Below are 72,089 nucleotides of genomic sequence, written 5' to 3' on the forward strand. Positions count from 1 at the left end.
AAATATATTTTTCGATATTTAGTATGAATATTCGATTTTTATTTTATTTTATACATATATATTATCGAATTTAGTATCTCTTTTATAATAATATTCTAAATCTCTTAAGAATTTATATTCATATTGTTTTATAAATATATATTAAAGTATTTTATTAATGCATTATTATGTGTTATATAAATCCAATTAGTACTAGCTTAATTAATCAAATGAAATATAATAAAATATAATTTTTTCATATATATACGAATCTGCATCATCCTATTGTCCACTATTCTATTAATGTATTGTTTTAAAATTTTAAATTAATTTATCTTATTATTGCATTATCATTTAAATGGAATAGTAATATTTTAATTAATGGAATGAAATATATTTTCTAAAATTAGTATATATATATATATATATATATATATATATATATATATATATATATATATATATATATATATTGTGATACTCAATCATAGGAAATTATAAAGATAATAAATCATTAATGCACATGTTAATTAATTATCTATATATTTTACCTTTATAGGTAAAATACCATTTATTTTAATTATGCGTATCTATAGTAAACAATCTATACATATTAATTTACATACATAATTATGTCTTTTTTTTTCATAATTTTCGTATATACTTATTTTATTAAGGTATTTTTCAGAAATCGGTCAACATAAATGATTCAATATTTTTCCATAAGTATATTATTCAATTGTGTAATATCTAATTTTCTTAAATTATATTCCATAATTGTTATTAAGAATTTTCCTTATTTATATGATTTTCACTTTTTAAACCACATTCTACCCATCTATATATAATCCATTCACTCCATTCATCATTTTACTCATACTCCGAATTTTGTTGGGTGTTTTTTTCTCCTCTATATTCACGTCAATGGTTTTCTTTAGTTTTATCTTCTTCTTTTTTGTTTTGCTCGTCCTTCATTATTGTCATTATTTGGCTAATAATTTATATATTTTATGATTTTTGCATTCACTTTGTGTATTGTTTCCTATTTGTTTTTATGTTGTATCAATTCAATTTTTATGTTGTGCTCATTCCTAATTAATGATAATATAATTTGCATTCTCTAATAAAAAATTTATCCTATTTTATCTTATATTTTACAAGGGCAGCAACGGATGACTCCTGGAAAAGATGGGAGATGTGATTCCGCGAAGGTAAAAGCATAAGTTATCAGCTCTTTATCATAAAATATGTCGAGTGTTGCTATTTAACTCTTAACTCTCAATTAAACTATAGAGAATTGATATGCGCTCATTATTTGTTTTACATACTTAAATTTGCTAATTATTTATGCTTTTTTGAATAGATTTTGTAGAAAACTTAACATCGGAATCATTGTGATATTTTTTCTCATTACAATTTGTGGCTAATGCTAATAATATATACATAACTTCATTATGCTTCTATAAAGCATCATGATTATTTATGTCTTCCCTTATTTTGTTTCAGTTTGCTATTATGACTTTTAATTTGCATATGTATTACTTTTGTTATATTTGCTAATTATATCTTTGTTGCTAATTGAAACAACAAACCACCAAGATAGAAAAACTAGTACTGAGATTATATTTCATAATGTATTTATAAATTTCTTCAAAATGAATATCTTGATACATATGATAAAATCTTGAGCATATTTGTTTTAAAATTAAATTATGAACACAAATTATAAAAAACTTTAGTATATATATATATATACTATTGGCTGTGTCGTAACACCCACATAAGGGAAGTGGATATAAATGGCACAAACAAAAAGGAATCATTTTACACTCTAATTAATTTTTGAAATTTTTGAAGTTTTATTAGGAAAACTATACATTTTACACTCTAATTCTTCTATTTTGAAATGTTTGAAGTTTCCCATCATTAAATATAACCTATACAAATCATGAATCGTTTTTATGTTTTTCTTCTTACAGAGAATATGTCAATATTTTCTGCATGATCATTTCATTTGTACGAAAAAATAGTTTATTATATAAGTTTGAATCTATGGGAATTTATTTTATGCTTTTATATAATTTTAAAAAACATTAAAATTTTAGAGATGTTTTTTTTAATTTATTTTAAATTTCATAAAATTATTCCTAAAAATTTCATAAAATAACTATTAATTAATTTAATTAATAGCGATGATATTTATTTATTCATAATTTTTGAATTATTTATTTTGTGCATATTTTATAATAACTTGAGAAGAAAATATACCATGGCTCTTATTTGTCGGCATTTGCATCTAACTTTGTGGTGTTGCAGTTGTTTTGTTATTGTCTACGCCTAATTTGTTTGGGATATTAGCAACTCAATGGGGAATTAATTATGGAGTATCAAATGGTAAAACTACCACTTTCCAAAACGCAAAGGAGTGGTTTTTTTATACTCCCATCTTATTGAGGTGCAAAACTGCGGAAAAGAAAAAAAAAAAAAAAACATCTTTACATATTACAACTAAAAAAGGATAATAATTTATTTGATACCTATAGGTTGGAGCACATGAATTTGTTTGAAATATTAAAATATTATAATAATAAGTATCAATTAAGTGTTTGATCGTCCATTTTGATATCTCCCTGGCCATTGGAGTTGCTCTATTTAATTATCACATTTATTATTTTTTTATAAACCGGTTCAATATGCCGTGTGAAAATTCAAAATTTTCGATTTCTTTAATAATGAACAATAATTTCTTAAAATTTATTTATACTTTTTGTTGTATATAATTTGTATATTATGTGACTAAAATCCGAATCCATTAACTTATGGAAACATACGAAATAATGTCCTTTACATGTCTATAAATAACTTAATAATATATTTATTTAATTCTTTATATATATTTTTAGATGAGATATTCTTTTTTTTTTAAGGGGCTCTTTGAGAAAACCCCCTCATTATTTTTTTTAATTGAGGGAGGCCCAAAATATTTTAGTCCATTTGAGAAAAGTCCACACCTATTTTCAGCCATTATGCTTTCCAGCTTTGCCCCCACCCGCCACATCATCACTGGGTCACGCTCAGCGATTTTTTTTTTTTTCCCGTTTTTTTTCTTAATCGACTATGAAGCATAGTCGATTAAGCCTTAATCGACTATGCTTCATAGTCGATTAAGGAAATTATTTAATTATTTAATTTTTTTAATTTTTTTTTTATTTTTGTTTTATATCAGTTATAGTAATCGACTATGATGTGAAGCATAGTCGATTAAGAATCTGGTACTAAAAATAACAAATCACAATTGCAAAAAAAATACAAAATCAACTATATATAACAAAAACAAAAAAATATACAAATATTATAAATGATTTATACAATTGAAAGCAATAAAACAAAAAATCCAAAAAAAATAAAAAAAATTGGAGTCGGTGAACCTTAATCGACTACCAGAGCATAGTCGATTAGCTTAATCGACTATGAACATGTACATAGTCGATTAAGGTTTCAGCCTACGCGAAATTCTCTAGACGCGCCGTCCTCCGTCCTATCCACAAAAAAACCAAAAAACAGCCTCCCCATCATCACCACACCACCCAGAGCTTCTGCCATGGCCGAACCCGTCAGGTTTTGAGCATGTTCAGCTCCACCAATGAAGCAACATCAGTCTTGAGCACCTTCTTCACAATCTCCTCCTTGATGATGGCCTCGCACACAACCGATTTTCCTCTCCCTTCAATCCAGTTCACGATAATCAAGACATATGATTACGAAGATCATATTCATCGGAGAATCATCGGGAGTGAGCAGCATGTCAGCGCCGGGGTTCCTGTAGAACATAAACTCACGCTCTCCGTCGGCGCGTAGGGTCACGAACGCCAGGGCGGTGCGTGCGCCCTTGTCGAATCTCACGCCGTCGGCGGAGACGCCGTTCTCCTTCAGGATTCCGGCGAGCATGTGCCCGAACTCGTCGTCGCCGAGCTTCCCGAGAAAGGCGGCCTTCCCGCCGAGCCTGGCAACGGCGATGGCCAAGTTCGCCGGAGCGCCGCCGGGGGCGGCAGGTGGCGGTGGACGGCGGGGGAGAGATAGTGGTAGTGGTGATGGGCAGAGATGGTGGACGGCGGGGAGAGGCAGTGGTGGGTGTGAGGGGCTGAGTTGCTGAAAAAATAAGAAAGAAATTAGGGTTTCAAAATAATACATTGACAAATAAGGGTAGATTTGGAATTATAAAAATAACATTTGGTGAAATCCTAACTAAGGGGGTTTTCTCTAATTATTTTTGGGAGGGGGAGTTTCCTTAACTACATTTCCTAGATGAGGGGGGTCTTGCTAATAATCCCTTTTTTTAATATATATTAACTAACATCGAGTAGATGTCTTAATTTAAATAATAGGACCTTATATATTTTTGAAACTATATCCATATTTTAATTCCTTCTATTTTTTTCTCTTTCTGAAGAGGTGATATTTGTTTCTATTAAATACTTGACAATAACATCGATTACACGTCTACAAATTTTATAAATTTTAGGAATAAAATGTATTTTTTTTATTTTGATTCTCAAAAGGGCGAAATTCCTAAAAGCATCTTCAACTATAATATAATTATAGGAATTCCTTAAACTTAAAAAATCATGCATTAATACAAATGGATATTATTATTTTTTATGGGCAAAGACACTATAGTGGTGATGGAGGCGTTCTTGAATGGTTTTAGATTAATTTATATTATAGTGTTATTTATTTATATGGTTATTTGTGAAAGTATTATTTATCTATAATTTTTCTCATTATCTCCATAATTATTTGAATTAATTTTATTTCATATTTTGGCTGTGTTTTGAAATTCACAAAAAAATCTTTATATTATATTGTTCAAAAATTATTATTTAAAATCGAATCTGTAATCAATATTTTGGAAATAAAATAGGTAGGAATATTTTGAAGTTTTCATATTTTGTATTTTAATAAATCAATAATTTGTTTATAATACTGATTATGGAAATTACTTATACAACCCATACAATAACGATTATGAAAATAAGTATTAGTATTAGTATTGGTGTTAGTATTAGAATTAGTATAAACATAAGTATTAGTATTAATATTAACATTATAATTAATATTAATATTAATATTGGTATTGGTATTGTTATTGGTATTGGTATTGATATTAGTATTGGTATTGGTACTGGTATTGGTATTGATACTGGTGTTCGTATTGGTGTTTGTCTTAGTATTAGTATTAATATTAGTATTAGTATTAGTATTGGTATTTGTATTAGTGTTAGTGTTAGTGTAGTTTTAGTATTAGTATATTTAGTATTAATGTTAGTATTAATATTAGCATATTAGTATTGTTATTAGCATTAGTATATTAATATTATTATTCTATGTAATCTAGCACTTCATATGTTACAATTCTGGATCAACAGATAAATTTTATCTTTTTTTAACGGTAAATTGTGAGACCCCCTAAACTTAGTTCCAATTACAAAAAAACCATCACCTATCCGTAGTTACCAAAATCTCCCGACGTTTGTTTCTATCTTAAACCGACCCCTTATAGTGTTATTTTCATGGAATTTGTTTGATTACTTGGAATACTTTTCAAAAATGCCGATTTAATTCCTACAGAAGCGACATTTTTTATACTACATTTTAAAGGCGAAAATTACCCTCGGTAGGCCTTTTATAGTATTTATAGTATTACCATTAACTCTCTGAGAGCAATTTTTATCTTAAAAAAGTAACATAAAGAAAAATGCCACTTCAGTAGGAGTAAGATCACAATTCTTCGAAAAATATTCCATAGAATAAAAAAAATTCAGAGAAAAATAATACCATAGGAGAGTCGGTGTAAGACGAAAACAAATGTTAAGAAGATTTTGGTAATTACGGATATGAGGAGGTTTTTTTTTGTAATTTAGCCTAAGTTCAGGGGATTTTTCGTAGTTTACCTTTTTTTTTTAATTTCATTTTACCTGAATTCGATTTGTTACAATAATATAGTTTATATATATATATATATATATATATATATATATATATTATTTTTCTCATTTTAAAATTGATTACCGTGCATCGCACGGGTGAATTACGAGTTATAGAAAAAAGGGTAAAAAACATTAAACCACCTAAACTTTGCCCGTTTTTGCGGATTATCACCTCAACCAAAAAAAAAATCCGATCCCACCTAACTTAATATGTTGTGCCACATTGCCCTTTTTTTCACATTTTCAGGCAAAAATTGCCCGAATTTGAAGCATGTGCTTTCACATGCGAATTGGAGGGTTTTTTTTTTTTTTTTTGTCTATTCACAAACATAATCACTAATTTCTATTATTCTTCCAATTTTTCCTCCATTTTTCTGTCTTCCTCCTCCTCTTCCTTGTCTTCTAATTCAATCCCATGTCCAGGATTTTACACCAAAAAATCATCAAGAAATTCACACCCTAATGGGGGCTCCTTTCACTTTTGGAGCACGCAACAATAACTTCTCCCATATTGATACAACAATCCGTCAAACAAACTTCTGTTCAGCACTCGAGACCACCAATCATCGAACGCAACTATTCTCGGCACCGCTCTACTGCAAAAGGCGGCCCAAATAGAAGCCACCACCACCACCACCACCATAACAACAACTCATAACCACCACCCTTCATTAATTTGGGAGTAGTGATGTGGGGAGCTCGCTGGTGATTTTTTGTTTTTTCACCACTCAATCAGATTGAGATTTACCTTTCCAAACAGACAAGGTTATTGTCTAACGATGAATTTTCTTGGTGTTGAGGTGCAATCGGTCTGCCACCCATCATCAATTAACGGATGGATGTTTTTAATTGTTGAAGAGTACCTTTGAAATACTGATGGATTTGTAATATTATATATCTTGTATCCAGAATGGCATTGAAAATATGGAAATCAAAGTGGAATTTGAAGGAAGGAAGAAGAAGAGGAAGAAGAAGAGGAGGAATAAGAAGAAAATGGAGGAAAAGTTATCTTTTTTTTTTTTCCAAAAAAAAAAAATTTCTAATAGGGATACTCTTTCTCTGAAAAGGAGAAAAGCCATCCGCTACTCTCATACATTAATTTACTTGAATGCAAATTTAAAAATCTTAAAATTAAATCCAACCTTGAACGCGTATTTTGGCATCAACCTCGCTCTCAGAGTTTAGCCGTAAAGATTTTTATTTTGCAAAATCACTTTATGATACCACCTGAAATTTCGAGGCATGATTAAGAACCAATAAGTTTGTATAAAGGCCCTTCATTTGCGAAAAATCAGACAGATCCGGTGTTTCAACTTCAAAATTTTATTTCTCTCAAATCACTTGTCAGAAAAATTTGAACATTTTACACAACACTCTAAAAGAATTTAGAATATGCCCAAAAAACTGTTTTTGAGTACGACGAACATATTTTGAGTTGTAATAAAAAACGTACAGTGGTGTCGGCAAAACTCATATGCAGTGGGAGAAATTTTAAAAATTCAAAACAAAATTTTTCTCTGTCCAAAAAATGTAAGAGTTTTGGAGAAATACAGTTTCATGAGTTCAATTTCAAATGCAATTGTAATCAACTCAACCCGACAAGTAAACTTATAATTTAAGATAGAATACAATGCTAGAGTAAAAACCGTTAAGCCATAAATAAATATTCTTAACTTAATTATTTGAAGTCCGATCCCAGCAACCTTTATACGAAACTGAAGCTAAGAAGAAAATCCAAGTGATCGGAAAAAAATCACAATTTTTTGACACATATTGCATCGCGAAACAGATTTAAATTCAAGCCACTAATGCACACTCAACATAAACTTGCATCGCAATATTCCAAACTTTATTCACAACGATAATAACATAATCTAAAATAAAGAAAACATGTTCAGCTTCAAGCCAACATCGAAAAATACATGTCCAATTTCAATATAAGTTGGCCAACAATTAAAGTCTTTTTTTCCAAAAACAAAAACAAAAACAAATTTAAGAGTCTTGATAATCTAAACACTCAGAATAAGAAAGTCTAACATAGAAACAAAAAAATAAAAACCATACATCCTCGTTTACTTGAAAATTGAACGAATTTCTTGGTAACACATTACTCTGAGTTCCATCTTCTTCAAATAAAAATCAATCTCCTCCTTGTTGAATTGTTGCAATTTCTCTTCAATTTCCTGCGCTTTTGCTTCACCAATCAAGTGAATGTTGTTTTTGAAAAAAACAGAAAACCCCAAATCGTCATCCATAAATTTATATAATAATGGGAAAGTAGATTCAAAATCTTGTTTACCATCGACTAATGCCTCCTGTCGTGTTTCGATTACCTTGTTATTCTCCTTGTGGTTATCAACTCTCTGTTTTTTCTTCTTACGGGTAATGATAATCTCATCATGCTCCCATAGCTTATTGGACAACTCAAAAACAGTCGCTTTGTGACTGTTTGATGCAAAATTACGGAAACTACCCTTCTCCCTAGCATTTGCGTATTTTTCCTGCAACCCGCGTACCTTTTCAGATAGTTGAGTTCTCTTCAAGTGGGGAAGACGATCTTCCATGAATTTGTGAAAGTCTGCCCAACTTGTGTTTTTACCATTGGCCCAAAAGTCAGAAAGACCGTTGAGAACAACGATCTCTTCTTCGTCAGAAAAAACATTTCGTTTCACCAAAGCTGACGACGGCATTCCTTCTTTCCCTGCAGACGAAGACGAAGATAAAGACGAAGACAAAGACTCAGACTCGACTTTTTTGTTGGAATTCTCATTCGGTTCATCATTTGTGGATGTCATTGATTTCAACGTTCGAAGAAACTAATAAATTGTGTGTGTATTGATTCAATATAGGCTTTTATTTTTATTATTGTGATCAATGAATTGATAGATTATATAGGAAATGAGTAGATGTGAATTCCTTTTCGAATCTCTTTTTCATTGCCGAAATTTGAGGCAATACAATTGGCGAAATATATTCTTTCCTAACACGCAATTGGATTGTTCAAAATGTTAAAGTTAATTCTTTCTGTTACCCAATTATTCCCGCTATATTCATTTCCCTAATTTTCTTTTCACTGTATCAATTATATCAGTTCAAAAAGGAATCCATAAAAAAAATAGATTCCTTCATTCATGGAGAAAAAAATATTTTCTCCGATTTTAATTCTATTGTGATTACTGAAGTATAGAAACAGAAATGTGATTTTTTTTTTTTTTTCATTCAGCCAATTCTTCCCACCTTAATTAACCCGCCAAATTTATTTACCTTTTCACGATAGCAAGTATATGAATATCAATTCAAAAGGGAATAACATCTTAGCTATAAAAACTACACTTTTTAATTTAAGAAAAAAATATATGTTAAAGAATTGCTTATCATATATCATATATATCCCTTCTGTTATTAGTGAATCAATACCAAAAATTGAAAAAGAGTATATGCCAGTTTGATATCAATTAGTACTAAGTAATAGTAATATAAAGGGCAAATTACCAAAACCCCCTGAGGTAAGCCTAAATAACGAAAATCCCCCCATGTTCTCGTAATTACGAAAACCCCCCTTGACTAACGGTTGACCGAATTTTTTTAACCGAAAACGTGAAATGTCTATTATATCCTTCTGTTAAATATGTAAAAGATAAAGGGCAATACCAAAACCCCCCGAGGTAAGCCTAAATAACGAAAATCCCCCTGACATCCCTTTCAGTTGATGATTTATTGCTTTTATAAATTTATTTATTACTTTGTAATTTGTATTGATAATTTGATATTATAATTTTTTATTTTTTTTTATTTATATATTTTAATTGATTTTATTTATCCAGAGGAGTATTCATACGGATTTATGCTTTTAGCTTGAATGATGCATGGTTGTATTTCTCGAATTGTAAAATATTTAATTTTATATATAAATAATAATTAAATTTGGAAATCTCATTCATTGATTTTTTTTAATCCAATAAAAATACATTGTACATTCATAATGATTGATTATATTTGGGTTTAATTTAAGAAAAATAAGTATTTTGCAGACACTTATATATTTTTTTATTTATATATTTTAATTGATTTTATTTATCCAGAGGAGTATTCATACGGATTTATGCTTTTAGCTTGAATGATGCATGGTTGTATTTCTCGAATTGTAAAATATTTAATTTTATATATAAAAAATAATTAAATTTTGAAATCTCATTCATTGATTTTTTTTAATCCAATAAAAATACATTGTACATTCATAATGATTGATTATATTTGGGTTTAATTTAAAAAAAATAAGTATTTTGTACATTCATAATGACCCCTCATTAAATAATATGCTTACAATTACCCCCCTAAGGGTAATTTCGTGTACAAGGGCAAAATTGGTATTATTGGAGAAATATTCGGGAGAATCAAAAAGATTCTATCGAGTCTAACACCGTTAGAGCGATTTGTAAGACGTCTGCATACCTCAGGGGGGTTTTCGTAATTACGAAAACATGGGGGGATTTTCGTTATTTAGGCTTACCTCAGGGGGGTTTTGGTAATTTGCCCTAATATAAATGTTAAGATCTAGTCCTAATCGGTTAGGTTAGATCTCAATTACAGCTAATAATACCCCATTTTGATTTATCCCCAAGAACCTGTGATTCAACTCTATTGGAGAATCATTCATAAAAAAAAACTGTATTCGATAATCAATTAAAAGATCTACAACACTTGTTTTTTTATGGTAAAGTTAACATTGGAAAAAAGAAAAAAGGTAGGGGTATTTTATTATTCTTATTCAACTTTAATTTACAAATATAAAATCAAATTTCCTATAAAATTACATATAATTTTATAATCACATAATTTCATTAAATGGAGCTAATTGCACATAACCCCCTATGTAATCTCATCTCAAATGGCCAAAAAGGCTATCGTATTAAAAACATTAGCAAGAACCCCCTTATGTTATCTTCTACCAAGCACACTGCCCCTTATTTCATTTTTTGTTATTGACTTAAATAAAATGACATAATTACCATTTTTTTCGTTTAGTATGGTATTAAGTTTATTGTCCTGGTTTACACAAATAACCGACAGTTCAAGATGAAATAATTCACCGATTGGCTAAGTGAATCCGATAAGCTTTAACTAGGGATGATTTAAGATGAAATATTTCATCTATCCCGATGATGTACTGTTCACTAAGAAATTTTGACAAATAGATTTTATGCGATAAGATTGGAAGAACAATTTTATTCATGTGGAAGATTGTTGGAACTTTTATGATTTCCAATAATTAATATTGAGTAATATTAATTAAATTATGTAAAGATTAATTTTATTTATTAACTTGATCATAAACATGAAGTAAAGTCAATGATTATTGTCTTGATTAAATGGTTAAAGTTCAAAAGATGATCGAATGATATGACTAGTTTGAGTTTCGGTGTCTACAAATATTACTTTTGGGGACATTTAGTAGTTAGTTAAATTATTTGACCCAAAATCCAAATAATAAATATTTCGCCCAAACCAAATTAATTAATTAGCTCATGACCAATTAATTTTTACTACGTTTTGAACTCCGTGAAAAGAACTGACACAACTTTCTGCTTCTTCTTCTAACCATTGCAACCCTCTATGAATGGATCTCTACCGCCTATAAATAAAGGCATAATCTGGCCAATGCTGTATGGAACTTAATCGGCAATTAAGAGATAATTCTTCATATTCTTCTTTTTCGTCGTCAAAGTTTCGCTCGTTGTTCAAGTTCGTTGTGGGTTGAATATTCGTGCAAATATTTGACTACCGTTCGTTGTACCTTGGGAGACTACCGGGAAGAGATTGTGCACCGTTGACAGCCCGGAAATATTTTCTTAAGGGAATTGCTTTGGCAAGCCTTGATCGTTCTTTTACAATTCCTCTTTTTGACAAACAAGTATTTTTCGTTTACACAGATTGTTATTAATTACACCAACAATCTTAAAACAATATATTTATTTTTATTTTAATAACCTACGTAGAAAAACTATTTGGTTATGTCATGAAGAGTTTGCGTTTTTGTGTTACAATACGCAACTGTAATAACTTGAAATCATAGTTTCTATTGAAGCTAGTTTAATGGTACTATATATTATATGCAATTGAAAAATCTGCGTTTTAACTTTTCTGTGTTAAATTTTTAAATCAATTATGTGATAAGTAATTGTATTTTGATGGTTCATCGTAAACTGTATAGATGAATTCTATATGTGAACTATTATTTAAACTCGATTGTTAAAATATTGATGCTTACATATTTCCATCAGATCTTCTGCATGGAGAACAAAAATCATTAATTGAATGTTTTGTTTGGAAACATGTACATGTTATGTTAGTGTTCACATCAATTTGGATTATTTTAGTGACATCTATACATAAAAAGTTTTTTTTAGAATAATTTGTCTTCAATATTCTGTGATAAATTATTTTGGTTTGCGAGTTTAAAATTCTTTATGAATTTGAAAATTGTATAGATGGCTTCAATCAATGATACCACCCTTAAGGTTGTCGGTGCAACCGAAAAACCAAACAAGTTTACGGGCACGGACTTTGCTATTTGGAAGAACAAAATGTTCTTTTACCTTACTATCATGAATTTTGCTAAGTTTCTCAATGAGGAGGCACCTAAGGCGAAAGGAGAAACTTCCGAAAATAACAAGGAAGTCTTCCTAGCCATTGATGCGTGGTGTCACTATGTTTTTCTATGCTGTAACTACATCTTAAATTGCTTGGACGAACCGTTGTACAAAGTTTATAGTCCTATAAAGAATGTTAAACTTTTGTGGGATAGTTTGTCCAAGAAATACAAGTCGGAAGATGTGGGCTATAGGAAGTTTTTAGGGGACAAATTTCAATTTTATCGAATGGTCGATAGCAAAACTGTGAGTGAGCAAGTGAACGAACTCCAACTCATGATCTATGATATTCTCGCCGAGGGTCATGAGGTGAGTGAATCCTATCAAATTGCTGCCATAATTGGAAAGCTTCCACCGAGTTGGATGGAGTTCAAACGCTACCTAAGGCACAAGAAATCGGTTGCCAAATGGACGATTGAGGAACTCATAGCAAGGCTCAAGACCGAGGAGGATAATAAAATTACCAACAAGGGTGGTCAATTTGTGGCTAAGGCACACCTAGTGGAGAGCTCGAAGCAGAGCAACAAGTTAAAGGGTCTTACATTCAACAAACGACCAAATAACAAGAAACACAAGAGGTTCGCGGGGGCGTGCTTCGTTTGTGGAAAGAATGGACACCTTGCGAAGGATTGCCGCCACCGGAAAGAAAATATTAAAAATGAAGCTAACATCATCGTAGACTTAGCCGCTTCCGATAAAGGCAACATGCACTTTTCAGCAGTTGTAACAGAGGCCTACCTATTGAGCGATACTCGAGGATGGAGGGTAGACACTGGAGCTACACGTCACATTTGCTATGACAAGAGCATGTTCTCCTCCTACAAAAAGTTGGAACAAGAATGAAAGCTCTTCATGGGAAATGATGCTTATTCGGTGGTTGAAGGACAAGGACAAGGACAAGTGGTCCTAAAATTCACTTCTGGGAAAGATGTTACGTTGAACGATGTGCTACATGTTCCGGATATTATGAATAATTTAATTAGTGGTTCGATCCTAACCAAGAAATGTTTCAAGTTGGCTTTTGAGTCAGACAAATTTGTGCTAACCAAAGGAGGGTTTTACGTAGGAAATGGATACCTATGTGACGGTCTCTTTAAAGCGAACGTAGCCGTTATCGGCAAGAACTAAGTTATTATATAATATTAGTAATATTTAGTGTATTTTCTTTTGTGATATGATTTGTAAGAACTTATTATATTTATAAAATGTCTTTATATGTTAGGGTATATAAAATAAAGAATTTTATTCCAAAAGGTTTTGACGAGTAATGTTTTCATTAAAATTGCCTTATATTTTTGTAAGTCTACTTATTGATTTAAACTATGAGTTGAATTTAGGCAGAATCAATTATTTGTTTATACTTTAAATAAGCATTCATGTGAGTGGTGCTTGATTTCTCTGTTTTCAAAACTTTTGTAAGTTAGCTCTTGGGGAAAAAGAAGAAAAAAAAAAAGAAAAGCAAATGTGTATTCGTGAAATACAAAATAAGAAGATAAAAAACTTCTTAAATTCGATAGAGTGGCTAATATGAGTAACTTGTTTGTGGGCAAGGAAAAATCATTGCACCCTATAAACATCGAATTGGGTAGTCATATGGAAAAATCAGGATTTAAAGACACGATTAAACTTGAGTTTATCGAACAACTTTAAATATCTCAAAATGTGGGGTATTTGACTACAAGTTAAATATGTTCGTATATGTCCTTGAGGGATATAGCGAGGCAATATAATTAGATATTCGATTTAAAAAACAATCAATTAACAATTGCTCTCATACTTTACTAAAAATCCTCAATGTAGCGTTATCGATATTTACGAAAAACACGAAAATGTGTTAGACACTAATATAGTAATATAATTATGTTATACAACAACATTATAGTTAATATTATTGTGTTTGCCAGGGAAAAAATGTCAAGAAAAAATTCAAAACAAATAAAAAAATCAACCAGATTGTTCACGGCGGTGGCGGGAATTTTGTTTTGAAAAAATAATTCATATAAGAGAAGGTCAACGTTGTTGATTAGCGGCAGCGGCAGTGACAGGATAATAAGTTCAGAAAAAATATTAAAAGAAAAAAATAAATAAATAGCCAGAAACTGACGGTCAAAATTGGTTAATTGAGTTAAATTATAGTTTAAAAGATGCATGTGAAATATATTAGAGTTTAAGAGGGTATTTTTATTTTTTATAGACAATTTGCGTCTTGTCTCTCCTTTTATATAAAGATGTTTTTTTTTGTAGACCTAGTTGCCCCTTACATTAATAGTTAGGGGTAATGGCAAATAGGCCCATGACAAGGGCACTTAATTAAAATAGGGACATCCAACTTTTTTGTCTTTCAAATAAATCCACCCCATTCAAACTTATTTGCAAATAAGGAAAATCCCTTTATATATACCAAAATTACCCTCAATTCATTTGAAACCCAATTTAACTCCAATTTCATGATTTACACCCCAATTTAGCCCAATTTCATCAATTAACCAATTTTAACCCAAATTTCAATTTTGACCCCAATTTTAACCCTAATTCGTATCAATTCCACCCATTATGCTCTAACTTCTTTAATATTACACATTGACCCCGGATTTTAACAAATATATCACATTAACCCCCAAAACTTTTTTTTTTCAGAAAATAATTTTTTTCTGAAATATTTTTTTTCCGGCCAGATTCCGCCGTTGACCGCCGGAGACCGCCGGTCTCCGGCGTTGACTATTTTTTTTTTTTTTAATTTTGTTTTTCTGAAAAAAATTTCCGGCCGGTCAACGGCCGTTGACCGCCGGGTCTCCGGCGTTGACTTTTTTTTTTTTTTTTTTCTTAAAAAAATATTTTAATTAATTTTACTGTCTTGGCTGCTAAATTACTGTCTCCGGCAGCTATTTAATTGTCGGAGACAGTAATTTAACTGTTAATTGACTTTTTTATTCTTAAAAAAAATATTTTTAATTAATATTACTGTATTCGTTGCTAAATTACTGTCTCCAGCAGTTATTTAACTGTCGGAGACAGTAATTTAACTGTTAATTGACTTTTTTATTCTTAAAAAAAATATTTTTAATTTTATATTACTGTATTCGTTGCTAAATTACTGTCTCCAGCAGTTATTTAACTGTCGGAGACAGTAATTTAACTGTTAATTGACTTTTTTATTCTTTAAAAAAATATTTTTAATTAATATTACTGTATTCGTTGCTAAATTACTGTCTCCAGCAGTTATTTAACTGTCGGAGACAGTAACTTAACTGTTAATTGACTTTTTTATTCTTAAAAAAAATATTTTTAATTAATATTACTGTATTCGTTGCTAAATTACTGTCTCCAGCAGTTATTTAACTGTCGGAGACAGTAACTTAACTGTTAATTGATTTTTTTTTTTTTTTTTTTTTCCCTTAAAAAAAATTTATTTTAATTAATATTACTGTCTTGGATGTTAAATTACTGTCTCCAACAGTAATTTAACTGTCTTAGACAATAATATTAATAATATTACTGTTCGGAAAAATAATATTCATAATATTACTGTCCCAAACAGTAATATTACTGTTTGAGACAGTAATTTAGTAGTCAAGACAGTAATATTAATTAAAATATTTTTTTTCTAAGAAAAAACAATTCAAAAAAAAAAAAAAGTCAACGCCGGAGACCGGCGGTCAACGGTGGTTGACCGGCCGGAAAAAAAAAATCAGGAAAAAAAATTTCAAAAAAAAAAAAAAAAAAAAAAAAAAAAAAAAAAGTCAACGCCGGAGACCGGCGGTCTCCGGCGGTCAACGCCGGAATCTGGCCGGAAAAAAAACAGTTCAGAAAAAAAATTATTTTCTGAAAAAAAAAAGTTTTGGGGGTTAATGTGATATATTTGTTTAAATCCGGGGTCAATGTGTAATATTAAGGAAGTTAGAGCATAATGGGTGGAATTGTTAAGAATTATATTATTGAGGGTATTTTAGACTAAAGACATGGGGATGGGCTTAATTGAGAGACTGTTTTTTTTGTGGACTAAAATGCATTTAAGTCCCATGTGATGGGCCTTTTTGCCATTTGCCCTAATAGTTATTAGTATTTTACCTCGTGTGTTGCACGAGCGGATATTGAAAAAAATATAAGAAAAGAAAAATTAGAAATTAGTATACATATATGAAATGTACAATAGCAAAGCAATGGAACACCGGAAATGTAAAATTTTCAGTAATTGCAATAATAATCTATATATCTATTTTAACAATAAAGTTTAATGTACATACGTGTGCTATAAAAAATGAGAGAAAAATTAGTGTTGGAAGAGAAAAAAAAAAAGAAAAAAAATAATTAAAAATAAAAAACAAACGTGAAAAAAAAAAATTCAAATTTGATCGTGTTTAGTGGAGAAGGGGAAAAGGAAGAAAAAGAGAAAAACAAAGTAATTAAAAAAACGTGCCTAGTAAAAAAAGAGAGAAAATTTAGTGCTGGAAGAGAAAAAAAAAAGAAGAAAAAAAGAAAAAAAAAGAAAATATTTAAAAATAAAAAATGTGAAAAAAAAAATTAATCGTGTTTATTGGGCAAGGGAGAAAAGGAGGAGGAAGAAGAAGAAGAAAAAAAATTAAAGAAAATTGAAACGCCTTCTATAAAAAGGAAGAAAAAACAAATAATTTTGAATGGCTATAAAAAAAAGAGAAAAATAAAGAAAACAAATATTTCACAAAAATATTTGTAAGAAAAAACTTTTAGGATTTCGGGCAAACCTTTCTTTTATATATACATATTATATTATTTACTAGTGTTTCACCCACCTGTGCAATCCACGGGGACCTTTCAAAATTTCAAAATTGGGGAAATATGCAATACCCTCCTCAAATGGAAAATAGTTTGAACCAAATGGAATTAACTTTTAAAGAGTTTTGCCTACACCCAAGTTTCATTCTTAATCAGTGAGACCCCGCTGACCAGACATGATAAGACTAAAGTGCTCCTATATGGTTAGGTTTTTAATGTGATACAATTTTATCTCTCTCTCTCTCTCTCTCTCTCTCTCTCAATTTATTTTCTTCTTTTTTTTTTTCTTCTTCTTCTTCTTTTTGCAGATGTGTAACCGCCGGCGCTCTCCTTCATCCTTTTCACACCACCGACGTAGTCCGTTCGCCGCTTTTCGTTGGATGCGTGATTTCTACATAGATATTCCCCTTTTTCGTTATCTCTTTTGGTATCCCAGGTTTTTTTTTTCCGGCCACCACCACCACCATAACTGCTCTCTTTCATTCACCGTCGTTGTAGTCGACTCCGCCTCCCTCCCCTTCGTTATTTTCGATTTTTTTTGTTTTTTTTCTCTCCAGATCTGAAGCAGCAGCATCAACGTGACTATAGTCTGGTTCAAATATGACTATTGTTGATTCACTCGATTAGTGATTTATTAATTTCTCGTGTTCGTTGTCTCTCTCGATTTCTCTCTCTTTACACCACCATCGTCTCCACATAGATTTGTACACCACCACCGCTCGTTGCCGCCGTCTCCTCCTCCCTTTCCACGTAAGGCTCTTTCTCTCTTTTTCGTTATCTTTCTCGATTTCTCATTTGTTTTCTTCTTCAGATTTGTCCACCACCATCCCCGCCCCTCTCACTCTCTTTCCTTCACCACCGCCACCACCGACGTTGTCGTCGACTCCCCCTCCCTCTCTTTCGTTATTTTTTTATCTTTATTTATGTATTTTTCGATTTCTCTTCTTTTTTTTTTTTTTTTCAGATATGAAAATACAGTTTCAACCCAGTGATGAAAAATTTGAATACATATTTTCCTCAGTTGAGAAAAACGGGCCGGGCAAAGTGTTCAATCCTTTGAAACTTGTGTCGAACAGATGAAGGGAGTCGAACTTGGGCTCCTGCTGATGTTGCGAGGAATATTAACACTGTATGGCAAGACGGTTTGCTATCCGAGTTTCTCAAAATTTGTGAATATAAAATTAAATCTTTGCAGGCGCTTAGACTTCAATTTTAGGTCAAGTGAATTGAAGAGTCGGTTTCAAGTGAGAACTTAATTAATTTTTCCTGTTATGATGCACAATTTTGTTAGTTTCGTGTTTGTTTATTTCCTTCTTTTCATTTAGGTTTATTTCGATTCATGTAGCACCCCCCTTCTAGTCCGGCGATAAATCGAACCGGTTATCGGATATTTATACATGTAGCGGAAGCAAAGGATCTCTTTGTAATTTTTGAAACTTTGAAATGGGACCAAAATGCAATTATTAAAACTTTGCATTTTTTTTTGAAATCTTTCTTAGGTTACTTTTAACCGAATAGAGGTTTCGTTTGGAAACAAGTTTCGAGAGGAGGTTTTTCGTTCGAGTGCTACAATATCAACTATCGATTTTGGTTCGAAAAGAAATCAGAGTTGGAAAGGGTATTTTGGTGAATAATTCGAAAATTACTAGTTGAGGCGTGAAAAATAACGAAATTGCCAAACGGACTATTTTATGATAGGAATTAAGTACGATTAATACCGGAAATGAATTCGAAAGGTACGAAAAGGAAAATATTTCGGTTTAATACTACATCACCAAAAGAAAATAACCAACAGACTTTAGCATCGTTCATAGGCCCTCGTACAACTTCCAAAAATCCGGGCAAGACCTCAATCCGCTACTCGATCCATCCCGGTTGAGGGTTACTAGCACTACTACCTGCAATTAAAAGGCATCTATATGAGCTATAAAACTCAGTAAGAAATTCGATTAAATATAGAACTTTGAAAAATACGTTATATATAATATAAAATATTATATATCCATTCTTACCCACATTCCAAACAACACCAGACAATCGGTAATTCACGTAATTGACGGAAACACATCATTCGCACATAAACACGTACTTATGCAAAATGACTAAAATGCCCTTTTTGTGAAACTCGTGAAAAAATATTTTTCGGTTTCTCGTATTCGTGAAAGATTAATTTCTGTACCTGAATAATAAGCCTGTTACGAGCCCGTTTTCACTAAGTGGAATTAAACCACAACATTTCATCCTAGTTGGATACCGGCCCTCTATATCCGAGTTGTTTATTACCTGGTATTCCATTAATCTTTCAGTTTAAAAACCGTGAAATGCATCTTTTTCAAAATCATGCTTATGACAATAATAATAAGACCAACACATAACATCTCAAATATCAATCAAGTGCCACAAAATCACACAAATATCACAATTTACCACATATTTATAATTTGGACAAAACCCCCCAAATTCACACACATAAACACACACAACCACACACGGCACACACCACATACACCTTCAGCACACACACACACACACACACACACACACACACACACACACACACACACGTATTCAGCACACACACATGCAGCCACGTATTAAAACATCACCATTTAATATTAAAACCATGCTTGTAAAGCAAGCACCTTTTTTCACCTTTCATTTAATAAACTTATTACCACTTTCAGGTAATAATTCTTTCCAATAAATTACAGAAGTAATAAAAACTTCCATGCAGCAAATTAGGGTACAAAATCCCAAATCTCATCACTCATAGTTATTTAATCAAAGATATAAAAGCACAAAACATAATAAATGACATGCAAAATATCCTAATTTTGAAATAATAGCAAATCAATTCTAAAAATTCCCAAATTAAATCCTAGAGTTCCTTACTAATCCAAGTTTCAGATTCCGAAATTAATTTAAATTTATACAAAGTTTTTAATTTTCTTGAAATTAAAAACTAGAAAACTCCCCTTTTTCTTTTAAAAATCCAAAAGTCTAATATAACCTTAATTACTTTGAAAACTCTGTAAATAAAACTTTTCCTCATTTAATACTTGCTGGAAAACAGATTCAAACTTTAGAAATGAGAGATTGTTCAGAAATTGCAGTTTTGACCCCAAAGTTTCAAGATTTACACATGCAACCACACTAAAAGTTCAAAATCCACTTTTTCATGAAAAACCCTTAAAAATCTGAAATTTTAATTCAATCAATGCAGAAAACAAAGTTAAAAAGTTACTTTATGCAGAAATTTCGAAAATTATATATTTTACCCCAAAATCTCTAGATCTATACATGCAAGACCACTAGAAGTTCAAAAAACAATTTTTTCTTGCAAAACCTTTTTAAATCCGAAATTTTTGGTCAATAAATGCTGGAAAAAAGTTTTGAAAACACATTTAGGATTAACTTCATGAAAATTACAGATTTGGCCCAAAAATCTTTCGATCTACACATGCAACCCCATAAAAGTTCAAAAAATCATTTTTTCTTGAAACCCCTTTTTGAAATCTGAATTTTTTTAATGCTATTGGCCAATAAAACTTGTATCTACCCACTATCAACATAGATGATGCATGCAAGAACAAGAAATCAACACTCAACACCTCTTTTCCATTTTTCCCCAAAAAGCCCTAATTTGTTTCGAAATCACTCCAAATGTTTTAAGAAATTTTGAAAACTATTTTAATACTATTGATGCCATTTAATTGCAGCAAGAAATTAGAATTTCTTACCTGAAAATCGAAGAGAAGAAAACAACCGAGAGAAGAGATGCATTCAAACGCCGAAATCTAACCAAGCTACTTTGATTGTGAATGAAATGGTGTGAGCTTCTAAGAGAGATGTATTGTTATCTCCCGTAAGTAGGCAAGAAGTCTTGATGGTGTTTTTGGTGTACTCTATCGCAAGGGTTAAATAGGAGACCTTCATTTTCATTTTTGGAATTTTCTTGAAAATGGGAATTGAGGTGGAAGAAGAAGAAGGCCGATGGTGGAGGTGATGGCTTAGGTGGAGAGAAACGGAGAAGACAAGTAAGGAAAGTATGTGGAAGAAGAAGAAGAAAGGAGGGTGTCTTTTCGGCTTACTTTGAGTGTGGGATTAGATAAATGATCATTGTGTGCCAAGTGGAAAGGCATGCAAATTAACACTAATTTATTTATTAAAAATAAACTCAACTTGCACACGACACACACAATCCGGACATATATATATATATATATATATATATATATATATATATAATCACACTATAGTACTATATTTTTACTTCACATAAGTTTCCACATTTTTAAAATAATCTACCAAATAATTAAAACATGTAATTATTCACAAAAGTCACGTAATTCGCGAAATTCCTAAAATTTCAATATTCGAAAATGATACCAAATCACATAAATCACACATATATACGAATTTCACAAAATAAATGTCATGAAATCACCATATTCCGGATAATTAAATAATGCATGTAATTATTCACGTAAGTCACATAATTAGATTCACGTAATTCATATAATTACTATCGCGTAATAATGATATCACCTAAGGATTATCGAGTTAGGAATTTTAAGTTCGGGTTTTAAGGTTTTCGGGTTTGGGGAAAGGTGGGGTGTTACAATCTGCCCCCCTAAAGAAATTTTGTCCCCAAAATTGTTACTTGAACAACTGGGGGTAACGTTCGCACATTTCTTCTTCTCGTTCCCATGTGGTTTCTTCGGGCGTATGGTTTTGCCAAAGGATTTTAACGAATTTTAGGTTTCGATTTCGAAGGGTTTTGGTTTTGGAATCAAGTATTTGGGAAGGTTTCTCTTCGTAGGAAAGATTAGGGTTTAGTTCAATCGATTCGGTTTCCAATACGTGGTCTGGACTGCGAATGATTTTCCAAAGCATTGAAACGTGGAAAACATTGTGAAAGTTGGATAGATTGGGTGGTAAGGCTAGTCGATAGGCGGAGTACCGACTTTGTCGAGAAATTCGAATGGGCCAATAAATCGCGGTGCTAATTTTCCCTTTTTCCCAAATCGCATAATTCCTTTGAAAGGCGCCACTTTTAAGAATACGGAGTCGCCGACTTTGAATTCGAGATCTCTCCTTCGAGTGTTGGCATAGCTTTGTGGCCGATCTTAGGCGATACACGTTTTCTCTCGAATATTTTTTATTATGTCGACGGTTTGTTGGACTAGGTCGGGACCAAGGAATTTTCTTCCGCCAATTTTGTCCCAATGGAGCATAACCTACACTTGTGGGCGTAAATAGCTTCGTGTGGTGCCATTCCAATTGATGAGTGAAAGCTATTGCTGTACGCGAACTCGATTAGTGGGAGGCGGGATTCCCGATTTCCTCCAAAGTTGAGAATGCAAGCGCGGAGAAGATCTTCTAGGGTTTTGATAGTTCGTTCGGATTGGCCATCGGTTTGGGGGTGATAGGTTGTTCTAAAGTTTAATCGCGTTCCGAGGGTTTGTGTAAACTTTTGCAGAATTTTGACGTAAATTGGGGGTCTCGGTCGGAAATAATTGTGACGGGGACGCCGTGAAGTCGGACTATCCCACGGACGTATAGTTCGGTCAGCTTCTTTAGACTGAAGGTCATTCGGACCGGAAGAAAGTGAGCCGTTTTGGTCAGTCGGTCAACGATCACCCAAATGGCGTCGGATACCCTTTGGGTCTTCGGAAATCCTTTGCACGAAGTCCATTGTGATAGCTTCCCATTTCCATTCCGAAAATTGAAGTAGACCTCCGGGCCTTTGATGTTCTGCTTTGACGTTGGTGGTTTTGGGCTTGTTCTCGGATTAAGTTCGAGAGATTGTTAATGGTTTTATTGGCGTCTTGTGGTTCGTTGGTGGAAGTGCTCGGGTTCCCTCGGGTTATACGTCTCGCCATTACTTCTATATTAATTACCATTAATGAGTAAAGCAAGTAAAACATATAAAGAAAATAATACACATACTTTACCGGATGGTCCGAGCTTCGTGTCTCGAGTAGTCTCTAAACTCATGAAGTTTATACGAGTATCTATGAACCATTCTCTGATACCACTCTTGTAGAACCCCCCTTCTAGTCGGTCAATAAATCGAACCGGTTTATCGGATATATGGGACCAAAATGCAATTATTAAAACTTTGCATTTTTTTTTGAAATCTTTCTTAGGTTACTTTTAGCCGAATAAAGGTTTCTTTTGGAAACAAGTTTCGAGAGAGGTTTTTCGTTCGAGTGCTACACTATCAACTATCGATTTTGGTTCGAAAAGAAATCAGAGTTGGAAAGGGTATTTTGGTGAATAATTTGAAAATTACTAGTTGAGGCGTGAAAAATAACGAAATTACCAAACAGACTATTTTATGATAGGAATTAAGTACGATTCATACCGGAAATGAGTTCGAAAGGTACGAAAAGGAAAATGTTTTGGTTCAATACTACATCACCAAAAAAAATAACCAAAAGACTTTAGCATCGTTCATAGGCCCTCATACAACTTCCAAAAACCCGGGCAAGACCTCGAGCCGCTACTCGATCCATCCCGGTTGAGGGTTACTAGACCACTACCTGCAATTAAAAGGCATCTATATGAGCTATAAAACTCAGTAAGAAATTCGATTAAATATCGAACTTTGAAAAATACGTTATATATAATAAATATTATATATCCATTCTTACCCACATTCCAAACAACACCAGACAATCGGTAATTCACGTAATTGACGGAAACACATCATTCGCACATAAACACGTACTTATGCAAAATGACTAAAATGCCCTTTTGTGAAACTCGTGAAAAAATATTTTTCGTTTTCTCGGATCCGTGAAAGATTAATTTATGTACCTGAATAATAAACCTGTTACGAGCCCGTTTTCACTAAGTGGAATCAAACCACAACATTTCATCCTAGTTGGATACCGGCCCTCTATATCCGAGTTGTTTATTACCCGGTATTCCATTAATCTTTCAGTTTAAAAATCGTGAAATGCATCTTTTTTCAAAATCATGCTTATGACAATAATATGACCAACACATAACATCTCAAATATCAATCAAGTGCCACAAAATCACACAAATATCACAATTTACCACGTATTTATAATTTGGGCAAAACCCCCCCAATTCACACACATAAACACACACAAGCACACACGGCACATACCACATACACCTTCAGCACACACATACACACACACACACACACACACACACACACACGCACACACACACACACACACACACACACACACACGCACACACACACACACACACACACACACACACACGCACAATTTCAGCACACACACATGCATGGATGTAGAGCGCGCGGATGTGGAGTGCATGCGCGGATGCTGATGCGGAGAGCGCAGGTGCGTACGAGGATATGGAGCGCGCGGATGCGGAGCGCATGCGCGGAAGCGGATGCGGAAAGTGAGAATGTGGAGAGAGCGGATGCGGAAAGCACGGAAGCGGAGCGCATGCGCGGATCCGGAGCGCGCGGAAACTGATGCGGAGAGCGCAGATGCGGAGTGCATGCGCGGATGAGGATGTGGAGGGGGCGGATGTGGAGCGCATGCACGGATGCTGATGCGGCGCTGATGTGGAGATCGCAGATATGGAGCGCACGTGCGGATGAGGATGTAGAGCGCGCGGATGTGGACCACATGCGCGGATGCTGATGCGGCGCGGATGTGGAGAGCGCAGTTGCGGAGCGTATGCGCGGATGTGGATGTAGAGCGCGCGGATGCGGAGCGCATGCGCGGATGCTGATGTGGAGTGCATATGCGGATACGAAAGTGGAGTGCATGCACAGATGCGGATGTTGAGCACATGCGCGGATGCGGATCGCGCGCTCATTGATAGGGGCGCGAGGTTGGGGATGTGTTATCCTTGGAGTAGAGAGATCATACCCAGCTCTTGAGATGGGATGTGAAACCGTTGGAGTTGAAAGGTACGGAGGATGTACCACCCTTTAGACGAGATGTCCAACCATTTGAATGAGATGCCAAACCTTGGGGTGGGAAAGCCCCCAGTTTAGGATAAGGCGATCACGAACCATGTTTTGGTTTTGAAGGACAGCAAGTGTCGTTGACATCATTGGAATGATGAGCTCGTAAGGGAGAGGCATTGCCTCTCGGAGATGAACGTGGGCGATGTTGCGCAGTTCGCGCTTCTCGGCAATGAGTGGGTTGTTACATTCGAGACCTTTGGATGGATGCGCACGACACACTTGCTTGGTGGTTGTCATGTTATAGCGGTAGTTGTGCCACGGGTGGAGCCGTAGGAGGAGCGTTGGCTCCTGCTACGACGATGTGTTGTGCCGTTGCTTCAGGGGTAGCACGAGTTGAAGCTTCCGATTCATATGCTGAAGGTCTTCTTCGGTTATCTTAACCGTTAGATAAGAGAGGAGAAGTGGATCCTATTGAGGACCTAGTGGGGCCTCGAGAAGAGGAGCTTTACTACCGTTGGGGTGATGAATGATGCCGCCACTGCTTCAGTGGAACGAGTTATAGTTTCTGCACTCATACGCTGAAGGTCCTCATCGGTTATCTGAACCGTTCGAGGAGCAAGTAGAAGTTGATCTTGTTGAAGCTTCCGCGGTCATACAGTAAAGGTCCTCATCGGTTATTTGAACCGTTCGAGGAGCAAGTAGAAGTTGATCCTGTTGAAGCTTCCGCGGTCATACTCTGAAGGTCCTCTTCGGTTATCTGAACCGTTCGAGAAGCAAGGAGCAATTGATCCTGTTGAGGACCCTGTGGGACCTCGCAAGGGGAGCGTTCGCTCCCTTTGTGATGATGTATGGTGCCACTGTTTCAGTGGGCCGAGTTGAAGCTTCTGCAATCGTACACTGAAGGTCCTCTTCAGTTATTTGAACCGTTCGAGGAGCAACGGGAAGTAGACCCTGCTACGTCCCCGTTGGGGGCTCGCGAGGATGAACTTATGTTGGACCCCGAACGCGGGGAGGGGGAATCAGCAAGCCAGAGCCTCCACGAGGTGGGAGGTTGTTAGCATTGAAGGGTCTCCTCGGTTATATGAACAGTTCGAGGAGCGGGAAGAAGTGGATCATGTTGAGGATCTAGTAAGACATCACGAGGAGAATCTCATGGTGGATCCCGAGCACGAGTAAGAGGAAGTGGCAAGCCAGAGCCTCCACGAGGTTGGAGGTTGTTAGTAGTGTCACGCTCCCCTTGAGCAGATGCCTCAAGGCCATCCGGCGCGCTACGTGATCTTGTTTGCCTTCCCACAGACGACACCATTATGATGATGCTAAAGTTAGATCACCTTAAAGTGTTGAAATAGGATGAGCTGGAGGAGCAGAGTGTCTCACTAGCTCACGAGCTTGATGACCTTGAGATACCCGCGATCATAGAATACGTGAACTAGGCCGAGGGTTAATCCGGCAGAAACCCCTCCGACGCTCAAGTGAGACGTGCGGATAGTAAAAATAATCCAGATAATACATGTTGTAGTATTGCTCAGATAATAGGACGTACCTTAAGGAATGAGTTCAAATGATTATTTATAGCTTAGTTGAGATTGTCGAGCCCAAACCTTACTTGAAGGTGATTGGGCCCCGGTGACAATGGTCTTTAATATTGGGCTTGTGGCCTAGTAGGTAAGTACTTTGTAGGCCCATTGGGTTGTCCCAATTAGGCATATCACAATTCAATTCTAAAAATTCCCAAATTAAATCCTAGAGTTCCTAACTGATCCAAGTTTCAGATTCTGAATAATTTAAATTTTCACAAAGTTTCGAATTTTCTTGAAATAAAAAACTAGAAAAATCCCCTTTTCTTTTAAAAATCCAAAAATCTAATATAACCTTAATTACTTTGAAAACCTTGTAAAAAAACTTTTCACCATTTAATACTTGCTGGAAAACAGATTCAAACTTTAGAAATGAGAGATTTTCCAGAAATTGCAGTTTTGACCCCAAAGTTTCAAGATTTACACATGCAACCACACTAAAAGTTCAAAATTCACTTTTTCATGAAAAACCCTTAACAATCTGAAATTTTAATTCAACCAATGCAGAAAACAAAGTTAAAAAGTTACTTTATGCAGAAATTTTGAAAATTACATATTTTACCCCAAAATCTCTAGATCTATACATCAAGACCACTAGAAGTTCAAAAAACAATTTTTTCTTGCAAAACCTTTTTAAATCCGAAATTTTTGTTCAATAAATGTTGGAAAACAGTTTTGAAAACACATATAGGATTAGCTTCTTGAAAATTACAGATTTGGCCCAAAAATCTTTCGATCTACACATGCAACCCATAAAAGTTCAAAAATTCATTTTTCTTGAAACCCCTTTTTGAAACCCTAATTGTTTTTAATGATTTTGGCCAATAAAACTTGTATCTAACCACTATCAACATAGATGATGCATGCAAGAACAAGAAATAAACACTCAGCACCTCTTTTCCATTTTTCCCCAAAAAGCCCTATTTTTTTTCGAAATCACTCCAAATATTTTAAGAATTTCTGAAAACCATTTTAATACTATTGATGCCATTTAATTGCAGCAAGAAATCGAAATTTCTTACCTTAAAATCTAAGTGAAGAAAACAACCGAGAGAAGAGATGCATTCAAACACCGAAATCTAGCCAAGCTACTTTGATTGTGAATGAAATGGTGTGAGCTTCTCAGAGAGATGTATTGTTATCTCCTGTAAGTAGGCAAGAAGTCTTGATGGTGTTTTTGGTGTAGTCTATAGCAATGGTTAAATAGGGGACCTTCATTTTTATTTTTGGGATTTTCTTGAAAATGGGAGTTGAGGTGAAAGAAGAAGAAGGCCGATGGTGGAGGTGATGGCTTCGGTGGAGAGAAATGGGAAAGACAAGTAAGGAGAGTATGTGGAAGAAGAAGGAGAAAGGAGGGTGTCTTTTTGGGCTTACTTTGAGTGTGGGATTAGATAAATGATTAGTGTGTACCAAATGGAAAGGCATGCAAATTAACACTAATTTATTTATTAAAAATAAACTCAACTTGCACACTACACACACATAATCGGGACATATATATATATATATATATATATATATATATATATATATATATATATATATATATATATATATGATGATGCTAGAAATAGAACACCTTAGATAGTTGAAATAAGATGAGCTGGAAGAGCAGAGTGGATCACTGGCTCACGAGCTTGATGACCTTGAGATACCTGGGATCATAGAACACGTGAACTAGGCCGGGGGTTGATCCGGCGGAAACCCCTCCGACGCTCAAGTCAGACGAGCGGATAGTAGAAATAATTGAGAGAATGTGACTCCTCGTATTATTTAGATAGATAGGGCTTACCTTTAGCAAATGAATTATATCGTTACTTATACCTTTGATGAGATCGTTGGGCCCAAACCTTATTTGAAGGTGATTGGGCCTCGGTGATATTGGTCTTCAATATTGGGCTCGTGGCCCAGTAGGTAAATAAATTGTAAGTTCTTTGGGTTGACCCAATTAGGCATATCATTAATCCCCCCACTCTCGAGTCGATGTGGGGGCCATGTCGAAATGGGTGACATATCGTGTCGAGAGTAAAAATTGTAGTAGTCGCTCGTTGGCGTAAGGCCTGATGGTGTGTGAAAACGCGTTGGAGCGTGTGTCGGAGGGGAGTGAAGGCGCGTTGGCGCGTAGCGCGACCAAAATGTCGCGATGTAAATTACTTGAGTCGTCGGTGTTGTTATCTCCTCGTGGGAGTTGTTTATTTATTGACGTTGTCAATGGTTTGACGCGTTGCTTATATGTGTTTACATATAGCCGTGTGCGTGATGTACTTGATGAGTGGATCAGGCTCTCAAGATTTTGTTTTTCTTATATGGGGATCGTGCCCCTTGTTAGACCTCGTGGGTCGTACGTATGTTTGGACCGTGGCCACATTTTAATAAACGACCCGTCGAAAACAAGTAGAGAAATTTGAGTAATCAAGCTGGCCAGGCTATATAGATTCTCATAATATCTCTAAGTATTTCTAAGGTTGGATTTGTAGTGCCGAGCGAGTTGGCTCCTCGTGGGAGTTGCCTGGCAACGGGTTGTAGGACCGAGCTAGTTGGCTCCTCGTGGGAGTTGTCTCGCAAGCCCCCCACTCTCGATTCGATGTGGGAGATAAGTCGAGAAGGGTACCGAATCGTGTCGAGTGTAGATCGATGTTGTAGTGTTCCGTTAATTCTTCGCGTGGTGTGGAGGAATAATTTTTATTTACCCATTGGAGAGTGCGCGCGATTTAGTGAGGCGCGTTGGAGAGCACGCGCAATTTGGTGGAGCGCGTTGAAATTCGTGTGCGATTTGATGAAACGAGTAAAAATCCGGACGCGATTTGGTGGAGCACGCTAAAATTCGCGCGATTGGGTAGAGGGGAGGAGGCTGGTGAGCCGGGATATCAAGCCGCGTGAATTTGAGTGGAGAGAGCAGCACGAATATGGAGCCGCGCGACTTAAGCCGCGCGTTCTGCTGTGAGAAGGGGAGCCGTTATTGGTCCTTTTTCGCCCATTTTCGCGGAGCGTCAACTTGTTTCTTCTCCGGATCATAATTTGGCATCGAATAATGGAATTAACAATGTTATAGATGTGTTGGTACTAGTAGGAGACGTCTTAGGTCCCAATTTGTAGATTTTAGGAGTGATAGTGAAGAATCAGAGGGATCCGAGAGTGATGTAAATCCGGATGGAGATGTGGGATGTGAACCCGCTTTGGGTTGAAAAGTAAGGGTGGAGTTCAACCATTGGGATGAGATGCCCAACCTTAGCGTGGGATAACCCCCCAACTTAGGATGAGACGATCACGTACCCTTGGGATGAGATGCCTAACCTTGGGTGGGATAACCCCCAACTTAGGATGAGGCGAGCACGTACCCTTGGGATGAGATGCCTAACCTTGGGTTGGGATAACCCTCAACTTAGAATGAGGTGATCACGTACCCTTGGGATGAGATGCCTAACCTTGGGGTGGGATAACCCCCAACTTATGATGAGGCGATCACGTACCCTTGGTGAACGAAATATTTTGGGGGCATTGTAAACCCCCAGGGAGTCGATAACCCTTGGCGAGCGAAATGTTTATGGGGAACGGTAAACCCCTAGGGAGTCGATAACCCTTGGCGAACGAAATATTTTGGGGCAGAGGTAAGCCCCAGGAATTCGATAACCCTTGGCGAATGAAATATTTTGGGGGCAGATTTAAACCCCCAGGGAGTCGATAACCCATGGCGAACGAAATATTTTGGGGGCAGATGTAAGCCCCCAGGGAGTCTATAACCCATGCTAGCATTGAAGGGCCTCGTCGGTTGTCTGAACCGATCGAGGGGCGGGAAGAAGTGAATCATGTTGAGGATCTGGTGGGACATCCGAGGAAGGTCTCGTGGTGGATCCCGAGCACAAGGATGAGGAAGTGGCAAGCCAGAGCCTCCACGAGGTGGGAGGTCGTCAGCAGTGTCACACTCCCCCTGGGCAAATGTCTCAAGGCCATCGTGCGCGCTACGTGATTATGTCTGCCTTCCCACAGACGGCGCCAAAATGATGATGTTAGAAATAGAACACCTTAGATAGTTGAAATAAGATGAGATGGAAGAGCAGAGTGGATCACTGGCTCACGAGCTTGATGACCTTGAGATACCTGCGATCATAGAACACGTGAACTAGGCCGGGGTTGATCCGGCGGAAACCCCTCCGACGCTCAAGTCAGACGAGCGGATAGTAGAAATAATTGAGAGAATGTGACTCCTCGTATTATTTAGATAAATAGGGCTTACCTTTAGCAAATGAATTATATCGTTACTTATACCTTAGATGAGATCGTTGGGCCCAAACCTTATTTGAAGGTGATTGGGCTCGGTGATATTGGTCTTCAATATTTGGCTCGTGGCCCAGTAGATAAATAAATTGTAAGTCCATTGGGTTGACTTAATTAGTTATATCAATATAGTACTATATTTATACTTTACATAAGTTACTACATTTCGAAAATAATCTACCAAATAATTAAAACATGTAATTATTCACATAAGTCACGTAATTCACGAAATTCCTAAAATTTGAATTTTCGGAAATGATACCAAATCACATAAATCACGTATATATACGAATTTCACAAAATAAATGTCATGAAATCACCATATTCCGAATAATTAAATAATGCATGTAATTATTCACGTAAGTCACATAACTAGATTCACGTAATTCGTATAATTACTATCGCGTAATAAGGATATCACCTAAGAATTCTCGGCTTAGGAATTTTAAGTTCGGGTTTTAAGGTTTTCGGCTTTTGGGAAAGGTGCGATGTTACAATTCATCGGAAGATGCATGGAAAATTGGAGTGTTTTGAGAGAGTTTTTTGGTTTATAATCTTAACAACAGCATTAACATGAATATAATCATATTCGAATATATTCGAATATTACTACAGTCATATTCAACTATAGTCATATTCGGCGTTGTAAACCTGTCGAGAAAATAATTTCAATTTTTTGTTTAAAAAAAAATTAAAAACTATTTTTATTAAAAAATATAAAAAAATAAAATTAAATAAATTATAGCTAAATAAGGTCCGAAAATAATAAAAAAAAATTATTTTCTTTATTTGGTACCATTTTTTTAGGAATTTGGAAGCAGATTTTTAGGAATTAGATTATTGTTATGGAAAGAGAGAAAAAAAGAATAATTATGACTAATTATGCTAATTGATAAAAGGGTAGAATTGGGAATAAAATTCCTAGTGGTTATTACAAAGAAAGATTTAAGGGGTGGACATATCACCATACGGGGTTTATTGGTAACGACGCCTTCAAAATTAATATCGCATGTTGTAAAACATAATACAGGACGTTGAGCAAAATGTCAAAATCCGATTGTGCTTATTTCGAAAGGATATTATTATTCATGGGTGCATAGCAAATTGCCCCATTAAAGAAAAGGGAAAGAATATCTAGGTGTGAAAATGAATGATAGTGTTAAAATATTCCAAATAAAACCCATCTTTCTGGCAAGTATAAATAAATTCCCTCCCATCTTTCTGCTATGCCCCTACTATGTACAATTAAATAATATTCTTGTCAACAATACATATCAATGGCTTTCTGGGGTAAGCAATGATTTCGTCTTCCTTGTTTTTAATTTGATAGAGATAAAAAAAAATTATATTATATTTTGTAATGGAATATATATATCTTAGTTTTTGAATACTTAATTATATTAATGGAGTGGTATTTAATTTGTATTTGTATGATGGATGTAAATGAAGCTATACAGGTGAAAAAGGGTAACCCTAAAACTCATTATTCTTGGCTAGAGAGAGATGCTAAAGGCCGTGACCTTCAAATCAAACTGGTAATTAATTCACTAGCTAATTATCCTTTATCCTAGATCGATCGATCTATTGATTATTGATTATTAATTTTGTTATTTAATTAGGCGACTCTGGTATCAGACGGCAGCAATAATAATAATAATAATAATAATAATTCAACGAGAAGTTACGTCGAATGCAAAGTGGAAAGAAATGGTGCAGTTACGATATGCAGTTTGGTACCAAACAAGTTGGAAAGTTGTCCTTTGAATCTCATGTTTAGCAAAAATGAAGTTGTTGAATTTTCAGTCATTGGTCCTTCAGCTGTCAATCTCATTGGACATTATCTCGATCATTCATCGCCCTCATCGTCGTCGAAAACGTATCCTAATTATTATTTATTAATATTTCTGTTCTTTTTTCTTATATATGTAGTCAATTGGCAAATGGAAAAATATTAAAATTGTTACTTTGTGAATAAAATAGTGATGTTGGTGAGAAATATGGAGAGGATAGTAATTGCATGGGTGAAAATTCAATTGGTGATTCTGTACTCCTCGCCACACAATCATGGAACTCAGGTTAATTAATATACTCTATACTTTAATTAATTGTTGAACCTAATAATAATTAATAAAATGATCGAGGAGTTGTTTTTATTATATAATATTTTTTAATGATGTACTTAACAGAAAATTTCACGGACAAGAAGAAGAAGAAGAAGGAGGAGGAGGAGAAAAAGAAAAATGATGTTGATTCCAACGTCGAAGCTGGATACATGTTTTCGATATTTGGGAAGTAAAAATAAATATTCATCACACATTTGTGTTGTTCTCTATTAATAATTTGTTGCCCTGGATGCTCTAGCTAAGCTACTATCTTTCTTAATAAATATTTTCTTATATTATTGTATATTGCATATGCAGTACATGTTTTTACTGCTACCAATACTGAATGTTCATCATTATTATTATTACATACGATTACTAATTAATTATATACAGTTGGACTCTTTTTAAATATGGAGTATATATTGACCTTTTTAAATATTGAGGCCCTACACTACTAAATTGGCCATCTTACTTTTTGGATGTTTCCAATTGTTAGCATTTCAAACTTAAGACAAATATATTGTTTTTTTTTTTAATTTTTTCACCATCTGATTTTTCCACTGTACAGGATTTTTCTTTCACAAGTATTTGATTTATTTTTATTATTTTTGCGAATATCCTTACAAAATATTTTTCTCTAAACTCCTGTAAACCCTAGCTTGTAGGTTCACCCATTAGAATCTTCTGCCCCAACCGAAAAATTAGTTCCACCAAATTTATTTATGTTAATTAAAATTCACTTAAACTCTCACACATAAGATATCAAAACTTCAATTAGTAACACATTAGATAAGTCGTTAATCATAATGTAACTTGACTAATTGTTCCATGATTTTGGGATATAATATATTAAAAGGAAATCAATGAAGAGTTTAAGATTTTGACTTTCATAAATATTTTCCAGTTAACATTTAATTTTCGTCTAATATAGTAAATCAATATAATATTTTAAAAATCTTAATTTACAATATTAATTTGAATAATATCTATAAGTATGAAACGAATAATATGATATAAAATATATTGCGACCCACCTAACTACACCCCAAATCTCGAATACAATCTTCTTATAATATTATCTCTAAATATTCAAAATCATTATCATTGAATGATGATTCTAATCTTTAATATTCTTGATTTAGATTAGAAGCATAATCTTGCATTTAGTAATGAAGATCATATATACAATATGTTAATATTTAGGAAATATTCTTTTTTTCTTTTCAAACACATGTACTCAGCGAATATCATTTCAATTTTGAAACAAATATTTAAATATCATATATACCGGAGCTGCCAAAAATAAGTAATGTAAGTTCATATATATATAAATATTCATTTGTGTAGGTACGATCTTTAAGTAAGGTAAAGTTATATTTAATTGAGCCGTGATTTTGGTAACAAATATTTATACGTGAATTTAGCGTATGATGACTACATATAAAGGACATAATTGACCATTGCTTTTGGTAATAAATCTTTGATTAAAATATATATGTACGTATTGCTATTTTTCAAGATTTTTAATTACTTAATAATGTTTAATATCACGTTGAAGTATAATAAATTAAAGAGAAACAGGCTAAAAGAAAATCTTCTAATATAAGACATTACCTTTTAAATGTTTAATGTAATAAAATATGATCAAAAAAACCCCTCAGTAGTGAGTTTCTATGGGGTAATTTGTTATAAAAAGTTGAAAGGTAGGGGATGTTTGCGAATAAAATAATATTGAGGGTTTTTCTAACAATTAGAAGAAGAAGAGGATTTTGGTGTATTTAAATAGCCTCTACCCTTACCTCCCACACTGCACAAAAGTAATACAATGTCTTTCTGGAGTAAGGAACTTCTAATTAATTAATTGTTCTCTCATCTATTATTTCATATAAATTAAATTAAATGATCTTTTATTTATTTATTCTATTTTTCATTGATGTTTTGAATAATATTAATTTGAATGCAGGTGTTGAAGTGAAAAGAGGAATTTCTGAATATTATAGGTGTGTTCCTGGAGACGGTAAAACAGGTCTCCGACTCACACAGGTAATTAATTAATTAAATTTAATTCCGTAGCTTGTAACAAGTACGCTTTAGTATATATAATTTAATTTAATGAATGAATGAATGAAATAGGCGACACTGGGGAAAGGCAGCTCGAAAGATAACAGTTATGTAGAGTGCTATGTGGACGGATCGAAGACGCCAATCTCTATTTGTTCATTGATACCAAATAAGACCGAAACCCAAATTTTGGATCTCATATTTAGCAATAAACAAGATGTTAAATTCTGTGTAGTTGGACCTCGAAGTGTGTTTTTACTTGGACACTATCTCTACGATCGTTCGTCGTCTCGTCAAACTGACGACTCGTATCCTTTTTCCTCCTTTTTCTTTTGTTTTTTTACGTACTATTAATTGTTATTTTCCTCGTCAAAATTATTAGTCGTCCTTGACTTAAGGGGCAACAGAGAACCACTTGGATTTAACATAGAGTATAGTGATGAATCGTGGGAAGATTCAACGCGGAAGAAAAGAGAAAAAGATGAGAACAAATATGACGTTAATGATAGTTTCATCGATGACAAATCCATTAGTGATGATACTTTCTATGGCCGACTCCGACCATTATCAGGTTTGTCCACTGTCGTCGTCTCCTCGCTCCATATATATATATTTGGATATATTTGGATATTTGGTGGTGTTAATATATATATTAATCATGTTTACTGTAACATACAGGAAAAAAGGAAAAGGTGTTGAAGAAGAAAACGAAGAAGAAGAAGAAGAAGAAAGGGTTTGTTGTTTCTGAAAGTGAAGATGATGGTGAAGGGATACACCTCTATATTTAGGAATGAATGAATGCTCCTTTTCACTACTTTTAATATTTTGGTATTTCGGTTTCTTTTTTTTCTTTTTCTATAATGACTTTAAGGATTATCTCTAATTCTTAGCTATGTATTCTTTTCAGATCTTTCAATATCTCAACTCTTTTTATATTATTTTCTCATTCATGGGTCCATTAAATATGCTCATTTTTATAGATGCTTTATTGATTTAACTAGTAATTTTTATTTTTATTTTTATTTTAGCAAATGTGCTATATTTTACATACTCTATTGGAGATGCCCTTAGGAAACAACATAATTGGGATTTTGAAATTCCTTGACTTCCTTATTCCTTACATTTTCATTTTCCTCGTTTCAAAATCCACAAACCAAAAGAGCCTATGCTAGTACCCATACTGAAAATTAAATCCAGAAAAATGAGATTCTGCAATACATTGGTTGAGGGCACTTGTTCATCACTAAGCTATTACCTTAGAAAACTAATTTTTAAAGCATTCTTAAGAGTTAATTGCAAATACCACCCCTGTGAAATTTTTAATTGTCAAATACCCCCCTGTCAAAAAAATATTCGCCCATGCGCCCCTTTGTAACAAAAGTCAAGGCATCGAGACCCCTCGGAGAAAATCGTGTCCCTCACGCGCTGATAATGCGAATTTTTCTCCCTTTTTTCGTGGGAAATGTCAGAAACACCCCCAAGCCTCTTTTTTCTTTTTCTTTTTCTTTTTTTTTTTCCCCTTCTTTTTCTTTCCTCTCCTTCCTTCTTCATCTTCCTCAAACCCATCAAACCCACCCCTGTCAAAACATGTATCTTCTTCTTTCTTCATCTTCCTCAAACCTGTTTAAAAAATCTTCCTGTAGAACCCATAGCCCGAAAAATCTGTAGAAACCACTCACATAATTGCTTTCTCGCCTCTGCAACTCCAAGAATGACCGTTGCCGTCGCACCGGTCTCACCACCAACCGCCGCGGCATGGTGGCGACCTCAATTGTGAGAAGATCGTCCAATCCTCCATTTTTTGTAGAAGATCTTAGTAGATTTAGATGAAGAAATCGAGAGAAAATAATGTTAATATAACCTAATTTTAGGTCCAATTTTATTTTTGCATTAAGCCAGTAAGATGAGTGGATTAAATGTATTCAACATGTGAATTTTAGATGTATTGTGTCCATTGTTGAATTTTTTTGCTTGGAGTTTGTGTTGCGGATATGTGGAAAATGTGGTGGTGGTGGTGGTGGTGGTGGTGGTGGTGGTGGTGGTGGTGAGGACGTGAGCCTGGTGGTGGTGTAGGATGGTTGGGGATGTGCGTGGGTGGTGGGTTGTTGTTGGGTACTGAAGATGTTTTCTTCTTTTTTTATTTATTTATTTATTTATTTATTTATTATTATTATTATTATTATTATTATTATTATTATTATTATTATTATTATTATTATTATTATTATTATTGAAAAACTATTAAAAACATGTTAAAAAACTAACAAGATTTACTAATTGCAATAAAGCCCCCGGGGCATTCTCGTCTTCTTACGCTTGGTCAAAGATTAAAATGACAATGGGTGCAGTGTGCTTCAAAATATGTTACACAAGGGGATATGTGTGAATTTTTTTTTGATAGGGGGGTATTTGACAATTAGAGATTTCACAGGATTGGTATTTGCAATTAACCCCATTCTTAATTCTTAGTTTGGCCTAATTTTGTTCAATAATTTACAAAATTTAAATAATTTTAAAGATTACAACTAGAAAATATCCGTAAGCGGTGAGCTAAGCAAGAAAGAAGGGGAATCCCTTCACTGGAACAAGGGCGAGTTTGTAAAGCACACGATCCGCAATAGCTAGTGCTACGGCAACTTCCTTATACTGGCATCGGAATTAGACGGCCGCTGCTGCTGCTGCGGCGGCGGAGATGACTGGTCGGCGGTGGCAGCGGCGGAGAAGTCTGGTCAGTGGCGAAGATCGAATGGAAAAGCCGGAGCTTAAGTCTATGAGGAGTGTTGTAGTAGTAAATGTTATTTAAGTGGTTTGCTGGAGAGAGGTGGGAGTAAATGGAGAGTTTTAGAGGGGTTTTTGGCATGTTGCACCTCAAATGACACATTTTTCACACTTTGCACCCTTAAATTGCGAAATTGCCATATTGCACTTCAAAGATTAATTTCTTGGCACTTTGCACCCCAAATTACTTTTGACTTGAAACATTTAAGGGCAATTTGTTAGAAAATCTGAAATGGGGGAAAGTTTGTCATTCTCTTTTTATCCTCCTATCCCAACTCCTTTTAATCGTCCCCCATTTTTCATCCCCTAGCTCCTTTTAACCAAAAAACACTAAACTTAAGAAGATGACCAAAAAATAATTTAAGATTAAAGCTTCAAATATTGAAACTTCCCCCACTTTAATTCTCAGCCCCAAAACTTCCCGCTCTGTAATTGTACCTAAATGTAAGAAAATAAAAAATTAAGAAAAAAATTACGAAATCTTATTCCTTGTTAAGATTAACAATGGAAGTTGCTCTCTACAACATTGACGTAAAAATTTTAAGCCTTCAATTTCCTTTATGTTCCCCGAGTCCAAAAGACCCATCGTCTTTCTCTTGTAAAGGCACGTTCTTGTCACGCGCTGAGATAGTCGGGTTTCTTGTGACCCGTGATCTCAAACACAGAAGATTCCTCAGGTTCACCATTGATGATCGAACTAGATGCATTCCTCCGGTGAGTTGCTCAACCAGCTCACCTCTCCTTACTTCTCCATGCGCGACCCATCAGGTGTTCGATCGATTGCCTCAATGGCGGAAAACTTGCTTCTCAGATTCAGTTGGGTGCCAGGGTACTGGTAGGATCACTGTGTTCAGAGGTATTATTCTGAATATTGTTTCCGATGTCGTTTCTGGGACAGACCCCGATGCCCAAGTTCTTCACTGGCTGGATTTATAGTAAATGAAAGATGATAACAACAATGAAAACACAAAGAGATGAAGGGAACTACTGTAATCGATATGTAAAACTTCAATGGAAATAGTCTTTATAGAGGGATACACAAAACATAAAATAAGAATTCACTAACTCGTTTAATAATCCACTAAATTACTAACACCATGAACTAAATAACTGACCCACTAACATAATATAAAAGAGCTAATTGCAAATACCTCCCCTGTGTAATTTCTAATTGCCAAATATCCCCTGTCAAAAAAAAACTCACCAACGCCCCCTCGTGTAACCAAAGTCAATGCATCTAGACCCCTTAACGCAAATCGTGTCTCTCACTCGCGGGCTCTGCGAATTTTTATGCTATTTCAAGGGTGAAATGTCATAGATACCCTTGTATAAGTAAATAAAAAATCTGAGTGGTCAAATTATAAATAACTATAATTTATAGGATCAAATTGTAAATTTTAAAATTTCCAAAATTGCAATAAGAAACAAAAATTAAAGATTTTTTCAGATCTTCTTCCTCGTTCCACTCTGCCTACTCGTTCCACTATGCCGCCCACGGCCACGTCCCAGCCCGGAAAAAGTTCGGCATCGCCGCCGCCTTCTCGCCCGTCTAGCACCACCGCCGCCTTCTGGATCGTCGAGCACCACCGTCGCTCTCTGGCCTGTTTCGCACCACCGCCACCCACCTACTCCTTCAAATTTCCCTCCCTCGTCACCGCCGCATTTTGGCCCGTCTCGCACCACCGCTACCCATCTACTCCTTGAAATTTCTCTCCCTAGTCACCGCCGCCGTTTGGCACCACCCATTTCTTAGCGAGAGAGAGTTGTGTAAAGGTAAGATTTTTTTCTCCTGCACATAATCGCCGCCGTCGCCGTCTTTGTTCAAATTCCAGATATGGGCTGCCATAGGAAGAGTGAAATTGAAGGAGAATTGTACTACGCGAAGGTCGAGGTGCAAGAAAGGTGAGCCGGTGGTGGGGCAGGTGCGTGGGGAGAAGAACTGTTGATTTGGGTGGTCGGTAGGGTGGGGTGGAGCGGGGAAGATGAAGAGTTATTTTTGCTCTTTTTTTTTTCTTTTCTCTTATTTTTTAATGTAAATTAAAATTTAATATAAAAAAAATATAAAACATATAAAATCTTTTAATACAACAATATATGTTTAATTTCTGTTTATATTTTATAATTACAAAATTATTAATAAATAATGTTTATAAAATGAAAAATAACTACACATCAAGAAAAATTAAAAATAATTGTCTAATAAAATTTGGTTGAATTAAATTAATAACATAGTTGAGAAAATTTTAAAAAATATTTTACTAATGGGTGAAAAACTTGTAGACTATTTGTGTCATTTCACTTTTAGTCAATGCCTAAAAATATAGAGGATGCTGTGAGTTTTGAATTTGATTACACGAGGGGCGTTGGTGAGTTTTTTTTTTTTTTTTTTTTTTTGACAGGGGAGTATTTACCAATTAGAGATTACACATGGAAGGTATTTGCAATTAGTTCTAATATAAAACTACCCACTAATACATAATGAAATAAACTACCCACTAATATAATAGCTAACATGGATTGCACTAGGCAATGAGAGGGATGAAAAATGGGGAACAATTAAAGGAGTTGGGCTGGGAGGATAGTAAGAGAATGATAAATTTGCCCTTTCCTAACAAGTTGCCGGTACATTTTTAAGCCAAAGTGGCTTGAGGTGCAAAGTGCCAAGAAATTTATGTTTGAAGGGTGCAATCTGCCAATTTCGCAATTGAAGGGTGCAAAGTGCCAAAATAGTGTATTTCGAAGGTACAAAATGTGAAAAACCCGTTGTAGAGAAGGTGTTTTATTTTAGGATTAAAATTGGAGTCAAGTTGAAAGAGAATAGTAGAAGTTGAGGGGTTGGTGGCGGCGGTGGTCTAAGGAGGGTGAGCATATCCGAAGAAATGCCGATAGTGGCGACGACGGCTGGGCATGTCGGGGAAGAAGATGAAGGTATTCTCTTGTGGGATTTGACGGGAAGAGCTCCAATTCATTTTTTTTTCTTCTTTTTTTTTTATTTTTTTATAATAATTGCAAAATAAGGAAATACATAACATTAAATAGGGGAAATTATACTTCACCCCTTCTACTCTGGGTCTGATCAGTTTACCCCATTGTACTTGTAAAAAACTTCTGATGTGGCCCTTAATGTTAATTTTTGAAATTTTGACCTTGAAAGTGTTTAGTCAAAGTCAGTAATTACAAAAAAAGCCCTACTAAAGCACCATATGCAGGTCTTCTTTCTCTCTCACCCAAAAACACACTCTCATTCCATACAATCCCACGTATTTTTTGTTGTATCTGCAAATGCTTTAGTTACAGTTCACAATCCTTGGAGATCTTCTTTCAGACATTTAATTTACCACAAGATGAACAACCTAAAATTTAACAATTCACAGAATCACAAAACCACAAAAAACAAATGATAAAAATAAAAAAACACCCATTTCATATGACAACAAAACACAAAAAGAACAAACACACATACACAAATAATACTTGCACAACGACAAACCAGAGTTTATAAACAGACAAGTATTTGGCTGCGAAATTCATGAAACTGTGCTGTAGTGAAAAAAAATTCTTTATTTTCTTGTTTATTTTTCTCATTTGCACATCCACAAGTTCGAATCCGAAGATCAAGATTGATATCTTGACAAAAATCTGCTCTTTTGTTTGCTGCAGCTGAACTATCATCTTCACTTATCAAACCTCGTAAAAAATTCAAGCATTTGCAGAAATAATCAAAAAATTATAAGCATTTGTGTACGAGAGAGAGTGTGTTTTTAAGTGAGAGCGAAAGAAGATTTGTAGGATATGTTTTGGGTGTTTTTTTTTCTTTTTCTTTTTTTGTTGTTTTGTAATTTCCACCACTTTGACCAAACGGTGTCAAAGTCAAAAGTTTGAAAACTAACGTTAGGATTACATTGGAACAATTTTACAAGTATAAGGGGGTGGATCGATGCAACGAGAGTAGAATGGAGTAAAATGATTTCGACTCGGAGTATAAGGGGGAAAAGTGGAATTTGCCCTATTAAATACATAGCTCTTAAAATATAATAATAGTTAAAACTATATTATTTTCGAGTCCTAGAAAAGTTTTAAATTTCAACTTTAGCCCCAAAATAGTGTTTTCGGTTAGATAGGAACGGGCTGGACTCATGAGGGAGGGGATCAAATCTGTTTAAAATTGAACTTTGAGGTGTATTTTGTTCACTTTGGAACGAGGGGCCAAAAGTGAAATCGGGCAAAACATTATGGACGAAAAGTGTAATTCTCCTATTAAACTGCATATATATTATCCATAACCACCATTTATTCTTACCATCTAAGCTTTAAAATCAAGAAATTAGAATATATTACATAACTTTTAATTTCTTCAAGATTTCACCATTTTAAGTCTGGACCTTTACATGCATGCATCCTTAAACAACACTTAAAGAGAATCCAATATTTTCCCACATTTTCGGCCATCAAGAATTAAGAAAGAAGAAGAGGAAAACACAAGAGAGTAATATAGTAATATTGGTGTTGAATCACTTGTAGCAAGAACACGGAATTATTATCTAGTTTCTCTTAGTAATATGAAGAAATTTACGGATTGAATAACCCACTACAAAAACCTTTAACAAATTACAAAAAAATAGAAGAAAACTTTGGGGGATTTTTGAAATTGAAAAGGAAGAAGAAGAATGAGAGTTTTCTTACACTTCTAGTTAAAGAAACTTCTTTATGGATAAGAGGAAAGATTTTTGTTTTCTTTTTTTTTTTTTGAATAGGCAAACAAACTATTGTATCAGGTTTTCAAAATAAGAATTTTGGTACAAAGAGCAGTTTTACATGCCTGATGGTACATACTATTACAATCATTACATACTATATTGTTAAAAAAAGTAGGGCAAGTATCAAAAGTAAGCATAGTATCATTGATCATAATAGCTCAAATTTTGCCGAAAAGTCAGCTGCGCCATTGATCTCTCTGTATCTAAACTCAGTTCCACAACCTCGAATTCAGTCAATATCCTCCACAACTCCTGCAGGAGTGAGTGAAGATCCTTGTGCAGTAGTTCATACCTGCTAAGATTCACTACAAAAAAATGTATCTTATGTGACACAGAAAATCGTCATATAAAGTCTCAATTTCGTCACAACACTCTGTTATGACAAAATAATTCGTCACAGTGGTTGTCGTATAAGGCCTGCCACGAAAGGTGTGAAGTGACGAATTGTACGTTCGTCACGAATGACTGACAAAACCTCAATTCGTCGCGACAGTGCATGCTTTCGTGACGACATTTGTGTCATATAAACTCATAAATGTTGTCGTACAAGCTGAATTCGTCACAACACATCGGTCTCTAGCTTCGTTGTTGTGACAAACGTTTTTGTCACATGAACTGAACAATCTGTTGAGACATATATTTCGTCCCAATATATCCAACAGATTGGCACGATAAGAGAGTTCATATGACAAAATGTTTTGTCACGTAAACTAAATGATTTCTTGAGACAATTCATTTTGTCCCGACATCTTTAATAGGATGTCTCAATAAGTTATTTATGTGACGAAATAGTTTGTCTCGTCAACTAAATAATCTATGTGACAATTGCTTCGTCCCCAAAGATTAAATAAGTTGTCACAATAAGAAAGTCTTATGACGAAATATTTGTCACTTCAACAAAATGATTTATTGACACAATCGCTTCGTCAAAAACATATAAAAATTAAAAATTCTATTCCATTGAAATCAAGAGTCATTCTGAAACTAAAAATACTTGAATACTAGGTTCAAATCTACATCTGAAATGAATAAACTATATATCCAAGTGCATAACTAAAAATCATTCAAAACAAATTTAAATTTCTCATTGAAACAAAAAAATTAAAAATAAAATCCAATACGTGGAACCATCTACTTTGCCTGAACACCATCACAAGCTCCAGCTACCAAATCCACCATTAGAAGTAGCCAATCACATGGATTGATCTGTCATAACAATAATAATAATAAAAAAACAAATAAATAAATATCACATTTCAGCAAATATAATGTATATTTCTATATATGATTATGTGAAACACGTACAATGAAAATAATTATATAAATCTGACCATTAAAAATAACTTAGAAATAAACAATATTACATAATGGCAGAATTCAACAACAAAGCAAGCGATGCATTAATCTAACAACGACTTTTCATCGATCCAATCCCTTCTAATAATTCCACTTAAAATATTGTACTAGTTCAGTCATATTGAAACGTTTTAGTCATAAAGATTCTTACCATTAGATGTCTGTGAAGTGTTAGTCCCTTGCATCTGTAAAAAGAATTGACGCATTTGTTGCATTTGTACTTCCAAATTCTCTATTTTTCCTTCATAACTCTTGTTTTTTTCCTTTTGCTCCGCTAGTTCTGTGGTGAGGGTACTAATCATGCTCTTTGCATTCTGAAGCTCAATTTCACTTTCTTGTTGAGCATTTGATGAATATTTATAGCCACGAGATACATCTACCCCATATCCCATGCCTTTTTGATATCCTGATCTACGACCAAGTGTTGTTACAAGAATTTGATCCTCAGACATGGAAGTTTCTCCTTCGTCCATTGATGTTTCTTCTAATTCCATCATTTTACCCTACAACGTTAACATATATATCAAATATATAAAATATACTGTATAGAAAGAATATATAACATAATTGTAAATTATCTTACAAATTTCTTTGCCGCTTCAGAGTTAACAAATTGACCAGCTTTGTCAACATGAGTTTTCCTCCATAGTTCAATCTTGCTCGGAGTAGCCTGTACGAAATGCAACAATAATTAGCTCATAAACAATAGTAAAATAACACATTATTATATAATTACATATTTGAAGTATGAAGCAGGCTTATAATATTGAGAATAAAAAAATTCATACCATTTTCCTATAGCGAGAAAGGTATCTAATCTTCCCTGAAGTATGGTTGAAAGGCAAACAACTTCTACTATTTATATTGATCAATGATCGTTCCTGCATTAATATGTATATATAGTTCACTAATTTACCCAATATGCAAGTACACACTATTTTCTTATTTAATCAGATGATTAACCTCATATTCATCGGATTCAAGCCAATCACATACTGCATGCCATTTTGCTATTGGTACTTCCTCACGTGGACTCATATCCCTTGGATTTTTTCCTTCTTCTACGACATTCTTGTAGCATCCACTCAATCTGTTTCTCCAATGTCGATATGCAGTTTGAAACATTTGATCAACAATTCTTTGAACACGGTCCGAGTTCCATTCCTCAATTTCAAACCATTGCTTAAAAGAAAAAAAAACAAAAAAAAAAAGAGATAAAGTTCATTATACTTGAACAAAAATAAATAATTATTAAAAACAGATATATTTTTCCATTAAACCTTAAAGAAATGAAGTAATAATAAAGATTTACCAACAATCTTCTACGACAAACTTCTTTGTTTGTCTCTTGAATTTGTCTCCACCTAGATACGCCTTCAAGTTCTGCACATGTTCTTACCGCAATTCCTATACCCTCAGAAAATTTTTCCTCATTTTGAGACGGTATTTTCTCATGAGGATTGAACACAATCTTCATCTTTCCGCTCTGTAAAAAAAGATCATGCATTTCAAGAACTTATTATTACAAGTTTGACAACATTACAAAGCCTTACTTGTTTCACTATCTTGTCCAGATTTAAGCCTCTGCTTACACCACGACCACTTCGTTTAACAATGGTTCCTAACCTAGGAAACAAATGAGAAATAAAAATATCATATAGAAAATAGTGATACAATAGTTAAATGAAAAGTTATATGAATATTTTCCAATTGAAAACAAAAATAGCAGAAAATAGAAAAAAACAACATTTTGAGCTTCATTAGTTCATGATCAACACCAATGCATTTAACAAATTCCACGCACAAAATAGCAGAGATTAGCTAGCCGTGAATATTTTGGAACTCTGTATTCACACAAAAAGTGAATAAACAACAAATTATACAGTCTTTTGTTAAATTTTCATCAAAGTTAAGTTAATTCCAATCAAACAATGCACTTCAAATAACATAAACAGATCAAAAGGTTGTTATGCATACAAAGATTACCTAAACAGTAACTCAATAATAAGAATAAAAGTAAGGTAAAAAAATAAAACAACTATGATGTTACTCTTAAAAAAAAGTAAGGAAATGATTACCAGGAATAGCTGTTGATGCTTCAAAGTTAGGTTCGGATGCCTCACAATCAGGTATTGCTTCAGTATGTGGTGGTGTATTATTAGTAGGGCTCATAAGTCCTTCTGAATTATGATTCAATGCTGAAGTTGCTGATGTTGAACCATTCCCTGAGGTTGAACCTGAACGAGATGAAACCTGTAGAGCTGATGCAGGTGGATTTACATTTACAGATGCGTTGCTCTTCGATGCACTTCTATTTATAGTTGTTGGCATTGAACTTGTTGACGCCCTACCATTTGTAGTAGTTTTTTTTGCACAGTCAACCCTGCCGAGCCCTTGTGCCTTACGGACCTTCTTAAATTTTGTTGCTGACGACATCTGAAAAACATAATATAAGAAATTAAATACAGTTGACATGCATTCAATATTTCGTAATTAAAAAAAGAATATAATGCAAAAAAAAGTAAAGGAAACAGACATGCACATTAACACATTGCAGCAATATGAAAATCAAATAAGAACCAAAGCAAGAGTATAGGACATGAATTGCAGCAATAGGAAATATATATGTACTGTCTCTCCATGAAATATCCAATCTACATAAGTATGGGAGAATCCATTGATATGCAAATCTATTTCTACTTCATATGTTGTTTTATGGTATGCATTGTTGCAACTAACGCATGGACAACGAATCAAATTATCAGACCCCATCACATTTTGCTTAGCGAAGTTAATAAATGACTTGACACCATTAACATATAAACTAGAAAACTTATTTTTCTCTTTAATCCAACTTTTATCCATCATCATGTACCTACAAAGAAAAGGCATATTGAATAATATAATATAACTAAAAAGCTGCATAAACAAGTAGATGAGTATTAATATATTGGTTTATTAAAAACATAGAAAATAGAACATTTGCAGATAGCAGGCTTCAAACAAATTACTTATAGACTGTTAGGAATATTTTTTTTCACACTGTTACAGATGTGAATTAGGAAGGAAATAAAACTAAAAAAAATCTCATTCTCCATATAAATCTTAGTAATCAGCCATTTAACATAACACAAATTTCAAGGCTCATGAACTAATCAAGTAATCATTTAAGATAAACATGATTTTTCTAAAATATGAAAAAACATCTTAGGCATGGATATAGAATTACAAATCCGCAAGCCACTATGTAAAATTGTAAAATTGTATCGGAATTGTAAAAAATTGTAAAATTGTATCACTATGAAAAATTGTATCGGAAAAAAAAAAACCAATCAATAACCTAGAGACGCACGCACCAACATAAAAGAATAGGGCGAGTAAAAGAAAACAAACAATTACAATTCCCAAATTTCTCAAACTTTACCTTAAAATCCAGAACTCTGTGGAAAAAATTCCCAGCTATTTCGTCACTCTTTAATCGACGTTCTCAAAACTCTGTGGAAAAAAATATTTCGTCACTGGCAATCAAGAAAGAGAAAAACGACGAGGGTCGTGTTACAGTGTAAACTTACGGCATAGATTGTCGACGGCTATTAACAGGGTAGAGTCCTCCTTTTCGTCTTCCAAATTCTACTGTGGAAAGGTATTTTAATTTGGGGGAAAAGTATTTTGATTTGGGAGAAAACTTTTGGAAATATAATATTAGGATTTATGCGTGAAAGTGTAGGTCTAATTTGCCTAGAAGTCTATAACTATTAAAACTACGTAGTTTTGAATTTTAAAAGACAAAAATAAATTTATCACAAAAAGAAGAGGAAAAATTAGAGGGAAATTCTGGAGGGAATACAATAATTATCGAAAATAATTATTTTTATATAATTTTGTTTTATAGTGACGATATAAGTTTTGTCACACGTAAAATTTAATTGCGACGAAATTATTTTGTCTCGAATAAATACATATTGTCACGACACAGTGCGCGCCTATTCCCTGTTCAAGCCCGCGTTAGTTTATATGATGATTAAATACTTTTGTCCCATAAAACTATATTTGTGCGATAAAATTAATATTGTCGCATAAAACTCAACAATATGTGACAAAATTGTATGTTGTCACACTATCTAGCATGTATTGTGACGATATTTTTGTTCGTCATAACAACTTGTCACAAAAGATGCTTTTTTTTGTAGTGATTACATATTAAAACCAATGAGTCAGTTTGGATGAGAAGTTTTGATTTTACTTTTCTTCACAAAATATTTTTTTCCTTCCAGATTCCAGCATTGGATTTTTTTTTTGAAAACTTTTTTTTTCTGAATTTTTTTTTTCCCAGCCGATAGCCGGCGTTGACCGGCCAGTCCCCCCCCCCCCACCACCCACCCCCCAACTCAGTGTTAACAATCTCACTAATATTGAAGGCCAAAACATTCCCTGCTGGCCCAAAAGTCTCTCGCGCGGGCTAAGGTATTAATATTAACACATTAATATTGTAGGCCAAAACCATAATATTAATATTAATATTAACATAAAAATATTACTAATACTATTCTCCCAAACAATAATATTATTTTCCCAATTATTATTATTATTATTATTATTATTATTATTATTATTATTATTATTATTATTTTTATTATAATTATAATTATAATTATTATTATTATTATTATTATTATAATTATTATTATTATTATTATTATTATTATTATTATTATTATTATTATTATTATTATTATTATTATTATTATTATTATTATTATTATTATTATTATTATTATTATTATTATTATTATTATTATTATTATATTACTATTATTTTTTTTTTTTTTTTTTTTTTTTTGGCCGAAAAAACTTTATTATTCCATTATTATCGAAAGACTTGGGGCCTCGTTAAAAACCTTGTGGGCCTACACAAGGTAAAAGAGTACCCCTACAATGGTAATAAAAAGTCTGGGGCAACCCTAACCTTTCTAATACAAAAAGGCCCTAAAATGGGGCTAAAATGAAATAAACTATAAAGCTGCCTAATAAAGCTAAAAAAACGAAAATAACATAATTGCCCCCATTTGTTGCCACTAATGTAATTATCCAAAATATCTTCTTTGCCAACTTCCATTATCACCTGACGAACAATGCTCTTCCTATTCACCATCATTATCCCAATATTTGCTGGAATTGCTAGAATGACCCCCACCCAAGTTGCTAGTAAAAATGCATTTGCTTGCCAATTCCACCAGCCTGCCTTGCTTTTAATTTGCGCCCTCATTTGCTTCTTGAAAATCTACGAAACTGAGGAATTCCAATCCTATCGTGAAGTAATAAAGGTCTAATATAGCGAGGAAGTTCGTTTACAACTTTAAATAGCTTCCTCTCTTTGTGCTCATGAGCCAACTTAGCTAACCCATCTGCCACCCGATTACCCTCTCGATAAATATGCATCACGTGCCAATCGTCCTTGAGAAGTCTTCTAATGCATCTGATGACGTAAATTAACTCCCATGCAACTATGGCTTTATGATAAATCATATCGATAACTAATTTGGAATCTGACTCCACTTTAACCTGTGTAAAACCCATCTCATGACAAATTCGCAACCCATCGAGAATTGTCTGCGCTTCTGCAAGAATGTGATTACCTTGACCGTAAAAATTAGAAAAACCTCGAATAAAAGATCCATCATGAGTCCGAATTAACCCACCACCGGAACATTCATCCCCTTTTCTTGAGCCGTCCACGTTGACCTTGACTTGAAGTGGATTCGGAGGGTTCCACTTTATCCAGCTGCCCCTAGTCAATGGAGGTGGCTTAACCTCCAAATTTAATTGTTGGATTATGAGGCGACCCATCAGTTTCATTGGGCGTTTTCCCAAGAAAGCGTCGTTCAAAGCTCGAAGATGTGAGAATATACTTCGAGTAATAGTGGTCGTATTCATCGGAGTATCCTCGAAGATTGCCCTGCACCGACTTTTCCAAATCTCCCAACAACCGAACATGAGAGTACCAAGCTCCATAAAACCGTCTTGAGTATTAATACTAGCATCAACCATCCAAACTTGAACTAGATGCTTCATATATTATTACTATTATTATGATTATTATTATGATGATTAATGATTATTATTATGATGATTAATGATAATTATTATTATTATGATTATTACTATTATTATTATTATTATTATTATGATGATTAATGATTATTATTATTATTATGATTATTACTATTATTATTATTATTATTATTATTATTATTATTATTATTATTATTATTATTATTATTATTATTATTATTATTATTATTATTATTATTATTATTATTATTATTATTATTATTATTATTATTATTATTATTATTATTATTATTATTATTATTATTATTATTATTATTATTATTATTATTATTATTATTATTATTATTATTATTATTATTATTATTATTATTATTATTATTATTATTATTATTATTATTATTATTATTATTATTATTATTATTATTATTATTATTATTATTATTATTATTATTATTATTATTATTATTATTATTATTATTATTATTATTATTATTATTATTATTATTATTATTATTATTATTATTATTATTATTATTATTATTATGATTATTATTATGATTATTATTATGATTATTATTATGATTATTATTATGATTATTATTATTATTATTATTATTATTATTATTATTATTATTATTATTATTATTATTATTATTATTATTATTATGATTATTATTATTATTATATTATTATTATTATTATTATGATTATTATTATTATTATTATTATTATTATTATTATTATTATTATTATTATTATTATTATTATTATTATTATTATTATTATTATTATTATTATTATTATTATTAATATTATTCTTATTATTATTATTATTTTGATTATTATTATTATTATTATTATTATTATTATTATTATTATTATTATTATTATTATTATTATTATTATTATTATTATTATTATTATTATTATTATTATTATTATTATTATTAGGCAAAAAAGAAAAGTTTGAAAAAAAAGTGAACGACGGCTAACTAGTGGTGGCGCTCAAAATTGACTAATTGGTGAAATTCAGGCTAAATTAGAGTTTAAATCGTGAAATTAGAGTTGAATTATGGTTTCAATGAGTTTGGGGCAAGTTTGGTATAAATAAAAGACAAAAAAAATAAGATATCCCTAATTAGAAATAAATTTAAATGGAGTCGATATATTTTCAAAACAAAAAAAGTAGGATGAATCTTTTCTAATTAAGTGCCCCTTATGGGCCTTTTCGCAATTTGTTGTATTTGGTGATTACTTGAAAATGAGTTTGCATTAATTGTTTCATTTTTGCCGTATTTGAAAATATGGGGTTTTTGTACATAAGTTCATGATCAACTAACCATCTTTATTATTCTAGGTTTGGGGCTATATCTCTTACGCCAATAAGCTCATCCCTTTAACCAATAAGCACATTGACCATGTATTTTAATAATATTAATAATATTACTGTTTGGGAGAATAATATTCATTTAAGGTGATTCAAATTTATTTTGAATTAAACTGAAAGATCTATAACTTTCGTGTTTTGGGCAGAGATATTCGGAGTGGAAGATGGCATAAATCGAGCTTCAAGTTCTTGCACGTGCACAACCAATTGTCTACGCGAGTTAAGAAGGGTGATCGAGAAGTCGACTTGAAGATCAAGTTATCTAATTTATTTATGCACGTTTTTAATTTAAGATTTATAATGTTTTTATTATTTTAGAGTGTTTTATGGTTAGGACTTGCGTATTTATAAGTTTCCTTATTATAGATTAGGTAGGAGTCCCTTTTCCTTGTGATTGACAGTAATATTAACTATATTACTGTTAAACACAGTAAAATTAACTATACTACAGTTTAACACAGTAATATTGCTATATTAATCTCTAGCACAATAATATTAACACAACAAAACTCATTATTTTGTGTAATAGAATAATATTACTATGTTGACCGTTCAACAAATGTAAACAAATTAAAAAGCCAAAAAAAATTAATATTACTGTGAGTTACAGTAATATTACTAATTTTACAATAATAGACGGTAATTTTATCACGTTACTCCGTGAATAACTCAAACAAACAAAAAGATCCCAAACAAAATAATAATATTGATGTGGTTGACAACAATATAACAACAGTAATATTATCGTCAACCACAAAATATTATTGTGTTTACAGTAATATTACAATAATAGACAGTAATATTATTACGTTACTCCGTGAATAACTCAAACAAAACAAAAAACCCAAAAAACTAATAATATTGATGTGTTTGACTGTAATATTATTGTGTTTACAGTTATTTTACCGTCAACCACAATAATATAATTACATTAACTTGTCCACAAATCAAGCAAAAAAAATAAAAATTACGTTAATTTACTGTGAACAGCAGAACAATTACATAAATGTATTGTCAACGGCAGTACAGTTACGTTAATGTACTGTCATTGATAGTATAATTACGTTAATTTGCTGTTAGTGACAACACAATTACGATCAACGTTTAGCAGCAGACGTAAAAAAAATCAAAAAAGAAAAAAGTCAACGCCAGAGACCGGCGATCAACGCCGGAATCCGGCGGGGGAAAAAAAACAGACCAGAAAAAAAAATCGAAAAAGTCAACGCGCCGGAATCCGGCGGCAAAAAACTTTTTTTTTTAAAAAAAATAAGTCAAAATTGGATTTTTGTGGTTAAAGTTGATTAAACTGGGGTTACAATTAAGAATTGGGTATAAATGGTTGGGGGTAATTTTGTCATGTACATGAATGTTTCCTTTATTTATAATAAATATTAAAGGGATATGCTTATTGGTGAAAGAGATGTAGGCCATAAACCTAAAATAATAAAGATGTTTAGTTAGGGACCATGCACAAAAACCCCTTCCATATTCACTTGTAAACAATCTATTTTCTTTATTAATGAAAATTTATTTTTGCCAAGTTATATCTATTGTCTCATTTTATCATGCATAGATATAAACCTTATAGTTATTATTAAATTACTATGAATTGATCTAGGAGAATCATGAGATAATTCATTTAGTAAGATAACTATTAAACAAGTTCATAGTCGTTGGGTTGCGCCAATAATTAGGATAGTGGCATTTCCCGTTTGAGACTAGCACTTAGTGTATGTGACTTGAGTCTCATCAGCTACAATGTAGTGACATTGGCATACATAGTGGGTGCTCATAGTCGATGAGTTAACTGAACTCCCTCGTCCTAGAATCTCTAAGTGGTTCCCATTAATCGAGTAGATCAGATTCGATGATTATAGTTGTACACCATTAGTTCTTAGACCTAATACATCACTGCAAGTTCATTAGACGACCAGCTGTGTTGTGACCTGTCCCTGAGTCTCCTCGAAGACCGCTCCAAGGGCCAACGTTCGCACAGTCCGAAATCTAGTGGGAGTTTGTGCATTGTAGTTAGGGATTTGACCGCTTGCTTAATTGCATGGATGTCCTATGTATTCTTCAAGTATATTGTCCAAGGAATCTTCGGCCGAAGTAGAAAGTGTAGTGATTAGAGCATGAAGTTCATGCATGTGCACAACCAATTGTCTACGCAAGATTAGAAGGGTGATCGAGAAGCCGACTTGAAAATCAAGTTATTTAATTTAATTATACACATTTTTAATTTAGGTTTTATTATGTTTTTATTATTTTATAGTCTTTTATGGTTAGGATTTGCATATTTATAAGTTTCCTTATTATAGATTAGGTAGAAGTCATTTTCCTTGTGAAAAAGGAGTCTTTTTAACACTTATTAATAGGTTGTCAATTTGGCTTATTTTAATGGACGAATTTTAATGATTAATTGAGCATTTGATGAGATTAATTCTCCTTCGCTGTTCTACAGCAATCTTCGGAATTTTACAAGTGGATTCTTGTAATTTTCTTAGTGCCATAATATTGGTTTATGGTTATTTATAACCACGGGGTCAATATTATAAGGGCGAATAGCAAAAAGGCCCATCACATGGGACTTAAATGCATTTTGGTCCACAAAATAAACAGTCTCTCAATTAAGCCCATCCCCATGTCTTTAGTCTAAAATACCCTCAACAATATAATTCTTATCAATTCCACCCATTATGCTCTAACTTCCTTAATATTACACATTGACCCCATATTTAAACAAATATATCACATTAACCCCCAAATTTGTTTTTTAGAAAATAATTTTTTTTTCTAAAATATTCAGATTCCGGCCAGATTTCCGGCGTTGACTTTTTTTTTTTTTTTTTTTTGAATTTTTTTTTCTTAGAAAAAAAAAATATTTTAATTAATATTACTGTTTTAGCTACTAAATTACTGTCTCAGACAGTAATATTACTGTTTGGGACAGTAATATTATGAATATTATTTTTCCGAACAGTAATATTATGAATATTATTTTTCCGAACAGTAATATTATTAATATTATTGTCAAAGACAGTTAAATTACTGTTGAAGACAGTAATTTAGCATCTAAGGCAGTACTATTAATTAAAATATTTTTTATTAAGAAAAAAATGAAAAAAAAAGTCAATTAACAGTTAAATTACTGTCTCCGACAGTTAAATAACTGCTTGAGACAGTAATTTAGCAAGATACAGTAATATTAATTAAAATATTTTTGAAGAAAAAAAAAGTCAATTAACAGCTAAATTACTGTCTCCGGCAGTTAAATAACTGCCGGAGACAGTAATTTAGCAGCCAAGACAATAATATTAATTAAAAAAAAATTTAAGAAAAAAAAAATTATAAAAAAAAAAAAAAAAAATTCAACGCCGGAATCTGGCCGGAAAAAAACATTTCAGAAAAAAAAATCTGAAAAAAAAATTTGGGGGGTGAATGTGATATATTTGTTTAAATCCGGGGTCAATGTGTAATATTAAGGAAGTTAGAGCATAATTGGTGGAATTGATAAGAATTAGGGTTAAAATTGGGGTCAAAATTTAAATTAGGGTTAAAATTGGTTTAAATTTATCTGCGTAGATGAAAGAAATCTGTGACATTGAAATTTTGTGTCAAATATTTTTTTCCTGTTTTTTATCGAACTTATCATCCGTATGGTAATTGGTAGAAAATATATATTTTATGCCAAAAACTATCTGTCTTAGAGTATCATATTGAATAAGAGTTCATGTGTGCCGCAAGTGAGTATTATTTTTCATCGTCCACGTGTGTACGCAACTCTATTGATTTTTATACATATTAAGGGTTTAATTGGGTTAGTACTCAAAGTGGTCTTTTCATATTTGCAAATACTGTAGTATAATGAAAACAAATTTGAAAGTCTTCTCCATACATCATGATCTTGAGTATTATGTATATTCAGAATTTGCCGACTTAATTCAGAGGAAATTTTATAGTATATACAGAACAAGATTTTTCTAGACAAGGAATCCTAATTTAAAAAATAAAGATTAATAATTCTAAATGTTGTTTGAATAAATTCTGTGTAGATGGCTTCAATCAATTATATCACCCCTAAGGTTGTGTGCGCGGCCAAAATACCAAACAAGTTTACGGGCACGGACTTTGCTACATGGATGAACAAAATGTTCTTCTAACTTACTACCATGAATTTGGCTAAGTTTCTCAACGAGGAGGCACCTAAGACGAAGGAAGGAGAAACTCTCGAAAATAACAAGGAAGTCTTCCTAGCCATTGATGCGTGGAGTCACTCTGATTTCCTATGCCGTAACTACATCTTGAATTGCTTGGACGAACCGTTGTACAAAGTTTATAGTCCTATGAAGACTGCTAAACTTTTGTGGGATAGTTTGTCCAAGAAATACAAGTCTGAAGATGCGGGTTATAGGAAATTTATAGTGGACAAATTCCAATTTTATGGAAAGATCTATAGCAAAACTGTGAGTGAGCAAGTGAATCAACTTCAACTCATAATTTACGATATTCTCGCCGAAGGTCATGAGAAAAGTGAATCCTATCAAGTGGCTTCCATAATTGTAAAGCTTCCACCGAGTTGGACGGAGTTCAAACACTACCTAAGGCACAAGAAATCGGTGTCCAAATGGACGATGGAGGAACTCATAGCAAGGCTCAAGACCGAGGAGGATAATAAAATTACCGACGAGGGTGGCCAATATGTGGCTAAGGCACACGTAGTGGAGAGCTCAAAGCAGAGCAACAAACGAAAGGGTCCTACATTTAACAAAGGACCAAACAATAAGAAGAACAAAAGGTTCACCAGAGAGTGCTTTGTTCATGGAAAGAATGAACACCTTGCGAAGGATTGCCGGCACCGTAAAGAAAACAATAAAAATGAAGCAAATGTCACGTGGACTTAGCTACTTCAGAGAACGACAATATGCACCTTTCGGCAGTTGTAACAGAGGCCTACCCATTGAGCGATACTTGAGGATGGTGGGTAGACACCAGGGCAACTCGTCACATTTTCTATGACAAGAGCATGTTCTCCTCCTACAAAAAGTTGGATCAAGAACAAAAGTTCTTCATGGGAAACGATGCTTATTCGGTGGTTGAAGGACAAGGACAAGTGATCATAAAATTCACTTCCGGGAAGGAAGTTACCTTGAACGATGTGCTACACGTTCCGAATATTAGGATGAACTTAATCGGTGGTTCTATTCTAACCAAGAAAGGTTTCAAGTTGGCTTTTGAGTCGGACAAATTTGTGCTAACCAAAGGAGGGTTCTACGTCGGAAAAGAGTACCTATGTGACGGTCTCTTTAAGGCAAACGTAGCCGTTATCTGCAAGAACTAAGTTACTAAATAATATTAGTAATATTTAGCTTACTTGATTTATTTTATTTTTGTGGTATGATTTGTAAAAACTTATTATTTTTGTAATATGTCGTATGTGTTTAAGTCTGTAAAATAATTTTTTTTTCTTTTATAAAATATTTTGGTCAATATTTTTTCTTTAAATTTCTTCCGTCTGACTACTTTGTGATATTACAAGTCTTTATAAAACTTACATATCAGAATGGTTTTCAAAACTATTGAATAGATGAAAACTTGTGTAGTTATACTTTCGCATAATATGTTTTGGTTCAAACTTCTATATTATTTATATTTGTGTTTAAAATCATTGTGGATACATTCTTTCTTGCCTATAGTTTTATACTATATTTGCAGGATCTTTTAAAATCTACTTCTAGTATTTAAATATACTGTTAATATTCAAGTACTTTGAATTATTAAACTACGTTAACACTTGTAAGGACGAAAGGATTGAATAACAATTGTGGCATTGAGGCAAAGTTTGCATGCCAATCTGGGTCTTTATCGACATAATGAAATTTTATTTTATTCGATGACTTGTGGGGGAAGATTTTTATAGAGTTTAACACAATAGAAATGAAACCATCGAAATGTTCAAAATCGATTATAACTATCTCAAAATGTGGGGGTATTTTGACTACGAGTCACGTATATGTCCTTGAGGGATATAGTGAGGCAATATAATTGAATATAATCAATTGACAATTGCTCTTATACTTTACTAAGTCTCGACATGATGTGAGACATTTACTCTCGAATGAAATAATCTCCATTGATTTTGTGAAATCCAAAGATAACCTAGCGGATCCATTTAATAAGGTTTATCTAGCGAGAGAGTTAAATGTGGATTGAGGGGAATAAGTTTAAAGCCTAAATAACTAAGTTACCTTATACGAAAACCTAATAACTTTGCGACTGCAGATCCCATAGACCAAGTTCAATAGGACAACATGTTCTGTGTAACTTAAATGAATTGAGCACTTAGGAATTTTAACTCCATCTTATTCCTATGATGCAATAAGTGCAACCTACGACGTTAAAAAAAGTTAAGCTATTGCTTTTAATGACGTCTATATCTTGTAAATTACAAGTGGGGTATAGTAGGACTCTTTATAGATGCGGTCACCTATGTTAGTGTGAGCTGGGTCGGCTCGTTGTGAATTCTTAAAGGCTGGAATTCTCTAAAGTACTCGCACAACCCGAGGATGTTCAGGGCTAATACGAACACGACCGAGAACTTGAACAAGTTCGTCTAGTATTAGAACAATTTTATTCATGTGGGGGATTGTTGGAACTTTCATGATTTTCAATAATTAATATTGAGTAATATTAATTAAATTATGTAAAGATAATTTCATTTATTTACTTGATCATAATCATGAAGCAAAGTGAATGAAAATTTTCTTGATTAAATGGTTTAAGTTCAAAAGATGTGCGCTTGATGCGATCGAGTAATATGATTAGTTTGGGTTTAAGTGTCCACAAATATTACTTTTGAGGACATATAGTAATTAGTCGAATTAGTTGATCCAAAATCTAAACAAATAAAATATTTGGCCCAAACCAAATATTTAATTAATTGTCCCATGACCAATTAATTTTCCTACGTTTTTTAACTCCGTAAAAAGAACAGACACAACCTTCTACTTATTCTTCCAACCATTGCAACCCCCTATGAATGGATCTTTACCTCCTATAAATAAAGGCAGAATCTGGTCAATTCGGTACTGAATTTAATCGGCAATTAAGAGATAATTCTTCATATTCTTCTTTTTCTTTGTCAAAGTTTCGTTTGTTGTTCAAGTTCGCCGTGGGTCAAATATTCGTGCAAATATTTGAAAACCGATCCTTGTACCTTAGGAGACCACCTGGAAGAGATTGTGCACCGTTGACAGCTCGAAAATATTGTCTTAAGGGAATTGCTTTGGCAAGCATCGGTCGTTCTTTGTGTTTTTCACAATTCCTCTTTTCGACAAACAAGTAAGTATTTTTCGTTTACGCAAATTGTTATTAATTACACCAACAGAGACTAGCTTCAGGTATTTATTTTAATGCCCAAAGTACAAGCATTCTTATGCATGTCTATTGTTAATTAATATGCAATTTTTAAAATCAGGTGTGTGTGTGTGTGTGTGTGTGTGTGTGTGTGTGTGTGTGTGTGTTAGTGTCCGCAAATTTATGAAAATGAGGGGAGGATTTTATAATTTTCTCCACTAATTAATAATCCTAAAATGCAGGAGAAAAAATTATTTTCTACAATTTTGTGCATGCATAATTATGATAAAATGCTTACTTAAATTCATATGCAAGAATAAAATCATAATTCATGAAAAATATTTTATTCTACAAATTTGAGAAATATTTATTTCGATATAATATCTCAAAATATTTCCTAAGCACATAATTTACGTAATCACATAATTCACACAATCATACATTTCACATAATCACCTATTTTTTCACGTAAATATTAATCATGCAAGAATTATTCTAAGTCCTAATTTCATAGATTTGCACATGGAAGTGGTAAAATAAAATAATAGTATTTTACCGAAAAATGCGGGGGGTTACATGTTACGAGACCCAAATACCTTACGCAGAAGAAAAAACACGGAACGTCCAAGGAATAATGACCCCATGGCTATAAAGTGCTAGAAACCATTATTATCAAGGTGGAATATTGACTCCGTGGTTATAAAGAACCATAAACCAATATTATGTCGCTAAAAAATTACAAGAATCCACTTGTAAGATCCCGAAGTTTGTTGTAGAACGTCACAGCGAAGGAGAATTAAGCTCACCAAATACTCAAAATATCATTAAAATTCGTCCCCTAAAAATAAGCCAAATTGGCAACCTATTTATAAGATCTAAAAGACTCTTTTTTTTACAAGGAAAATGACTCTTACCTAAACTATAATAACGAAACTAATAAATAAGAAAATCATAATTATAAAGAACTCTAAAATAATAAAATATAATAAATACTAAATAAAAAATAATTTAATAAAATACAAACTCCAAACATCAAGTCGACGACACGAACACTCTTCATAACTCGAGTAGACACTTGGTTGTGCACGTGTGTTGACTTCAAGCTCGATTTCTAACCTTTTCCACTCTGAATCTTTCTCGGATAAAAGTATCCAAGTTTTAGATCTTTAAATTGTCTTTCCATAGCAATTCGAATCACCTTAATTGGACGTCATATCAGAAAGTTATAACCCGAATGGTCAACTGCCATAAATAGGCGAGGATCTCGGATGCATGGAATTCGGTTTGTCCAACGAATTCCCCTCTTTATTTTCTTCCAATTACTCATCATTGACATCTCAAACATTTGATTCAAGCATTTATTCTCTAAGGAAAACTCGGATAGCCTCTTTAAACTCGTACGCTTGCGCTTCTTCCAATTTTTCATCTTTGAGCTTGCTAGGATGGTATATATCATACTCCCCCTCTTTAAAAGGATTCGTCCTCGAATCCGGACAAATATCAAAAGTAGTATAAATATAATCTATCTCATAATCAATCTCTCGGTTCGGTAGAAAACTTACACATCTCCGCACCACATCGCAGAACACACCGTCTTCATCGGCTTGCATTGAAATAGTTTGCAATCCGGTTAGCTCGGCACTAGCTTCAATGCATGGCTGGATTATATCATTCTCCATCTCTTCAAAAGGATTCGCCCTCGAATCCGAACCTTCTTTTTCTTCCCCATCGAACTTGACCTCAACAATCTCTCTATTACCTCTTTTTCATCTAACGCATCATCATTTCTTAAATCGGTTCTTTCTTTGGTCTCATATGGAGGATCGAACGTGACCTCTCTTGGTATTGATTCCCAATATCGGTTTGATGAAGAGCTCCACCGTTTTTTTTTACTCGACGATCTCCTTTCTTCTACTCATTGGCATGGAATGAATGAACTGCGAACTTAGATGATCTAGGATGATCAACCAACGCTCGTAATACTCATAATTACCTTGTCTTGGTTGATCCAACTAAGCCCCTCGCCGCATATTAACATCTCTTGGCGTTGCAGCTGCGACACCATATCTTCCATCAACATATACCTCCTTATTACGATGAGGTATAACAGATTGGTGAACATCACGTCGTACGTATGGCCCTCGAAAAAACTCATTTACAATAAGTCCAGACATGATCCAGATTTTTGTAAAAGACTAAAATACCCCTCATACTTTAATATGCTCCAATTTCATCCTTAACTTAATGTAACCTCAATTTGACCCCAAATTTCACAAATTATTCAATTTTGACCCAACACTTTTTTTTTCAATTTTTTTTTTGCGCCGGATTCAGGCATTAACCGGCGGTCAACGCCGGTCTCCGTCTTTGACTTTTCAAATTTTTTTTTCATCTTCCGGATTTTTTCGCCGGTTTCTGGCGTTGACTTTTTGGATTTTTTTTTCTTTTTGTAACATATTTTTTTTCGTTTAAACAGCAATATTGTTGTTATTGACAGTAATATTAACTATATTTCTGTTAAACACAGTAAAATTAACTAAACTACAGTTTAACGCAGTAATATTGCTATAAACTACAGTTTAACACAGTAATATTGTTATATTAATCTCTAGCACAGTAAAATTAACACAACAAAACTCATTATTATTGTGTAATAGAGTAATATTACTATGTTGACTGTTCAACAAATGTAAACATCATAAAAAACCAAAAGAATTAATATTACTGTGAGTGACAGTAATATTACTATAACAACAGTAATATTACCGTCAACCACAATAATATTACAATAATAGACAGTAATATTATTACGTTACTCCGGAATAACTCAAACAAACAAAGAAAATCCAAACAAAATAATAATATTGATGTGGTTGGCAGCAATATTACTATAATAACAGTAATATTACCGTCAACCACAGTAATATTATTGTGTTTACAGAAATATTAGAATAATAGACAGTAATATTATTACGTTACTCCGTGAATAACTCAAACAAAACAAAAAACCCTAAAAAATAATAATATTGATGTTGTTGACAGTATTATTATTGTGTATACAGTTATTTTACTGTCAACGACAGTAATATAATTACGTTGACTTGTCAACAAATAAAAAAAAATAAAAAAAAATAACAAAAAATAAAAAATAATAATATTAATTTAATTTACTGTCAACCGCGGAACAATTACATAAATGTATTATCAACGGCTTAATTAACTATCATTGACAGTATAATTACGTTAATTTACAGTCATGACAGCACAATTGAGGTCAACGTTTAGCGGCGGACATAAAAAAAACAAACAAAAGAAAAAAAAAACAAAACAAAAAAAAACTTTAAAAAAAAAGTCAACGCCGGAAAGCGGCGGAAAATACGGAAGAAAAAAAAAAGTCAACGCCTGAAACCGGCGAAAAAATCCGGAAGAATAAAAACATTGAAAAGTCAACGCCGGAATCCGACGGCAAATTTTTTTTTTTGAAAAACAAAAAGTCAAAATTGAATTTTTGTGGACAAAATTGATTAAATTGGGGTTACAATTAAAAATTGGGTATAAAGAGTTTGAGGTAATATTGGCATGGGGCTCTTTGAGGAAACCCCCTCATTTACTTATTTTTAAGGGGTTATTTTACATACCCCTTAGCCACCAAATAAACTAGGGATAAACCCAAGCCCAAATCATCCTTTGACATACCCCTGGAGAAGCGAAAGTACTATACTACCCTTATATGCAATTTTCGGCCAAACTGCATTCAGTATTCTGGTCCTACATTTATCATTTTCGCTGATTTATTTATTGTTATTTTCTTTTTTTTTTTAAATAATAATAAACCTGTTTGTTAAATTTTTATACATATATATATTTTTTAATTTTTTAATTTTTTAAAAAAATAAAAATAAAAATTAATATTTTTAATTTTTTTAATTTTCAAAATAATATGTTTAATGTACTGAAAATAACTACATGTAACTATAGTACCTATAGTAGTTCGTAGTTATGTTCGTTTTTTTTCCCCATATTTTTTGTCGATCAAATATATACACACACAAATACTGGCTTATACAAAAGAAATTCATAAACCCCAACAAAAATTTACAAATGTCAATATTTTTATTATAAATCACCTCAGAACCAAATAAAAATAAAAAATCTAAAATACACAAATATATGCATATATAACTAACTACATGTTACTATATGTATAGCAATGTATAGTAATGTATAGTAATGGACTTGAATTTACTCAAAAAAAAAAAAATATATACAGGTTGTTGAACACTGCTTCACATGTAACTTCAACCAAATTTTTGACACCTTCAAAGAGAGGATCAATGGCTTTCATTAAACTGTACTGGCAAAATCAAAACTAAAAAAAATTACTTAGTTGCAAATCAACAAAATTTGAAAAAACATCAAAAAAGTCAAAAATCAACAATCAACAAACACTAAGAGATCGAGATATATAGAGAGAGAGAGAGAGAGGTTATTGCTGGGAAATGCTACAAATTTTGAATCAAACAGACAGTGACTTCTCACCCCCTCGCCTCCTACCAAAACCCTAGCCGCCGCTTATAACCACCCACGGTTCCGCACGCCCACAAATGCAAAAAAAATATAGAAATAAATCTGAAAAAATAAAAATAAACAAAATTACCATCAAAATATAGATCTCGACGAGAGCAATCCAACGATGGGTAGCCCGTCAAATTTCGACTGGTGGAACACAAAGAACACCTCCGGCAAGACCATCTTCGTCGAATGAAAAAAAATTGCAGAAACAGATCTGCTCTCCAAACGGAAAGAAATCACCACCAAAAGAAAGAGTCCGATGAGAGGAATCCAACGGTAGTTAAACCATCGAATTCCGACCACCGGAGAGAGAGTTATGGCTCCGGGAAGCAATCTCAGCGGTGGGAGGTTTGTGGAGGCGGGATTTTGAATTTGGGAGAAGAAGAGAGACCGAAATGTGAGTGTTTAGGGTCTAAAACTGATTTTAAAAGGGTATTATAGGTACTTCAGAGGGGCCCAGGGGGGTATGTCAAAATATTTTCGAAATTAGGGGGGTTTCCCTTAGAGTGTAATCCACTTGGTAGTTAGTTCTATATAATTTGGGAATGATTGGGGTCTACAAAATAATCCCTTTTTTTAATAGACAGAGGTCCAAAATATTTCTCTCCATTTGAGAAAAGCTCATACCCATTTTGAGGTATTATGCTTTCCAGCTTTGCCCCTGCCCGCCACATCATCACTGGGTCACACGCTTAGCAATTCTTTTTTTTCCATTTTTCCGTTTTTTCCCCTTCTTTTCTGTACCATTTTTCTTAATCGACTATGGAGCATAGTCGATTAGCCTTAATCGACTATGCTTCATAGTCGATTGAGGAAATTCTTTATTTTTTTATTTTTTTGTTTTTTAATTTTTTTTTCTGTATCAGTATATTAATCAACTATGGTGAAGCATAGTCGATCAAAAGTCTGCTACTAAAAATAACAAATCAAAACTGCAAAAAAATGCAAAATCAACTATATTTAAAAAAAATAAAAATATAAGAACATTATAATTGATTTATACAATTGGAATTTATAAACAAAAAAACCAAAAAAAAAAAAGAAGATTGGAGTCGATCAACCTTAATCGACTACCAGAGCATAGTCGATTAAGAAGCTGCTACTAAAAATAACAAATTACAACTGCGAAAAAATGCAAAATCACCTATATATTACAAAAACAAAAAATATACAAGCATTATAATTGATTTATACAACTAGAATCAATAAATGAAAAATCCAAAAAAAACTACAAAAAAATGGATTAGATCAACCTTAATCAGCTACCATAACATAGTCGATTAGCTTAATCGACTATGAATATGTACATAGTCGATTAAGGTTTCAGCCTGGGCGAAATTCTCTACACGCGCCGTTATCCGCCCAATTTACCAAAAAACCCTAAATCTGCCTCCCCATCGTCACCACACCGCTGCCACAATACACTATTCAACCAATCCTTAACAAGAATAAAATAAATAAATTAAATAATTCATACAAAAAAACACAAATTAACATTTCAATGTCCAAAAAAAAAAACAGAAACGATTCAAGTTATTTGTCAAAACCAACATAAAAAAATAATAATAATAATAAAAAAGCAAATACCTTCACCAACATCAATTGCAACAGTGATTTTCTCATGCCTCATCCTCATGGCTGTCAACCCACAGCGTGGGCAGTCATCATCTTCAACGTCGTCGGTGGAAACCACCGCCGCGAACTACAGATCCATCACGACCCTTCACGCGGCGGCGGGAGGCGGTGGTGACAAACACTCTCTACCACCACCACCGCCACCATTGATCGATGTCTTGCTTTTCTTCCGAATGTTAGTCGAGAAGAGAGGAGAGAAGAGAGAAGACAAGAAGAGAGAAGACGAGAAAAGAAGAAGAGAGAAGACGAGAAGACGAGGAAAAAAAAAAAAAGAGAACGACAATGGATTAGGGATTTGAAGAGATTTAATATTAACAAGAGTGGTTTGGGAATTATTAAATAATATTTGGGTAGGATATTAGGTAAGGGGGTTTTCCTCTAATTATTTTTGGGAGGGGGTGTTTCCTTAACTCATTTTCCTAGATGATGGCGCTCTTGCTAATTATCCCTATGGCATATACATGAATGTTTCCTTTATTTATAATAAATAAAGAGATATAACCCATAAACCTAAAATAATAAAAATGTTTGATTGGAGACTTATGTAGGAAAACCCCTATTATTTTTATATAATATAAAGATTTAGATAAATGATGAATTTATCCCCTTGTCTTTATGGTGGCGAATAGCTCAAAGCCCTGTTATCTCATATAAATGAGTACATATGTTAAACTCAAGAAGATGTGTAAGCGACACACATAAATTAAATGAACGAAATTTAAACACCTGTTTTTAGCAGCAAAATGCAAATTATGATAGTCTATTTATTAAATGGAGTATTACTCCATAATTGAAAAATTAACACAAAGATAAAACACAAGTCCAAAACCATTAAGCTAGAAAGTTTCGAAAACTAAAGGATAATAATACGTAGAAAGTTGTCTCATGATAAATTACTCAAAAAAAATTGAAGACACTTCTGAATCCAAGCCATTCATCCATTCCTTTCACTGTGAGGAATAAATTAAAAAACCTGTAATCATCAACACACAAAGTAAAAAAAAAATCAATTAAACCTGTTTATGAAATTTAATGCATGCTAGGTCAGTTATACAATAAAGAAAAACGACCAATGTTTGATGCTATTATCTAAGGTTAAAGAACAGTAAATAAATCTGAAATCGGCATCATAATAGAATTATATAAAAAAAAAAAAATCAAAGTTACTATGAAAAAAATATGTTTGGCATGAAGTCCTGAAAGACTGGATTGTAACACTAACACCACCATATATAACTTTTCACTCAAATAAGGGGGTTAATTCAGTACGTTCCTATCACTTAAATTCTAGTGGAAAGCATCACTGTGAATTCAATTCAATACTAAATTAAAAAGGACTTAATTAGGTTGTCTAGTTATTACAAAGTGATATTAAAACCAAATATTGAAATTCACACAAACTAGATTACAGTAGAGTACTAAAGAAAGCAGTAGCTTTATAGAAATCTTGTAGTAAAGAATAAAATGATGAATAACAACATAAAAAAATACCTGATCGATCATGGAAACACGTTGGTATACTCTTTTAACCCAGAAACGACGAGAGCAAGCTGTTGGTGGCTGATATCCATCATTTCAATATTCAATCGATTCTCCTCCATAATCAATTGCTTGGACTGTTTCTCCATATCTTGCAATTCCTTCTCATTAAGCCGACTTAAGCATGCAGAAGCAGAAACCCTAAATTTGTTAAACAAAGCAGTTATGTCTGGAAATTCAGCATCAAATTCCTGCTTTTGTCTCTTTCTTCTTGCAGATTCTGATGGCACCTCCAACTTTTTCTCCTCGTCGCTTTCTTCTTCTTCTTCTTCTTCTTCTTCTTCTTCAGATTCTTCTTCTTCTTCTTCTTCTTCTTCTTCTTCTTCTTCTTCTTCTTCAACTTTCTCATCATCATCAGATTCCTCTTCTTGATTTTCTTCTTCTTCAGAAGAATATGTATCGCTTACTTCTTCATCTTCAAATCGATCTTCTTTTTTGGAGGGCACCACCACCAATTGTGTGTTGTGGTTGTTCTTGATTTCTTCTTCTTCAGAATGATTATTTGGCGTCATTGAGAATTCAGTAACAATGTGAATAATTATTGTATGGGAGTGACCTATGGATCGGAGGAAATTATATATATATATATATATATATATATATATATATAAACTGTGGGATTCGATTCGTGTGATACGATACAGTCCGAGAAAATCTATATAATATATATAGAAAAGATACACAATCAATGATTGTTATCTTTTATTTCCATCCCATAATTTAATATTTATATAATCTTCCATATCTCTTATTTTCATATACCACACGTAAATTAATATTCCTTCATATATGTAAATGAATTCTCAATTTCACATAAGGGTCGTTCACCATTTATTTTATATATATATATATATATATATATATATATATATATATATATATATATATATGATGATGCTAAAATATTTAGATCACCTGGGGTAGTGTAGAAAACGAACTGGGGGAGCAAAGCAGATCAGTAGCTTGACAACTTGATGATCCTGAGATACCTGCGATCATAGAGCACGTGAACTAGGCCGGGGGTTGATCCGGCGGAAACCCCTCCGACGCTCAAGTCAGACGTGCTGATAGTAGAAATAGTCCAGAGAATACGTATTGTAGTATTGCTCAGTTAATAGGACGTACCTTAAGGAATGAATTCAAACCTTTATTTATAGCTTAGTTGAGATTGTCGGGCCCAAACCTTACTTGAAGGTGATTGGGCCTTGGTGATAATGGTCTTCGATATTGGGCTCGTGGCCCAGTAGGTAAATAATTTGTAGGCCCATTGGGTTGGGGCAATTAGGCATATCATTAAGCCCCCCACTCTCGAGTCGATGTGGGGGTCATGTTGAAATGGGCGACATATCGTGTCGAGAGTAAATATTGTAGTAGTCAATGGTGTGTGATAACGCGTTGGAGCGTGTGTCGGAGGGGCGTAAATGCGCGTTGGCGCGTAGCGCGACCAAGTTGTCGCGATGTAAGTTAATTTTGAGTCGTCGGTTTTGTCCCGCGACGATGTAGTAGCGAATTATCTCCTCGTGGGAGTTGTCTCGTCGCGAGGTAATAGTGTTGATCGAGTTATCTCCTCGTGGGAGTTGTCTCGCGATAATGTAGTAGCACGGATCAAGTAATCTCCTCGTGGGAGTTGTCTCTGGGGTAATAGAGTTGATCGAGTTATGTCATCGTGGAAGTTGTCTCACGATAATGTAGTAGCACGGAGCTAGTATTCTCCTCGTGGGAGTTGTTATTTTTCGACATTGTCAATGTTTTGACGCGTTGCTTATATGTGTTTACATATAGCCTTGTGCATGATGTACTTGAGGAGGGGATCAGACTCTCAAGATTTTTTTTTTTTTTATATGGGGGTCGTGCCCCTTGTTAGACCTCGTGGGTTTTAAGTATGTTTGGACCGTGGCCACGTTTTAATGAATGACCCATCGAAAACAAGTAGATAAATTTGAGTAATCAAGCTGGCCAGGTTATATAGATTCTCATAATATCTCTAAGTGCTTCTAGGGTTGTAATCGTGCTAACTTGAGCTTGCGATTATATGGTGAATTTCGGGCGAGTTGTCTCCTCATGGGAGTTGTCTCGCTGCGGGTTGTAGTATCGAGCGAGTTGGCTCTTCGAGAGAGTTGTCTTGAGCGAAGTTGTAGGAGCATTGGATGATGCGCGATTTAGGCGCGTTTGGATTGAGGTTGCTCTGAGCGAGTTGTCTCCTCGTGGGAGTTGTTTCGCAGCGAGTCTTATTATCGAGCGAGGTGGTTGCATGTGGGAGTTGCCTTGCAACGGATTTGTAGTATCGAGCGAGTTGGCTCCTCGTGGGAGTTGTCCCGCTGCGGGTTGGGGTACCGATTGAGTTGTCTCCTCGTGGGAGTTATCTTGCTGTAGGTTGTAGTACCGAGCGACTTGGCTCCTCGTGGGAGTAATCTCGCTGCGGGTCATAGGATGGAGCGAGTGGTCTCCTCGTAGGAGTTATCTCGTTGTGGTTTTGAGACCCGAGGGGGTTGGCTCCTCGTGGGAGTTTCCTTGTAAGGGGTTGTAGGACCGAGCGAGTTTTGCTCCTCGTGGGAGTTGTCTCGCGGTGGGTTGTATTACTGCGCAAGTTGGCTCCTCGTGGGAGTTATCTCGCAACGGGTTAGAGGACGGAGCGAGTGGTCTCCTCGTGGGAGTTATCTCGCTATGGTTTCGTAGACCCGAGGGAGTTGGCTCCTCGTGGGAGTTGTCTCGCTGCGGGTTGTAGGATGGAGCGAGTGGTCTCCTCGTGGGAGTTGTCTCGCTATGTGTTGTAGGATAGAGCGAGTTGTCTCCTCGTGGGAGTTATCTCGCAACGGGTTAGAGGACGGAGCGAGTGGTCTCCTCGTGGGAATTATCTCGCTATGGTTTCGTAGACCCGAGGGAGTTGGCTCCTCGTGGGAGTTGTCTCGCTGCGGGTTGTAGGATGGAGCGAGTGGTCTCCTCGTGGGAGTTGTCTCGCTGCGGGTGGTAGTATTGAGCGAGTTGGCTCCTCGTGGGAGTTGTCTCGCAAGCCCCCCACTCTCGAGACGATGTGGGAGCCAAGTAGAAAGGGGTACCGGATCGTATTGAGAGTAGATCGGTGTTGTAGTCTTGCGTTAATCGCTAGCATGGTGTGGATAATTTTTTTTTTTTTGAACGTAATTTGGTAGGTGCGTTAAAGAGCTCGCGCAATCTGGTGGAGCGCGTTGAAATTCTCGCGCGATTTGGTAAAGCGAGGTGAAAACGGCATGCGATTTGGTGGTGCATAGTGCAAATTGCGCGCAAGTAAGTGAGTAGGGGAGGTGGGCGCGCGCTTTGATGCTGGGTAGGTGGGGAGCGCGCGCTTTGAGGCTGGGGTAAGGGGGGAGCGCGCGCTTTGAGGCTGGGGTAGGGGGGGCGCGCGGTAGGTGTCACGCGGGCGCGTGCACTGCACGCGTGGAGGAGAGAGAGCGCGGGCGCGTGCAATGCACGCGCGGAGGAGACAGGGCGTTGGCGCGTGCAAGGCACGCGCGAGGGAGAGAGAGAGTGCGGGCGCGTGTAACGCACGCGCGGCGAGAGACAACGGGCGCGTGCGATGCACGCGCGCAGAGGCAGATGCGCAGTACAGCTGGGCGCGTGACATGCACGCGCGCGTCGCGCGTGCGCGCCACGCGCGTTCTGGCGATTTTTTTTTTTTTTTTTTTTTTTTTTTTTTTTTTTCTTTTTCCGCGCGCGCGCGGACCGAGGATTTTGGGCCAACCGCGCGGTGCTGATGTGCGCGCGCTTCCTTGTGTTTTTTTGTTTTTGTTTTTTTTTTTCTTTTCTTCTTTTTTCTTCTTCTTTTTTCTCTTCTACTTCTTCTTCTTTTCTTTCTTTTTTTCTTCTTCTTTTCTTTCTTTTTTTCTCTTCTACTTCTTTTTCTTGTTTTTTTTTTTTCTTCATCTTCTTTTTTCTTCTTCTTTCTCTTGTTTTTTTTTTCTTCTTCTTTCTTCTTCTCTTTTTTCTTCATCTTTTTTTTTTCTTCTTCTTTCTTCTTCATCTTTCTTCTTTTTCTTTTTTATTTGGTTGATATTCACCCCCTTGGGGATGTTTTATTTTTTGAATAGGGATATTACCCTCGTTCCTTGAGATGGGATGTGCACCCCTCTTGGGGATGTTCTATTTTTTAAGTAGGGAGATTATCCTCGTTCCTTGAGATGGGATGTGCGCCCCCTTGGGGATGTTCTATTTTTTGAGTAGGGAGATTATCCTCGTTCCTTGAGATGGGATGTGCACCCCCTTGGGGATGTTCTATTTTTTTAGTGGGAAGATTATCCTCGTTCCTTGAGATGGCATGTGCACCCCCTTGGGGATGAAAGGTCAGTGGATGTACCACCCTTGAGATGAGATGCCCAACTTTAGGATGGGATAGCCCCCCATTTAGGATGAGGCGATCACGAACCACTGGGGTGAGATGCCCCACCTTGGCGATATATGGTGCCACTGATTAAGTGGCAGCACGAGTTGAATCTTCCGTGATCATACGCTGAAGGTCTTCTTCGGTTATCTGAACCGTTCGAGAAGTAAGTAGAAATTGATCATGTTGGGGACCCAGTGGGGCCTCACGAGGAGGAGCGTTGGCTCCTGCTATGACGAATGAAATGTTTTGGGGGCAATGTGAACCCCCAGGGAGTCGATAACCCTTGGCGAACGAAATATTTTGGGAGCAGATGTAAGCCCCCAGGGAGTCGATAACCCTTGGCGAACGAAATATTTTGGGGGCGATGTAAGCCCCCGGGGAGTCGATAACCCTTGGCGAACGAAATATTTTGGGGGCGATGTAAGCCCCCAGGGAGTCGATGGCGGTGGTGGCATGGGTGGCTATGTAAGCCCCCAGGGAGTCGATGGCGGTGGTGCCATAGGTAGCTCCACATGTGGAGCAGGTGCTGGTATCGCGTTGGGAGCATTTGCTCCCATCGTGGCGATATATTGAGTCACGGCCTCTGTGGCAGCGCGAGTTGAAGCTTATGCTATCATGCGTTGAAGCGCATCCTCGGTTATTTGAACCATTCGAGGAGCAGGGAGTGGTGGATCGGCGAGTGGTGGGTCCCGAGGGGGATCACCTGAACCTCGCGAGGTGGATCCATGGGATGTGGAGGAGGTGGCAAGCCAGAGCCTCCACGAGGTGGGAGGTCGTTAGCTGTGTCATTTTCTCTCCGAGCAGACGCCTCAGGAGGATCTTGTTGGCTACGTGATCTGGTTTGCATCGTTCCCACAGACGGCGCCAAAATGATGATGCTAAAATATTTAGATCACCTGGGGTAGTGTAGAAAACGAACTGGGGGAGCAAAGCAGATCAGTAGCTTGACAACTTGATGATCCTG

General features: G+C 34.3%; 4 protein-coding genes and 1 long non-coding RNA gene across 6 annotated transcripts; 4 read left to right on the forward strand and 1 right to left on the reverse strand.

Annotated features, from left to right (window-relative positions):
• The first annotated feature begins 12,454 nt into the window (after positions 1-12,454).
• LOC105976441 (uncharacterized) lies at positions 12,455-13,459 on the forward strand. Its single transcript, XM_013001706.2, has one exon. The coding sequence runs from the start codon at positions 12,455-12,457 to the stop codon at positions 13,457-13,459; it is 1,005 nt and encodes a 334-aa protein (XP_012857160.2).
• Positions 13,460-32,370: 18,911 nt separating this feature from the next.
• Positions 32,371-33,602, forward strand: LOC148772871 (peptidyl-prolyl cis-trans isomerase FKBP43-like). The gene is made up of 5 exons (XM_088821217.1): positions 32,371-32,443; positions 32,603-32,688; positions 32,773-33,029; positions 33,134-33,228; positions 33,340-33,602. Exons 1-5 carry the CDS (start codon positions 32,431-32,433, stop codon positions 33,447-33,449), a joined length of 561 nt encoding a protein of 186 aa, XP_088677343.1. The 5' UTR covers positions 32,371-32,430; the 3' UTR covers positions 33,450-33,602.
• Positions 33,603-35,067: 1,465 nt separating this feature from the next.
• On the forward strand, positions 35,068-35,603 carry LOC148772872 (uncharacterized). The gene is made up of 3 exons (XR_016032963.1): positions 35,068-35,096; positions 35,222-35,301; positions 35,392-35,603. It is a non-coding gene; the product is annotated as an uncharacterized LOC148772872 (long non-coding RNA).
• An 8,728-nt stretch (positions 35,604-44,331) lies between these two features.
• On the reverse strand, positions 44,332-47,937 carry LOC148772873 (uncharacterized). 2 transcript variants are annotated; one of them, XM_088820082.1, is made up of 9 exons: positions 47,783-47,937; positions 47,635-47,705; positions 46,289-46,646; positions 45,764-45,831; positions 45,523-45,696; positions 45,174-45,392; positions 44,999-45,091; positions 44,794-44,880; positions 44,332-44,713 (listed from the first exon to the last, which is right to left on the reverse strand). In XM_088820082.1, the coding sequence occupies exons 3-9, from the start codon at positions 46,644-46,646 to the stop codon at positions 44,342-44,344; spliced, it is 1,371 nt and encodes a 456-aa protein (XP_088676208.1). In that variant the 5' UTR covers positions 47,635-47,705; positions 47,783-47,937; the 3' UTR covers positions 44,332-44,341. The 2 variants fall into 2 exon arrangements, with proteins under 2 accessions (XP_088676208.1, XP_088676205.1); XM_088820079.1 differs by lacking the exons at positions 47,635-47,705; positions 47,783-47,937 and having other exon boundaries at positions 46,289-46,771.
• Positions 47,938-55,838: 7,901 nt separating this feature from the next.
• Positions 55,839-56,570, forward strand: LOC148772874 (uncharacterized). Its single transcript, XM_088822053.1, has one exon. It carries the CDS (start codon positions 55,839-55,841, stop codon positions 56,568-56,570), a length of 732 nt encoding a protein of 243 aa, XP_088678179.1.
• The last annotated feature ends 15,519 nt before the right edge of the window (positions 56,571-72,089 follow it).

Source organism: Erythranthe guttata, chromosome 1 (genome assembly GCF_056151865.1).
Source record: "Erythranthe guttata isolate IM_541 chromosome 1, IM_541, whole genome shotgun sequence".
NCBI lineage: Eukaryota > Viridiplantae > Streptophyta > Magnoliopsida > Lamiales > Phrymaceae > Erythranthe > Erythranthe guttata.

What these genes read in the sequence shown, in the direction of transcription:
- LOC148772874 (XM_088822053.1), top strand. Translation starts at nt 55,839, where the DNA reads ATGAATTTGGCTAAGTTTCTCAACGAGGAGGCACCTAAGACGAAGGAA.
- LOC148772873 (XM_088820079.1), bottom strand. Translation starts at nt 46,685, where the DNA reads ATGTCAACTGTATTTAATTTCTTATATTATGTTTTTCAGATGTCGTCA. An exon ending in TGGACAAGATAGTGAAACAA is followed by an intron (nt 45,697 to 45,763) that starts GTAAGGCTTTGT and finishes CTTTTTTTACAG; the next exon opens with AGCGGAAAGATGAAGATTGT. An exon ending in TTGAATCCGATGAATATGAG is followed by an intron (nt 45,092 to 45,173) that starts GTTAATCATCTG and finishes ATATTAATGCAG; the next exon opens with GAACGATCATTGATCAATAT.
- LOC148772871 (XM_088821217.1), top strand. An exon ending in CCCTCATCGTCGTCGAAAAC is followed by an intron (nt 33,030 to 33,133) that starts GTATCCTAATTA and finishes TGAATAAAATAG; the next exon opens with TGATGTTGGTGAGAAATATG. An exon ending in CACACAATCATGGAACTCAG is followed by an intron (nt 33,229 to 33,339) that starts GTTAATTAATAT and finishes TGTACTTAACAG; the next exon opens with AAAATTTCACGGACAAGAAG.
- LOC105976441 (XM_013001706.2), top strand. Translation starts at nt 12,455, where the DNA reads ATGGCTTCAATCAATGATACCACCCTTAAGGTTGTCGGTGCAACCGAA.